The 71,717-nt window shown below is 45.1% G+C and overlaps 2 protein-coding genes across 2 annotated transcripts; both read left to right on the top strand.

Annotated features, from left to right (window-relative positions):
* The first annotated feature begins 42,005 nt into the window (after positions 1–42,005).
* LOC128357021 (uncharacterized) lies at positions 42,006–54,026 on the top strand. Its single transcript, XM_053317236.1, has 8 exons — positions 42,006–45,419; positions 45,693–46,040; positions 47,296–47,374; positions 47,801–47,868; positions 49,731–49,868; positions 49,963–50,032; positions 53,379–53,560; positions 53,799–54,026. The coding sequence occupies exons 1-8, from the start codon at positions 42,006–42,008 to the stop codon at positions 54,024–54,026; spliced, it is 4,527 nt and encodes a 1,508-aa protein (XP_053173211.1).
* Positions 54,027–65,196: 11,170 nt separating this feature from the next.
* On the top strand, positions 65,197–67,665 carry LOC128357020 (uncharacterized). The gene is made up of 2 exons (XM_053317235.1): positions 65,197–65,338; positions 65,432–67,665. Exons 1-2 carry the CDS (start codon positions 65,197–65,199, stop codon positions 67,495–67,497), a joined length of 2,208 nt encoding a protein of 735 aa, XP_053173210.1. The 3' UTR covers positions 67,498–67,665.
* Positions 67,666–71,717: the final 4,052 nt, after the last annotated feature.

The raw sequence follows: 71,717 nt of genomic DNA, 5'->3' as shown, positions 1-71,717 counted from the left end.
GCTTGAGACCGAATTAAGCTAGGGGAGAACTGGTTGTGTTTAGAGAAAAGTACAGGTAATCTGTAAATAGGAGCACTAAACCCAAGCGCCAGCGGTTAGGTTTAGACAAGGGGCCTGTAACAGTTAAGTTTAGGCAGGAAGCCAGTATCAGCCTGGGAAAGTAAGAGGGTTAAGTTGAGGCACTAATCCCTGACATTTAGGTTCAGGCAAGAATCCTGTGTCCGCCTCAGGAAGTAAAAGGTTGAGTTGAGGGGAAAGCCCTGTGACAAAAAAGGAAGCAATTTGCCTTAGACTGTAAAACAGACTGTGAGGCAGTCTGTGGTATATGTTTTTTTAATTGAGATTTGACCAAACGATCTTGTAAATTTTCATTCTCCTTCCTGTAGGCCGCAATCATCCTCAGGTCTAAAGGAGGCCGTGTTCACTAATTGTGTTAATTAAATTGTTTCTGATGTGTTGCACCAGGGCCACTGTAGACTGTGAAAATGTGGTGACAAAAGGAATGGCTATAGAGACTGGGATCGGCTTTGTGAGCTGGAAAACCCTGAAGCAGGCTCTCAGGAAGGTCCTGGAGTACCCTCTGCTGGTCAAGGTGGTGAAGAGCACCTTAGTGGCCTCCCGAAAGTCTTCCTGCCCAGTGCAGATCCTTTGGAACCTGAGCAACTGTGACTTGATGAGACCTGCAAAAGGTGTGTTTTGGATGGAAGCTGCTCTTATGGAGCAGGGCATGAGTGTTCCAGGAACCACACCCGAGACTCCATGTGAATAGACATTATGATATACTTTTATTGTACAAACAGTGGGATAATTACCCTCAAAGGCAGAGCAGTAGACACATCACACAATGAAAAATAATGCACTCTTCTGATAAATCAGACCTAATTGACACCCAGGGGCCAGGGCTGTGGCCATTCACATGTAGAAAGAAAGAAAAAATGATGTTTAGGGGGGACAATATTAGCTTGAGACCGAATTAGGCTAGGGGAGAACTGGTTGTGTTTAGAGAAAAGTACAGGTAGTCTGTAAATAGGAGCACTAAACCCAAGCGCCAGCGGTTAGGTTTAGACAAGGGGCCTGTAACAGTTAAGTTTAGGCAGGAAGCCAGTATCAGCCTGGGAAAGTAAGAGGGTTAAGTTGAGGCACTAATCCCTGACATTTAGGTTCAGGCAAGAATCCTGTGTCCGCCTCAGGAAGTAAAAGGTTGAGTTGAGGGGAAAGCCCTGTGACAAAAAAGGAAGCAATTTGCCTTAGACTGTAAAACAGACTGTGAGGCCGTCTGTGGTATATGTTTTTTTAATTGAGATTCGACCAAACGATCTTGTAAATTTTCATTCTCCTTCCTGTAGGCCGCAATCATCCTCAGGTCTAAAGGAGGTTGTTGTTCACTAATTGTGTTAATTAAATTGTTTCTGATGTGTTGCACCAGGGCCACTGTAGACTGTGAAAATGTGGTGACAAAAGGAATGGCTATAGAGACTGGGATCGGCTTTGTGAGCTGGAAAACCCTGAAGCAGGCTCTCAGGAAGGTCCTGGAGTACCCTCTGCTGGTCAAGGTGGTGAAGAGCACCTTAGTGGCCTCCCGAAAGTCTTCCTGCCCAGTGCAGATCCTTTGGAACCTGAGAAACTGTGACTTGATGAGACCTGCAAAAGGTGTGTTTTGGATGGAAGCTGCTCTTATGGAGCAGGGCATGAGTGTCTGTGTCTTTGAAGAAGACTCTAACATCCAAATGCAGGTGAGTAAGGAAAAGAGGTCCCTTAAATGTGGTGGTGTCTAAAACGTCGACAGAGGAGGGGTGTGTGGTGGCTTTGAGTTTGATGGATGGGTTATGGTTGTTGAGAGTGTTTAACATATAATGAATAATACAGAGGTGTCTAATACAGAGCACATGTAAAAGGGAAGGCATGATATCCTAAACCCAGACTGAAAAACTTGACTATACTAGTCATAAGAGCTTATGTAAACACATATTAGTATCTACAGTAGGAGAAATTTACAGTTTATGTGCCAAGATGTACAGATGAAGTTACAATAAATGCATTACATTCATGAGATCACTTGTCATACACAGGAGGGAATAAGGGCGGGCCCCAGAGCCGAGTCCCAAGGGCGAAGCGGGAGGCACAGGCCGGGTTAGGCGAAGAGGATTTGGGACTGCTGCCAGTGACACGCTCCATCCCTCCATACCCTGATTGGGACCTGTGCTCCAGGAACCACACCCGAGACTCCATGTGAATAGACATTGTGATATACTTTTATTGTACAAACAGTGGGATAATTACCCTCAAAGGCAGAGCAGTAGACACATCACACAATGAAAAATAATACACTCTTCTGATAAATCAGACCTAATTGACACCCAGGGGCCAGGCCTGTGGCCATTCACATGTAGAAAGAAAGAAAAAATGATGTTTAGGGGGGACAATATTAGCTTGAGACCGAATTAAGCTAGGGGAGAACTGGTTGTGTTTAGAGAAAAGTACAGGTAATCTGTAAATAGGAGCACTAAACCCAAGCGCCAGCGGTTAGGTTTAGACAAGGGGCCTGTAACAGTTAAGTTTAGGCAGGAAGCCAGTATCAGCCTGGGAAAGTAAGAGGGTTAAGTTGAGGCACTAATCCCTGACATTTAGGTTCAGGCAAGAATCCTGTGTCCGCCTCAGGAAGTAAAAGGTTGAGTTGAGGGGAAAGCCCTTTGACAAAAAAGGAAGCAATTTGCCTTAGACTGTAAAACAGACTGTGAGGCAGTCTGTGGTATATGTTTTTTTAATTGAGATTTGACCAAACGATCTTGTAAATTTTCATTCTCCTTCCTGTAGGCCGCAATCATCCTCAGGTCTAAAGGAGGTTGTTGTTCACTAATTGTGTTAATTAAATTGTTTCTGATGTGTTGCACCAGGGCCACTGTAGACTGTGAAAATGTGGTGACAAAAGGAATGGCTATAGAGACTGGGATCGGCTTTGTGAGCTGGAAAACCCTGAAGCAGGCTCTCAGGAAGGTCCTGGAGTACCCTCTGCTGGTCAAGGTGGTGAAGAGCACCTTAGTGGCCTCCCGAAAGTCTTCCTGCCCAGTGCAGATCCTTTGGAACCTGAGCAACTGTGACTTGATGAGACCTGCAAAAGGTGTGTTTTGGATGGAAGCTGCTCTTATGGAGCAGGGCATGAGTGTTCCAGGAACCACACCCGAGACTCCATGTGAATAGACATTATGATATACTTTTATTGTACAAACAGTGGGATAATTACCCTCAAAGGCAGAGCAGTAGACACATCACACAATGAAAAATAATGCACTCTTCTGATAAATCAGACCTAATTGACACCCAGGGGCCAGGGCTGTGGCCATTCACATGTAGAAAGAAAGAAAAAATGATGTTTAGGGGGGACAATATTAGCTTGAGACCGAATTAGGCTAGGGGAGAACTGGTTGTGTTTAGAGAAAAGTACAGGTAGTCTGTAAATAGGAGCACTAAACCCAAGCGCCAGCGGTTAGGTTTAGACAAGGGGCCTGTAACAGTTAAGTTTAGGCAGGAAGCCAGTATCAGCCTGGGAAAGTAAGAGGGTTAAGTTGAGGCACTAATCCCTGACATTTAGGTTCAGGCAAGAATCCTGTGTCCGCCTCAGGAAGTAAAAGGTTGAGTTGAGGGGGAAGCCCTGTGACAAAAAAGGAAGCAATTTGCCTTAGACTGTAAAACAGACTGTGAGGCCGTCTGTGGTATATGTTTTTTTAATTGAGATTTGACCAAACGATCTTGTAAATTTTCATTCTCCTTCCTGTAGGCCGCAATCATCCTCAGGTCTAAAGGAGGTTGTTGTTCACTAATTGTGTTAATTAAATTGTTTCTGATGTGTTGCACCAGGGCCACTGTAGACTGTGAAAATGTGGTGACAAAAGGAATGGCTATAGAGACTGGGATCGGCTTTGTGAGCTGGAAAACCCTGAAGCAGGCTCTCAGGAAGGTCCTGGATTACCCTCTGCTGGTCAAGGTGGTGAAGAGCACCTTAGTGGCCTCCCGAAAGTCTTCCTGCCCAGTGCAGATCCTTTGGAACCTGAGAAACTGTGACTTGATGAGACCTGCAAAAGGTGTGTTTTGGATGGAAGCTGCTCTTATGGAGCAGGGCATGAGTGTCTGTGTCTTTGAAGAAGACTCTAACATCCAAATGCAGGTGAGTAAGGAAAAGAGGTCCCTTAAATGTGGTGGTGTCTAAAACGTCGACAGAGGAGGGGTGTGTGGTGGCTTTGAGTTTGATGGATGGGTTATGGTTGTTGAGAGTGTTTAACATATAATGAATAATACAGAGGTGTCTAATACAGAGCACATGTAAAAGGGAAGGCATGATATCCTAAACCCAGACTGAAAAACTTGACTATACTAGTCATAAGAGCTTATGTAAACACATATTAGTATCTACAGTAGGAGAAATTTACAGTTTATGTGCCAAGATGTACAGATGAAGTTACAATAAATGCATTACATTCATGAGATCACTTGTCATACACAGGAGGGAATAAGGGCGGGCCCCAGAGCCGAGTCCCAAGGGCGAAGCGGGAGGCACAGGCCGGGTTAGGCGAAGAGGATTTGGGACTGCTGCCAGTGACACGCTCCATCCCTCCATACCCTGATTGGGACCCGTGCTCCAGGAACCACACCCGAGACTCCATGTGAATAGACATTGTGATATACTTTTATTGTACAAACAGTGGGATAATTACCCTCAAAGGCAGAGCAGTAGACACATCACACAATGAAAAATAATACACTCTTCTGATAAATCAGACCTAATTGACACCCAGGGGCCAGGCCTGTGGCCATTCACATGTAGAAAGAAAGAAAAAATGATGTTTAGGGGGGACAATATTAGCTTGAGACCGAATTAAGCTAGGGGAGAACTGGTTGTGTTTAGAGAAAAGTACAGGTAATCTGTAAATAGGAGCACTAAACCCAAGCGCCAGCGGTTAGGTTTAGACAAGGGGCCTGTAACAGTTAAGTTTAGGCAGGAAGCCAGTATCAGCCTGGGAAAGTAAGAGGGTTAAGTTGAGGCACTAATCCCTGACATTTAGGTTCAGGCAAGAATCCTGTGTCCGCCTCAGGAAGTAAAAGGTTGAGTTGAGGGGAAAGCCCTTTGACAAAAAAGGAAGCAATTTGCCTTAGACTGTAAAACAGACTGTGAGGCAGTCTGTGGTATATGTTTTTTTAATTGAGATTTGACCAAACGATCTTGTAAATTTTCATTCTCCTTCCTGTAGGCCGCAATCATCCTCAGGTCTAAAGGAGGTTGTTGTTCACTAATTGTGTTAATTAAATTGTTTCTGATGTGTTGCACCAGGGCCACTGTAGACTGTGAAAATGTGGTGACAAAAGGAATGGCTATAGAGACTGGGATCGGCTTTGTGAGCTGGAAAACCCTGAAGCAGGCTCTCAGGAAGGTCCTGGAGTACCCTCTGCTGGTCAAGGTGGTGAAGAGCACCTTAGTGGCCTCCCGAAAGTCTTCCTGCCCAGTGCAGATCCTTTGGAACCTGAGCAACTGTGACTTGATGAGACCTGCAAAAGGTGTGTTTTGGATGGAAGCTGCTCTTATGGAGCAGGGCATGAGTGTTCCAGGAACCACACCCGAGACTCCATGTGAATAGACATTATGATATACTTTTATTGTACAAACAGTGGGATAATTACCCTCAAAGGCAGAGCAGTAGACACATCACACAATGAAAAATAATGCACTCTTCTGATAAATCAGACCTAATTGACACCCAGGGGCCAGGGCTGTGGCCATTCACATGTAGAAAGAAAGAAAAAATGATGTTTAGGGGGGACAATATTAGCTTGAGACCGAATTAGGCTAGGGGAGAACTGGTTGTGTTTAGAGAAAAGTACAGGTAGTCTGTAAATAGGAGCACTAAACCCAAGCGCCAGCGGTTAGGTTTAGACAAGGGGCCTGTAACAGTTAAGTTTAGGCAGGAAGCCAGTATCAGCCTGGGAAAGTAAGAGGGTTAAGTTGAGGCACTAATCCCTGACATTTAGGTTCAGGCAAGAATCCTGTGTCCGCCTCAGGAAGTAAAAGGTTGAGTTGAGGGGAAAGCCCTGTGACAAAAAAGGAAGCAATTTGCCTTAGACTGTAAAACAGACTGTGAGGCCGTCTGTGGTATATGTTTTTTTAATTGAGATTTGACCAAACGATCTTGTAAATTTTCATTCTCCTTCCTGTAGGCCGCAATCATCCTCAGGTCTAAAGGAGGTTGTTGTTCACTAATTGTGTTAATTAAATTGTTTCTGATGTGTTGCACCAGGGCCACTGTAGACTGTGAAAATGTGGTGACAAAAGGAATGGCTATAGAGACTGGGATCGGCTTTGTGAGCTGGAAAACCCTGAAGCAGGCTCTCAGGAAGGTCCTGGAGTACCCTCTGCTGGTCAAGGTGGTGAAGAGCACCTTAGTGGCCTCCCGAAAGTCTTCCTGCCCAGTGCAGATCCTTTGGAACCTGAGAAACTGTGACTTGATGAGACCTGCAAAAGGTGTGTTTTGGATGGAAGCTGCTCTTATGGAGCAGGGCATGAGTGTCTGTGTCTTTGAAGAAGACTCTAACATCCAAATGCAGGTGAGTAAGGAAAAGAGGTCCCTTAAATGTGGTGGTGTCTAAAACGTCGACAGAGGAGGGGTGTGTGGTGGCTTTGAGTTTGATGGATGGGTTATGGTTGTTGAGAGTGTTTAACATATAATGAATAATACAGAGGTGTCTAATACAGAGCACATGTAAAAGGGAAGGCATGATATCCTAAACCCAGACTGAAAAACTTGACTATACTAGTCATAAGAGCTTATGTAAACACATATTAGTATCTACAGTAGGAGAAATTTACAGTTTATGTGCCAAGATGTACAGATGAAGTTACAATAAATGCATTACATTCATGAGATCACTTGTCATACACAGGAGGGAATAAGGGCGGGCCCCAGAGCCGAGTCCCAAGGGCGAAGCGGGAGGCACAGGCCGGGTTAGGCGAAGAGGATTTGGGACTGCTGCCAGTGACACGCTCCATCCCTCCATACCCTGATTGGGACCCGTGCTCCAGGAACCACACCCGAGACTCCATGTGAATAGACATTATGATATACTTTTATTGTACAAACAGTGGGATAATTACCCTCAAAGGCAGAGCAGTAGACACATCACACAATGAAAAATAATACACTCTTCTGATAAATCAGACCTAATTGACACCCAGGGGCCAGGCCTGTGGCCATTCACATGTAGAAAGAAAGAAAAAATTATGTTTAGGGGGGACAATATTAGCTTGAGACCGAATTAAGCTAGGGGAGAACTGGTTGTGTTTAGAGAAAAGTACAGGTAATCTGTAAATAGGAGCACTAAACCCAAGCGCCAGCGGTTAGGTTTAGACAAGGGGCCTGTAACAGTTAAGTTTAGGCAGGAAGCCAGTATCAGCCTGGGAAAGTAAGAGGGTTAAGTTGAGGCACTAATCCCTGACATTTAGGTTCAGGCAAGAATCCTGTGTCCGCCTCAGGAAGTAAAAGGTTGAGTTGAGGGGAAAGCCCTTTGACAAAAAAGGAAGCAATTTGCCTTAGACTGTAAAACAGACTGTGAGGCCGTCTGTGGTATATGTTTTTTTAATTGAGATTTGACCAAACGATCTTGTAAATTTTCATTCTCCTTCCTGTAGGCCGCAATCATCCTCAGGTCTAAAGGAGGTTGTTGTTCACTAATTGTGTTAATTAAATTGTTTCTGATGTGTTGCACCAGGGCCACTGTAGACTGTGAAAATGTGGTGACAAAAGGAATGGCTATAGAGACTGGGATCGGCTTTGTGAGCTGGAAAACCCTGAAGCAGGCTCTCAGGAAGGTCCTGGAGTACCCTCTGCTGGTCAAGGTGGTGAAGAGCACCTTAGTGGCCTCCCGAAAGTCTTCCTGCCCAGTGCAGATCCTTTGGAACCTGAGCAACTGTGACTTGATGAGACCTGCAAAAGGTGTGTTTTGGATGGAAGCTGCTCTTATGGAGCAGGGCATGAGTGTTCCAGGAACCACACCCGAGACTCCATGTGAATAGACATTATGATATACTTTTATTGTACAAACAGTGGGATAATTACCCTCAAAGGCAGAGCAGTAGACACATCACACAATGAAAAATAATGCACTCTTCTGATAAATCAGACCTAATTGACACCCAGGGGCCAGGGCTGTGGCCATTCACATGTAGAAAGAAAGAAAAAAAGATGTTTAGGGGGGACAATATTAGCTTGAGACCGAATTAGGCTAGGGGAGAACTGGTTGTGTTTAGAGAAAAGTACAGGTAGTCTGTAAATAGGAGCACTAAACCCAAGCGCCAGCGGTTAGGTTTAGACAAGGGGCCTGTAACAGTTAAGTTTAGGCAGGAAGCCAGTATCAGCCTGGGAAAGTAAGAGGGTTAAGTTGAGGCACTAATCCCTGACATTTAGGTTCAGGCAAGAATCCTGTGTCCGCCTCAGGAAGTAAAAGGTTGAGTTGAGGGGGAAGCCCTGTGACAAAAAAGGAAGCAATTTGCCTTAGACTGTAAAACAGACTGTGAGGCCGTCTGTGGTATATGTTTTTTTAATTGAGATTTGACCAAACGATCTTGTAAATTTTCATTCTCCTTCCTGTAGGCCGCAATCATCCTCAGGTCTAAAGGAGGTTGTTGTTCACTAATTGTGTTAATTAAATTGTTTCTGATGTGTTGCACCAGGGCCACTGTAGACTGTGAAAATGTGGTGACAAAAGGAATGGCTATAGAGACTGGGATCGGCTTTGTGAGCTGGAAAACCCTGAAGCAGGCTCTCAGGAAGGTCCTGGAGTACCCTCTGCTGGTCAAGGTGGTGAAGAGCACCTTAGTGGCCTCCCGAAAGTCTTCCTGCCCAGTGCAGATCCTTTGGAACCTGAGCAACTGTGACTTGATGAGACCTGCAAAAGGTGTGTTTTGGATGGAAGCTGCTCTTATGGAGCAGGGCATGAGTGTTCCAGGAACCACACCCGAGACTCCATGTGAATAGACATTATGATATACTTTTATTGTACAAACAGTGGGATAATTACCCTCAAAGGCAGAGCAGTAGACACATCACACAATGAAAAATAATGCACTCTTCTGATAAATCAGACCTAATTGACACCCAGGGGCCAGGGCTGTGGCCATTCACATGTAGAAAGAAAGAAAAAATGATGTTTAGGGGGGACAATATTAGCTTGAGACCGAATTAGGCTAGGGGAGAACTGGTTGTGTTTAGAGAAAAGTACAGGTAGTCTGTAAATAGGAGCACTAAACCCAAGCGCCAGCGGTTAGGTTTAGACAAGGGGCCTGTAACAGTTAAGTTTAGGCAGGAAGCCAGTATCAGCCTGGGAAAGTAAGAGGGTTAAGTTGAGGCACTAATCCCTGACATTTAGGTTCAGGCAAGAATCCTGTGTCCGCCTCAGGAAGTAAAAGGTTGAGTTGAGGGGGAAGCCCTGTGACAAAAAAGGAAGCAATTTGCCTTAGACTGTAAAACAGACTGTGAGGCCGTCTGTGGTATATGTTTTTTTAATTGAGATTTGACCAAACGATCTTGTAAATTTTCATTCTCCTTCCTGTAGGCCGCAATCATCCTCAGGTCTAAAGGAGGTTGTTGTTCACTAATTGTGTTAATTAAATTGTTTCTGATGTGTTGCACCAGGGCCACTGTAGACTGTGAAAATGTGGTGACAAAAGGAATGGCTATAGAGACTGGGATCGGCTTTGTGAGCTGGAAAACCCTGAAGCAGGCTCTCAGGAAGGTCCTGGAGTACCCTCTGCTGGTCAAGGTGGTGAAGAGCACCTTAGTGGCCTCCCGAAAGTCTTCCTGCCCAGTGCAGATCCTTTGGAACCTGAGAAACTGTGACTTGATGAGACCTGCAAAAGGTGTGTTTTGGATGGAAGCTGCTCTTATGGAGCAGGGCATGAGTGTCTGTGTCTTTGAAGAAGACTCTAACATCCAAATGCAGGTGAGTAAGGAAAAGAGGTCCCTTAAATGTGGTGGTGTCTAAAACGTCGACAGAGGAGGGGTGTGTGGTGGCTTTGAGTTTGATGGATGGGTTATGGTTGTTGAGAGTGTTTAACATATAATGAATAATACAGAGGTGTCTAATACAGAGCACATGTAAAAGGGAAGGCATGATATCCTAAACCCAGACTGAAAAACTTGACTATACTAGTCATAAGAGCTTATGTAAACACATATTAGTATCTACAGTAGGAGAAATTTACAGTTTATGTGCCAAGATGTACAGATGAAGTTACAATAAATGCATTACATTCATGAGATCACTTGTCATACACAGGAGGGAATAAGGGCGGGCCCCAGAGCCGAGTCCCAAGGGCGAAGCGGGAGGCACAGGCCGGGTTAGGCGAAGAGGATTTGGGACTGCTGCCAGTGACACGCTCCATCCCTCCATACCCTGATTGGGACCCGTGCTCCAGGAACCACACCCGAGACTCCATGTGAATAGACATTATGATATACTTTTATTGTACAAACAGTGGGATAATTACCCTCAAAGGCAGAGCAGTAGACACATCACACAATGAAAAATAATACACTCTTCTGATAAATCAGACCTAATTGACACCCAGGGGCCAGGCCTGTGGCCATTCACATGTAGAAAGAAAGAAAAAATTATGTTTAGGGGGGACAATATTAGCTTGAGACCGAATTAAGCTAGGGGAGAACTGGTTGTGTTTAGAGAAAAGTACAGGTAATCTGTAAATAGGAGCACTAAACCCAAGCGCCAGCGGTTAGGTTTAGACAAGGGGCCTGTAACAGTTAAGTTTAGGCAGGAAGCCAGTATCAGCCTGGGAAAGTAAGAGGGTTAAGTTGAGGCACTAATCCCTGACATTTAGGTTCAGGCAAGAATCCTGTGTCCGCCTCAGGAAGTAAAAGGTTGAGTTGAGGGGAAAGCCCTTTGACAAAAAAGGAAGCAATTTGCCTTAGACTGTAAAACAGACTGTGAGGCCGTCTGTGGTATATGTTTTTTTAATTGAGATTTGACCAAACGATCTTGTAAATTTTCATTCTCCTTCCTGTAGGCCGCAATCATCCTCAGGTCTAAAGGAGGTTGTTGTTCACTAATTGTGTTAATTAAATTGTTTCTGATGTGTTGCACCAGGGCCACTGTAGACTGTGAAAATGTGGTGACAAAAGGAATGGCTATAGAGACTGGGATCGGCTTTGTGAGCTGGAAAACCCTGAAGCAGGCTCTCAGGAAGGTCCTGGAGTACCCTCTGCTGGTCAAGGTGGTGAAGAGCACCTTAGTGGCCTCCCGAAAGTCTTCCTGCCCAGTGCAGATCCTTTGGAACCTGAGCAACTGTGACTTGATGAGACCTGCAAAAGGTGTGTTTTGGATGGAAGCTGCTCTTATGGAGCAGGGCATGAGTGTTCCAGGAACCACACCCGAGACTCCATGTGAATAGACATTATGATATACTTTTATTGTACAAACAGTGGGATAATTACCCTCAAAGGCAGAGCAGTAGACACATCACACAATGAAAAATAATGCACTCTTCTGATAAATCAGACCTAATTGACACCCAGGGGCCAGGGCTGTGGCCATTCACATGTAGAAAGAAAGAAAAAATGATGTTTAGGGGGGACAATATTAGCTTGAGACCGAATTAGGCTAGGGGAGAACTGGTTGTGTTTAGAGAAAAGTACAGGTAGTCTGTAAATAGGAGCACTAAACCCAAGCGCCAGCGGTTAGGTTTAGACAAGGGGCCTGTAACAGTTAAGTTTAGGCAGGAAGCCAGTATCAGCCTGGGAAAGTAAGAGGGTTAAGTTGAGGCACTAATCCCTGACATTTAGGTTCAGGCAAGAATCCTGTGTCCGCCTCAGGAAGTAAAAGGTTGAGTTGAGGGGGAAGCCCTGTGACAAAAAAGGAAGCAATTTGCCTTAGACTGTAAAACAGACTGTGAGGCCGTCTGTGGTATATGTTTTTTTAATTGAGATTTGACCAAACGATCTTGTAAATTTTCATTCTCCTTCCTGTAGGCCGCAATCATCCTCAGGTCTAAAGGAGGTTGTTGTTCACTAATTGTGTTAATTAAATTGTTTCTGATGTGTTGCACCAGGGCCACTGTAGACTGTGAAAATGTGGTGACAAAAGGAATGGCTATAGAGACTGGGATCGGCTTTGTGAGCTGGAAAACCCTGAAGCAGGCTCTCAGGAAGGTCCTGGAGTACCCTCTGCTGGTCAAGGTGGTGAAGAGCACCTTAGTGGCCTCCCGAAAGTCTTCCTGCCCAGTGCAGATCCTTTGGAACCTGAGAAACTGTGACTTGATGAGACCTGCAAAAGGTGTGTTTTGGATGGAAGCTGCTCTTATGGAGCAGGGCATGAGTGTCTGTGTCTTTGAAGAAGACTCTAACATCCAAATGCAGGTGAGTAAGGAAAAGAGGTCCCTTAAATGTGGTGGTGTCTAAAACGTCGACAGAGGAGGGGTGTGTGGTGGCTTTGAGTTTGATGGATGGGTTATGGTTGTTGAGAGTGTTTAACATATAATGAATAATACAGAGGTGTCTAATACAGAGCACATGTAAAAGGGAAGGCATGATATCCTAAACCCAGACTGAAAAACTTGACTATACTAGTCATAAGAGCTTATGTAAACACATATTAGTATCTACAGTAGGAGAAATTTACAGTTTATGTGCCAAGATGTACAGATGAAGTTACAATAAATGCATTACATTCATGAGATCACTTGTCATACACAGGAGGGAATAAGGGCGGGCCCCAGAGCCGAGTCCCAAGGGCGAAGCGGGAGGCACAGGCCGGGTTAGGCGAAGAGGATTTGGGACTGCTGCCAGTGACACGCTCCATCCCTCCATACCCTGATTGGGACCCGTGCTCCAGGAACCACACCCGAGACTCCATGTGAATAGACATTATGATATACTTTTATTGTACAAACAGTGGGATAATTACCCTCAAAGGCAGAGCAGTAGACACATCACACAATGAAAAATAATGCACTCTTCTGATAAATCAGACCTAATTGACACCCAGGGGCCAGGGCTGTGGCCATTCACATGTAGAAAGAAAGAAAAAATGATGTTTAGGGGGGACAATATTAGCTTGAGACCGAATTAGGCTAGGGGAGAACTGGTTGTGTTTAGAGAAAAGTACAGGTAGTCTGTAAATAGGAGCACTAAACCCAAGCGCCAGCGGTTAGGTTTAGACAAGGGGCCTGTAACAGTTAAGTTTAGGCAGGAAGCCAGTATCAGCCTGGGAAAGTAAGAGGGTTAAGTTGAGGCACTAATCCCTGACATTTAGGTTCAGGCAAGAATCCTGTGTCCGCCTCAGGAAGTAAAAGGTTGAGTTGAGGGGGAAGCCCTGTGACAAAAAAGGAAGCAATTTGCCTTAGACTGTAAAACAGACTGTGAGGCCGTCTGTGGTATATGTTTTTTTAATTGAGATTTGACCAAACGATCTTGTAAATTTTCATTCTCCTTCCTGTAGGCCGCAATCATCCTCAGGTCTAAAGGAGGTTGTTGTTCACTAATTGTGTTAATTAAATTGTTTCTGATGTGTTGCACCAGGGCCACTGTAGACTGTGAAAATGTGGTGACAAAAGGAATGGCTATAGAGACTGGGATCGGCTTTGTGAGCTGGAAAACCCTGAAGCAGGCTCTCAGGAAGGTCCTGGAGTACCCTCTGCTGGTCAAGGTGGTGAAGAGCACCTTAGTGGCCTCCCGAAAGTCTTCCTGCCCAGTGCAGATCCTTTGGAACCTGAGAAACTGTGACTTGATGAGACCTGCAAAAGGTGTGTTTTGGATGGAAGCTGCTCTTATGGAGCAGGGCATGAGTGTCTGTGTCTTTGAAGAAGACTCTAACATCCAAATGCAGGTGAGTAAGGAAAAGAGGTCCCTTAAATGTGGTGGTGTCTAAAACGTCGACAGAGGAGGGGTGTGTGGTGGCTTTGAGTTTGATGGATGGGTTATGGTTGTTGAGAGTGTTTAACATATAATGAATAATACAGAGGTGTCTAATACAGAGCACATGTAAAAGGGAAGGCATGATATCCTAAACCCAGACTGAAAAACTTGACTATACTAGTCATAAGAGCTTATGTAAACACATATTAGTATCTACAGTAGGAGAAATTTACAGTTTATGTGCCAAGATGTACAGATGAAGTTACAATAAATGCATTACATTCATGAGATCACTTGTCATACACAGGAGGGAATAAGGGCGGGCCCCAGAGCCGAGTCCCAAGGGCGAAGCGGGAGGCACAGGCCGGGTTAGGCGAAGAGGATTTGGGACTGCTGCCAGTGACACGCTCCATCCCTCCATACCCTGATTGGGACCCGTGCTCCAGGAACCACACCCGAGACTCCATGTGAATAGACATTGTGATATACTTTTATTGTACAAACAGTGGGATAATTACCCTCAAAGGCAGAGCAGTAGACACATCACACAATGAAAAATAATACACTCTTCTGATAAATCAGACCTAATTGACACCCAGGGGCCAGGGCTGTGGCCATTCACATGTAGAAAGAAAGAAAAGAATGATGTTTAGGGGGGACAATATTAGCTTGAGACCGAATTAAGCTAGGGGAGAACTGGTTGTGTTTAGAGAAAAGTACAGGTAATCTGTAAATAGGAGCACTAAACCCAAGCGCCAGCGGTTAGGTTTAGACAAGGGGCCTGTAACAGTTAAGTTTAGGCAGGAAGCCAGTATCAGCCTGGGAAAGTAAGGGTTAAGTTGAGGCACTAATCCCTGACATTTAGGTTCAGGCAAGAATCCTGTGTCCGCCTCAGGAAGTAAAAGGTTGAGTTGAGGGGAAAGCCCTGTGACAAAAAAGGAAGCAATTTGCCTTAGACTGTAAAACAGACTGTGAGGCAGTCTGTGGTATATGTTTTTTTAATTGAGATTTGACCAAACGATCTTGTAAATTTTCATTCTCCGTCCTGTAGGCCGCAATCATCCTCAGGTCTAAAGGAGGTTGTTGTTCACTAATTGTGTTAATTAAATTGTTTCTGATGTGTTGCACCAGGGCCACTGTAGACTGTGAAAATGTGGTGACAAAAGGAATGGCTATAGAGACTGGGATCGGCTTTGTGAGCTGGAAAACCCTGAAGCAGGCTCTCAGGAAGGTCCTGGAGTACCCTCTGCTGGTCAAGGTGGTGAAGAGCACCTTAGTGGCCTCCCGAAAGTCTTCCTGCCCAGTGCAGATCCTTTGGAACCTGAGCAACTGTGACTTGATGAGACCTGCAAAAGGTGTGTTTTGGATGGAAGCTGCTCTTATGGAGCAGGGCATGAGTGTTCCAGGAACCACACCCGAGACTCCATGTGAATAGACATTATGATATACTTTTATTGTACAAACAGTGGGATAATTACCCTCAAAGGCAGAGCAGTAGACACATCACACAATGAAAAATAATGCACTCTTCTGATAAATCAGACCTAATTGACACCCAGGGGCCAGGGCTGTGGCCATTCACATGTAGAAAGAAAGAAAAAATGATGTTTAGGGGGGACAATATTAGCTTGAGACCGAATTAGGCTAGGGGAGAACTGGTTGTGTTTAGAGAAAAGTACAGGTAGTCTGTAAATAGGAGCACTAAACCCAAGCGCCAGCGGTTAGGTTTAGACAAGGGGCCTGTAACAGTTAAGTTTAGGCAGGAAGCCAGTATCAGCCTGGGAAAGTAAGAGGGTTAAGTTGAGGCACTAATCCCTGACATTTAGGTTCAGGCAAGAATCCTGTGTCCGCCTCAGGAAGTAAAAGGTTGAGTTGAGGGGAAAGCCCTGTGACAAAAAAGGAAGCAATTTGCCTTAGACTGTAAAACAGACTGTGAGGCCGTCTGTGGTATATGTTTTTTTAATTGAGATTTGACCAAACGATCTTGTAAATTTTCATTCTCCTTCCTGTAGGCCGCAATCATCCTCAGGTCTAAAGGAGGTTGTTGTTCACTAATTGTGTTAATTAAATTGTTTCTGATGTGTTGCACCAGGGCCACTGTAGACTGTGAAAATGTGGTGACAAAAGGAATGGCTATAGAGACTGGGATCGGCTTTGTGAGCTGGAAAACCCTGAAGCAGGCTCTCAGGAAGGTCCTGGAGTACCCTCTGCTGGTCAAGGTGGTGAAGAGCACCTTAGTGGCCTCCCGAAAGTCTTCCTGCCCAGTGCAGATCCTTTGGAACCTGAGCAACTGTGACTTGATGAGACCTGCAAAAGGTGTGTTTTGGATGGAAGCTGCTCTTATGGAGCAGGGCATGAGTGTCTGTGTCTTTGAAGAAGACTCTAACATCCAAATGCAGGTGAGTAAGGAAAAGAGGTCCCTTAAATGTGGTGGTGTCTAAAACGTCGACAGAGGAGGGGTGTGTGGTGGCTTTGAGTTTGATGGATGGGTTATGGTTGTTGAGAGTGTTTAACATATAATGAATAATACAGAGGTGTCTAATACAGAGCACATGTAAAAGGGAAGGCATGATATCCTAAACCCAGACTGAAAAACTTGACTATACTAGTCATAAGAGCTTATGTAAACACATATTAGTATCTACAGTAGGAGAAATTTACAGTTTATGTGCCAAGATGTACAGATGAAGTTACAATAAATGCATTACATTCATGAGATCACTTGTCATACACAGGAGGGAATAAGGGCGGGCCCCAGAGCCGAGTCCCAAGGGCGAAGCGGGAGGCACAGGCCGGGTTAGGCGAAGAGGATTTGGGACTGCTGCCAGTGACACGCTCCATCCCTCCATACCCTGATTGGGACCCGTGCTCCAGGAACCACACCCGAGACTCCATGTGAATAGACATTGTGATATACTTTTATTGTACAAACAGTGGGATAATTACCCTCAAAGGCAGAGCAGTAGACACATCACACAATGAAAAATAATACACTCTTCTGATAAATCAGACCTAATTGACACCCAGGGGCCAGGGCTGTGGCCATTCACATGTAGAAAGAAAGAAAAGAATGATGTTTAGGGGGGACAATATTAGCTTGAGACCGAATTAAGCTAGGGGAGAACTGGTTGTGTTTAGAGAAAAGTACAGGTAATCTGTAAATAGGAGCACTAAACCCAAGCACCAGCGGTTAGGTTTAGACAAGGGGCCTGTAACAGTTAAGTTTAGGCAGGAAGCCAGTATCAGCCTGGGAAAGTAAGGGTTAAGTTGAGGCACTAATCCCTGACATTTAGGTTCAGGCAAGAATCCTGTGTCCGCCTCAGGAAGTAAAAGGTTGAGTTGAGGGGAAAGCCCTGTGACAAAAAAGGAAGCAATTTGCCTTAGACTGTAAAACAGACTGTGAGGCAGTCTGTGGTATATGTTTTTTTAATTGAGATTTGACCAAACGATCTTGTAAATTTTCATTCTCCGTCCTGTAGGCCGCAATCATCCTCAGGTCTAAAGGAGGTTGTTGTTCACTAATTGTGTTAATTAAATTGTTTCTGATGTGTTGCACCAGGGCCACTGTAGACTGTGAAAATGTGGTGACAAAAGGAATGGCTATAGAGACTGGGATCGGCTTTGTGAGCTGGAAAACCCTGAAGCAGGCTCTCAGGAAGGTCCTGGAGTACCCTCTGCTGGTCAAGGTGGTGAAGAGCACCTTAGTGGCCTCCCGAAAGTCTTCCTGCCCAGTGCAGATCCTTTGGAACCTGAGCAACTGTGACTTGATGAGACCTGCAAAAGGTGTGTTTTGGATGGAAGCTGCTCTTATGGAGCAGGGCATGAGTGTTCCAGGAACCACACCCGAGACTCCATGTGAATAGACATTATGATATACTTTTATTGTACAAACAGTGGGATAATTACCCTCAAAGGCAGAGCAGTAGACACATCACACAATGAAAAATAATGCACTCTTCTGATAAATCAGACCTAATTGACACCCAGGGGCCAGGGCTGTGGCCATTCACATGTAGAAAGAAAGAAAAAATGATGTTTAGGGGGGACAATATTAGCTTGAGACCGAATTAGGCTAGGGGAGAACTGGTTGTGTTTAGAGAAAAGTACAGGTAGTCTGTAAATAGGAGCACTAAACCCAAGCGCCAGCGGTTAGGTTTAGACAAGGGGCCTGTAACAGTTAAGTTTAGGCAGGAAGCCAGTATCAGCCTGGGAAAGTAAGAGGGTTAAGTTGAGGCACTAATCCCTGACATTTAGGTTCAGGCAAGAATCCTGTGTCCGCCTCAGGAAGTAAAAGGTTGAGTTGAGGGGAAAGCCCTGTGACAAAAAAGGAAGCAATTTGCCTTAGACTGTAAAACAGACTGTGAGGCCGTCTGTGGTATATGTTTTTTTAATTGAGATTTGACCAAACGATCTTGTAAATTTTCATTCTCCTTCCTGTAGGCCGCAATCATCCTCAGGTCTAAAGGAGGTTGTTGTTCACTAATTGTGTTAATTAAATTGTTTCTGATGTGTTGCACCAGGGCCACTGTAGACTGTGAAAATGTGGTGACAAAAGGAATGGCTATAGAGACTGGGATCGGCTTTGTGAGCTGGAAAACCCTGAAGCAGGCTCTCAGGAAGGTCCTGGAGTACCCTCTGCTGGTCAAGGTGGTGAAGAGCACCTTAGTGGCCTCCCGAAAGTCTTCCTGCCCAGTGCAGATCCTTTGGAACCTGAGAAACTGTGACTTGATGAGACCTGCAAAAGGTGTGTTTTGGATGGAAGCTGCTCTTATGGAGCAGGGCATGAGTGTCTGTGTCTTTGAAGAAGACTCTAACATCCAAATGCAGGTGAGTAAGGAAAAGAGGTCCCTTAAATGTGGTGGTGTCTAAAACGTCGACAGAGGAGGGGTGTGTGGTGGCTTTGAGTTTGATGGATGGGTTATGGTTGTTGAGAGTGTTTAACATATAATGAATAATACAGAGGTGTCTAATACAGAGCACATGTAAAAGGGAAGGCATGATATCCTAAACCCAGACTGAAAAACTTGACTATACTAGTCATAAGAGCTTATGTAAACACATATTAGTATCTACAGTAGGAGAAATTTACAGTTTATGTGCCAAGATGTACAGATGAAGTTACAATAAATGCATTACATTCATGAGATCACTTGTCATACACAGGAGGGAATAAGGGCGGGCCCCAGAGCCGAGTCCCAAGGGCGAAGCGGGAGGCACAGGCCGGGTTAGGCGAAGAGGATTTGGGACTGCTGCCAGTGACACGCTCCATCCCTCCATACCCTGATTGGGACCCGTGCTCCAGGAACCACACCCGAGACTCCATGTGAATAGACATTGTGATATACTTTTATTGTACAAACAGTGGGATAATTACCCTCAAAGGCAGAGCAGTAGACACATCACACAATGAAAAATAATACACTCTTCTGATAAATCAGACCTAATTGACACCCAGGGGCCAGGCCTGTGGCCATTCACATGTAGAAAGAAAGAAAAAATGATGTTTAGGGGGGACAATATTAGCTTGAGACCGAATTAAGCTAGGGGAGAACTGGTTGTGTTTAGAGAAAAGTACAGGTAATCTGTAAATAGGAGCACTAAACCCAAGCGCCAGCGGTTAGGTTTAGACAAGGGGCCTGTAACAGTTAAGTTTAGGCAGGAAGCCAGTATCAGCCTGGGAAAGTAAGAGGGTTAAGTTGAGGCACTAATCCCTGACATTTAGGTTCAGGCAAGAATCCTGTGTCCGCCTCAGGAAGTAAAAGGTTGAGTTGAGGGGAAAGCCCTGTGACAAAAAAGGAAGCAATTTGCCTTAGACTGTGAGGCCGTCTGTGGTATATGTTTTTTTAATTGAGATTTGACCAAACGATCTTGTAAATTTTCATTCTCCTTCCTGTAGGCCGCAATCATCCTCAGGTCTAAAGGAGGTTGTTGTTCACTAATTGTGTTAATTAAATTGTTTCTGATGTGTTGCACCAGGGCCACTGTAGACTGTGAAAATGTGGTGACAAAAGGAATGGCTATAGAGACTGGGATCGGCTTTGTGAGCTGGAAAACCCTGAAGCAGGCTCTCAGGAAGGTCCTGGAGTACCCTCTGCTGGTCAAGGTGGTGAAGAGCACCTTAGTGGCCTCCCGAAAGTCTTCCTGCCCAGTGCAGATCCTTTGGAACCTGAGCAACTGTGACTTGATGAGACCTGCAAAAGGTGTGTTTTGGATGGAAGCTGCTCTTATGGAGCAGGGCATGAGTGTTCCAGGAACCACACCCGAGACTCCATATGAATAGACATTATGATATACTTTTATTGTACAAACAGTGGGATAATTACCCTCAAAGGCAGAGCAGTAGACACATCACACAATGAAAAATAATGCACTCTTCTGATAAATCAGACCTAATTGACACCCAGGGGCCAGGGCTGTGGCCATTCACATGTAGAAAGAAAGAAAAAATGATGTTTAGGGGGGACAATATTAGCTTGAGACCGAATTAGGCTAGGGGAGAACTGGTTGTGTTTAGAGAAAAGTACAGGTAGTCTGTAAATAGGAGCACTAAACCCAAGCGCCAGCGGTTAGGTTTAGACAAGGGGCCTGTAACAGTTAAGTTTAGGCAGGAAGCCAGTATCAGCCTGGGAAAGTAAGAGGGTTAAGTTGAGGCACTAATCCCTGACATTTAGGTTCAGGCAAGAATCCTGTGTCCGCCTCAGGAAGTAAAAGGTTGAGTTGAGGGGAAAGCCCTGTGACAAAAAAGGAAGCAATTTGCCTTAGACTGTAAAACAGACTGTGAGGCCGTCTGTGGTATATGTTTTTTTAATTGAGATTTGACCAAACGATCTTGTAAATTTTCATTCTCCTTCCTGTAGGCCGCAATCATCCTCAGGTCTAAAGGAGGTTGTTGTTCACTAATTGTGTTAATTAAATTGTTTCTGATGTGTTGCACCAGGGCCACTGTAGACTGTGAAAATGTGGTGACAAAAGGAATGGCTATAGAGACTGGGATCGGCTTTGTGAGCTGGAAAACCCTGAAGCAGGCTCTCAGGAAGGTCCTGGAGTACCCTCTGCTGGTCAAGGTGGTGAAGAGCACCTTAGTGGCCTCCCGAAAGTCTTCCTGCCCAGTGCAGATCCTTTGGAACCTGAGAAACTGTGACTTGATGAGACCTGCAAAAGGTGTGTTTTGGATGGAAGCTGCTCTTATGGAGCAGGGCATGAGTGTCTGTGTCTTTGAAGAAGACTCTAACATCCAAATGCAGGTGAGTAAGGAAAAGAGGTCCCTTAAATGTGGTGGTGTCTAAAACGTCGACAGAGGAGGGGTGTGTGGTGGCTTTGAGTTTGATGGATGGGTTATGGTTGTTGAGAGTGTTTAACATATAATGAATAATACAGAGGTGTCTAATACAGAGCACATGTAAAAGGGAAGGCATGATATCCTAAACCCAGACTGAAAAACTTGACTATACTAGTCATAAGAGCTTATGTAAACACATATTAGTATCTACAGTAGGAGAAATTTACAGTTTATGTGCCAAGATGTACAGATGAAGTTACAATAAATGCATTACATTCATGAGATCACTTGTCATACACAGGAGGGAATAAGGGCGGGCCCCAGAGCCGAGTCCCAAGGGCGAAGCGGGAGGCACAGGCCGGGTTAGGCGAAGAGGATTTGGGACTGCTGCCAGTGACACGCTCCATCCCTCCATACCCTGATTGGGACCCGTGCTCCAGGAACCACACCCGAGACTCCATGTGAATAGACATTGTGATATACTTTTATTGTACAAACAGTGGGATAATTACCCTCAAAGGCAGAGCAGTAGACACATCACACAATGAAAAATAATACACTCTTCTGATAAATCAGACCTAATTGACACCCAGGGGCCAGGCCTGTGGCCATTCACATGTAGAAAGAAAGAAAAAATGATGTTTAGGGGGGACAATATTAGCTTGAGACCGAATTAAGCTAGGGGAGAACTGGTTGTGTTTAGAGAAAAGTACAGGTAGTCTGTAAATAGGAGCACTAAACCCAAGCGCCAGCGGTTAGGTTTAGACAAGGGGCCTGTAACAGTTAAGTTTAGGCAGGAAGCCAGTATCAGCCTGGGAAAGTAAGAGGGTTAAATTGAGGCACTAATCCCTGACATTTAGGTTCAGGCAAGAATCCTGTGTCCGCCTCAGGAAGTAAAAGGTTGAGTTGAGGGGAAAGCCCTGTGACAAAAAAGGAAGCAATTTGCCTTAGACTGTAAAACAGACTGTGAGGCCGTCTGTGGTATATGTTTTTTTAATTGAGATTTGACCAAACGATCTTGTAAATTTTCATTCTCCTTCCTGTAGGCCGCAATCTTCCTCAGGTCTAAAGGAGGTTGTTGTTCACTAATTGTGTTAATTAAATTGTTTCCGATGTGTTGCACCAGGGCCACTGTAGACTGTGAAAATGTGGTGACAAAAGGAATGGCTATAGAGACTGGGATCGGCTTTGTGAGCTGGAAAACCCTGAAGCAGGCTCTCAGGAAGGTCCTGGAGTACCCTCTGCTGGTCAAGGTGGTGAAGAGCACCTTAGTGGCCTCCCGAAAGTCTTCCTGCCCAGTGCAGATCCTTTGGAACCTGAGCAACTGTGACTTGATGAGACCTGCAAAAGGTGTGTTTTGGATGGAAGCTGCTCTTATGGAGCAGGGCATGAGTGTCTGTGTCTTTGAAGAAGACTCTAACATCCAAATGCAGGTGAGTAAGGAAAAGAGGTCCCTTAAATGTGGTGGTGTCTAAAAAGTCGACAGAGGAGGGGTGTGTGGTGGCTTTGAGTTTGATGGATGGGTTATGGTTGTTGAGAGTGTTTAACATATAATGAATAATACAGAGGTGTCTAATACAGAGCACATGTAAAAGGGAAGGCATGATATCCTAAACCCAGACTGAAAAACTTGACTATACTAGTCATAAGAGCTTATGTAAACACATATTAGTATTTACAGTAGGAGAAATTTACACTTTATGTGCCAAGATGTACAGATGAAGTTACAATAAATGCATTACATTCATGAGATCACTTGTCATACACAGGAGGGAATAAGGGCGGGCCCCAGAGCCGAGTCCCAAGGGCGAAGCGGGAGGCACAGGCCGGGTTAGGCGAAGAGGATTTGGGACTGCTGCCAGTGACACGCTCCATCCCTCCACACCCTGATTGGGACCCGTGCTCCAGGAACCACACCCGAGACTCTATGTGAATAGACATTATGATATACTTTTATTGTACAAACAGTGGGATAATTACCCTCAAAGGCAGAGCAGTAGACACATCACACAATGAAAAATAATGCACTCTTCTGATAAATCAGACCTAATTGACACCCAGGGGCCAGGGCTGTGGCCATTCACATGTAGAAAGAAAGAAAAAATGATGTTTAGGGGGGACAATATTAGCTTGAGACCGAATTAGGCTAGGGGAGAACTGGTTGTGTTTAGAGAAAAGTACAGGTAGTCTGTAAATAGGAGCACTAAACCCAAGCGCCAGCGGTTAGGTTTAGACAAGGGGCCTGTAACAGTTAAGTTTAGGCAGGAAGCCAGTATCAGCCTGGGAAAGTAAGAGGGTTAAGTTGAGGCACTAATCCCTGACATTTAGGTTCAGGCAAGAATCCTGTGTCCGCCTCAGGAAGTAAAAGGTTGAGTTGAGGGGAAAGCCCTGTGACAAAAAAGGAAGCAATTTGCCTTAGACTGTAAAACAGACTGTGAGGCCGTCTGTGGTTTATGTTTTTTTAATTGAGATTTGACCAAACGATCTTGTAAATTTTCATTCTCCTTCCTGTAGGCCGCAATCATCCTCAGGTCTAAAGGAGGTTGTTGTTCACTAATTGTGTTAATTAAATTGTTTCTGATGTGTTACACCAGGGCCACTGTAGACTGTGAAAATGTGGTGACAAAAGGAATGGCTATAGAGACTGGGATCGGCTTTGTGAGCTGGAAAACCCTGAAGCAGGCTCTCAGGAAGGTCCTGGAGTACCCTCTGCTGGTCAAGGTGGTGAAGAGCACCTTAGTGGCCTCCCGAAAGTCTTCCTGCCCAGTGCAGATCCTTTGGAACCTGAGAAACTGTGACTTGATGAGACCTGCAAAAGGTGTGTTTTGGATGGAAGCTGCTCTTATGGAGCAGGGCATGAGTGTCTGTGTCTTTGAAGAAGACTCTAACATCCAAATGCAGGTGAGTAAGGAAAAGAGGTCCCTTAAATGTGGTGGTGTCTAAAACGTCGACAGAGGAGGGGTGTGTGGTGGCTTTGAGTTTGATGGATGGGTTATGGTTGTTGAGAGTGTTTAACATATAATGAATAATACAGAGGTGTCTAATACAGAGCACATGTAAAAGGGAAGGCATGATATCCTAAACCCAGACTGAAAAACTTGACTATACTAGTCATAAGAGCTTATGTAAACACATATTAGTATCTACAGTAGGAGAAATTTACAGTTTATGTGCCAAGATGTACAGATGAAGTTACAATAAATGCATTCCATTCATGAGATCACTTGTCATACACAGGAGGGAATAAGGGCGGGCCCCAGAGCCGAGTCCCAAGGGCGAAGCGGGAGGCACAGGCCGGGTTAGGCGAAGAGGATTTGGGACTGCTGCCAGTGACACGCTCCATCCCTCCATACCCTGATTGGGACCCGTGCTCCAGGAACCACACCCGAGACTCCATGTGAATAGACATTGTGATATACTTTTATTGTACAAACAGTGGGATAATTACCCTCAAAGGCAGAGCAGTAGACACATCACACAATGAAAAATAATACACTCTTCTGATAAATCAGACCTAATTGACACCCAGGGGCCAGGGCTGTGGCCATTCACATGTAGAAAGAAAGAAAAGAATGATGTTTAGGGGGGACAATATTAGCTTGAGACCGAATTAAGCTAGGGGAGAACTGGTTGTGTTTAGAGAAAAGTACAGGTAATCTGTAAATAGGAGCACTAAACCCAAGCGCCAGCGGTTAGGTTTAGACAAGGAAAGGAAGCAATTGCCTTAGACTGTAAAACAGACTGTGAGGCAGTCTGTGGTATATGTTTTTTTAATTGAGATTTGACCAAACGATCTTGTAAATTTTCATTCTCCTTCCTGTAGGCCGCAATCATCCTCAGGTCTAAAGGAGGTTGTTGTTCACTAATTGTGTTAATTAAATTGTTTCTGATGTGTTGCACCAGGGCCACTGTAGACTGTGAAAATGTGGTGACAAAAGGAATGGCTATAGAGACTGGGATCGGCTTTGTGAGCTGGAAAACCCTGAAGCAGGCTCTCAGGAAGGTCCTGGAGTACCCTCTGCTGGTCAAGGTGGTGAAGAGCACCTTAGTGGCCTCCCGAAAGTCTTCCTGCCCAGTGCAGATCCTTTGGAACCTGAGCAACTGTGACTTGATGAGACCTGCAAAAGGTGTGTTTTGGATGGAAGCTGCTCTTATGAAGCAGGGCATGAGTGTCTGTGTCTTTGAAGAAGACTCTAACATCCAAATGCAGGTGAGTAAGGAAAAGAGGTCCCTTAAATGTGGTGGTGTCTAAAAAGTCGACAGAGGAGGGGTGTGTGGTGGCTTTGAGTTTGATGGATGGGTTATGGTTGTTGAGAGTGTTTAACATATAATGAATAATACAGAGGTGTCTAATACAGAGCACATGTAAAAGGGAAGGCATGATATCCTAAACCCAGACTGAAAAACTTGACTATACTAGTCATAAGAGCTTATGTAAACACATATTAGTATTTACAGTAGGAGAAATTTACACTTTATGTGCCAAGATGTACAGATGAAGTTACAATAAATGCATTACATTCATGAGATCACTTGTCATACACAGGAGGGAATAAGGGCGGGCCCCAGAGCCGAGTCCCAAGGGCGAAGCGGGAGGCACAGGCCGGGTTAAGCGAAGAGGATTTGGGACTGCTGCCAGTGACACGCTCCATCCCTCCACACCCTGATTGGGACCCGTGCTCCAGGAACCACACCCGAGACTCCATGTGAATAGACATTATGATATACTTTTATTGTACAAACAGTGGGATAATTACCCTCAAAAGCAGAGCAGTAGACACATCACACAATGAAAAATAATGCACTCTTCTGATAAATCAGACCTAATTGACACCCAGGGGCCAGGGCTGTGGCCATTCACATGTAGAAAGAAAGAAAAAATGATGTTTAGGGCGGACAATATTAGCTTGAGACCGAATTAGGCTAGGGGAGAACTGGTTGTGTTTAGAGAAAAGTACAGGTAATCTGTAAATAGGAGCACTAAACCCAAGCGCCAGCGGTTAGGTTTAGACAAGGGGCCTGTAACAGTTAAGTTTAGGCAGGAAGCCAGTATCAGCCTGGGAAAGTAAGAGGGTTAAGTTGAGGCACTAATCCCTGACATTTAGGTTCAGGCAAGAATCCTGTGTCCGCCTCAGGAAGTAAAAGGTTGAGTTGAGGGGAAAGCCCTGTGACAAAAAAGGAAGCAATTTGCCTTAGACTGTAAAACAGACTGTGAGGCCGTCTGTGGTATATGTTTTTTTAATTGAGATTTGACCAAACGATCTTGTAAATTTTCATTCTCCTTCCTGTAGGCCGCAATCATCCTCAGGTCTAAAGGAGGTTGTTGTTCACTAATTGTGTTAATTAAATTGTTTCTGATGTGTTGCACCAGGGCCACTGTAGACTGTGAAAATGTGGTGACAAAAGGAATGGCTATAGAGACTGGGATCGGCTTTGTGAGCTGGAAAACCCTGAAGCAGGCTCTCAGGAAGGTCCTGGAGTACCCTCTGCTGGTCAAGGTGGTGAAGAGCACCTTAGTGGCCTCCCGAAAGTCTTCCTGCCCAGTGCAGATCCTTTGGAACCTGAGCAACTGTGACTTGATGAGACCTGCAAAAGGTGTGTTTTGGATGGAAGCTGCTCTTATGGAGCAGGGCATAAGTGTCTGTGTCTTTGAAGAAGACTCTAACATCCAAATGCAGGTGAGTAAGGAAAAGAGGTCCCTTAAATGTGGTGGTGTCTAAAAAGTCGACAGAGGAGGGGTGTGTGGTGGCTTTGAGTTTGATGGATGGGTTATGGTTGTTGAGAGTGTTTAACATATAATGAATAATACAGAGGTGTCTAATACAGAGCACATGTAAAAGGGAAGGCATGATATCCTAAACCCAGACTGAAAAACTTGACTATACTAGTCATAAGAGCTTATGTAAACACATATTAGTATTTACAGTAGGAGAAATTTACACTTTATGTGCCAAGATGTACAGATGAAGTTACAATAAATGCATTACATTCATGAGATCACTTGTCATACACAGGAGGGAATAAGGGCGGGCCCCAGAGCCGAGTCCCAAGGGCGAAGCGGGAGGCACAGGCCGGGTTAGGCGAAGAGGATTTGGGACTGCTGCCAGTGACACGCTCCATCCCTCCACACCCTGATTGGGACCCGTGCTCCAGGAACCACACCCGAGACTCCATGTGAATAGACATTATGATATACTTTTATTGTACAAACAGTGGGATAATTACCCTCAAAGGCAGAGCAGTAGACACATCACACAATGAAAAATAATGCACTCTTCTGATAAATCAGACCTAATTGACACCCAGGGGCCAGGGCTGTGGCCATTCACATGTAGAAAGAAAGAAAAAATGATGTTTAGGGGGGACAATATTAGCTTGAGACTGAATTAGGCTAGGGGAGAACTGGTTGTGTTTAGAGAAAAGTACAGGTAGTCTGTAAATAGGAGCACTAAACCCAAGCGCCAGCGGTTAGGTTTAGACAAGGGGCCTGTAACAGTTAAGTTTAGGCAGGAAGCCAGTATCAGCCTGGGAAAGTAAGAGGGTTAAGTTGAGGCACTAATCCCTGACATTTAGGTTCAGGCAAGAATCCTGTGTCCGCCTCAGGAAGTAAAAGGTTGAGTTGAGGGGAAAGCCCTGTGACAAAAAAGGAAGCAATTTGCCTTAGACTGTAAAACAGACTGTGAAGCCGTCTGTGGTATATGTTTTTTTAATTGAGATTTGACCAAACGATCTTGTAAATTTTCATTCTCCTTCCTGTAGGCCGCAATCATCCTCAGGTCGAAAGGAGGTTGTTGTTCACTAATTGTGTTAATTAAATTGTTTCTGATGTGTTGCACCAGGGCCACTGTAGACTGTGAAAATGTGGTGACAAAAGGAATGGCTATAGAGACTGGGATCAGCTTTGTGAGCTGGAAAACCCTGAAGCAGGCTCTCAGGAAGGTCCTGGAATACCCTCGGCTGGTCAAGGTGGTGAAGAGCACCTTAGTGGCCTCCCTAAAGTCTTCCTGCCCAGTGCAGATCCTTTGGAACCTGAGCAACTGTGACTTGATGAGACCTGCAAAAGGTGTGTTTTGGATGGAAGCTGCTCTTATGGAGCAGGGCATAAGTGTCTGTGTCTTTGAAGAAGACTCTAACATCCAAATGCAGGTGAGTAAGGAAAAGAGGTCCCTTAAATGTGGTGGTGTCTAAAAAGTCGACAGAGGAGGGGTGTGTGGTGGCTTTGAGTTTGATGGATGGGTTATGGTTGTTGAGAGTGTTTAACATATAATGAATAATACAGAGGTGTCTAATACAGAGCACATGTAAAAGGGAAGGCATGATATCCTAAACCCAGACTGAAAAACTTGACTATACTAGTCATAAGAGCTTATGTAAACACATATTAGTATTTACAGTAGGAGAAATTTACACTTTATGTGCCAAGATGTACAGATGAAGTTACAATAAATGCATTACATTCATGAGATCACTTGTCATACACAGGAGGGAATAAGGGCGGGCCCCAGAGCCGAGTCCCAAGGGCGAAGCGGGAGGCACAGGCCGGGTTAGGCGAAGAGCATTTGGGACTGCTGCCAGTGACACGCTCCATCGCTCCACACCCTGATTGGGACCCGTGCTCCAGGAACCACACCCGAGACTCCATGTGAATAGACATTATGATATACTTTTATTGTACAAACAGTGGGATAATTACCCTCAAAGGCAGAGCAGTAGACACATCACACAATGAAAAATAATGCACTCTTCTGATAAATCAGACCTAATTGACACCCAGGGGCCAGGGCTGTGGCCATTCACATGTAGAAAGAAAAAAAAAAAGATGTTTAGGGGGGACAATATTAGCTTGAGACCGAATTAGGCTAGGGGAGAACTGGTTGTGTTTAGAGAAAAGTACAGGTAGTCTGTAAATAGGAGCACTAAACCCAAGCGCCAGCGGTTAGGTTTAGACAAGGGGCCTGTAACAGTTAAGTTTAGGCAGGAAGCCAGTATCAGCCTGGGAAAGTAAGAGGGTTAAGTTGAGGCACTAATCCCTGACATTTAGGTTCAGGCAAGAATCCTGTGTCCGCCTCAGGAAGTAAAAGGTTGAGTTGAGGGGAAAGCCCTGTGACAAAAAAGGAAGCAATTTGCCTTAGACTGTAAAACAGACTGTGAGGCCGTCTGTGGTATATGTTTTTTTAATTGAGATTTGACCAAACGATCTTGTAAATTTTCATTCTCCTTCCTGTAGGCCGCAATCATCCTCAGGTCTAAAGGAGGTTGTTGTTCACTAATTGTGTTAATTAAATTGTTTCTGATGTGTTGCACCAGGGCCACTGTAGACTGTGAAAATGTGGTGACAAAAGGAATGGCTATAGAGACTGGGATCGGCTTTGTGAGCTGGAAAACCCTGAAGCAGGCTCTCAGGAAGGTCCTGGAGTACCCTCTGCTGGTCAAGGTGGTGAAGAGCACCTTAGTGGCCTCCCGAAAGTCTTCCTGCCCAGTGCAGATCCTTTGGAACCTGAGCAACTGTGACTTGATGAGACCTGCAAAAGGTGTGTTTTGGATGGAAGCTGCTCTTATGGAGCAGGGCATGAGTGTCTGTGTCTTTGAAGAAGACTCTAACATCCAAATGCAGGTGAGTAAGGAAAAGAGGTCCCTTAAATGTGGTGGTGTCTAAAAAGTCGACAGAGGAGGGGTGTGTGGTGGCTTTGAGTTTGATGGATGGGTTATGGTTGTTGAGAGTGTTTAACATATAATGAATAATACAGAGGTGTCTAATACAGAGCACATGTAAAAGGGAAGGCATGATATCCTAAACCCAGACTGAAAAACTTGACTATACTAGTCATAAGAGCTTATGTAAACACATATTAGTATTTACAGTAGGAGAAATTTACATTTTATGTGCCAAGATGTACAGATGAAGTTACAATAAATGCATTACATTCATGAGATCACTTGTCATACACAGGAGGGAATAAGGGCGGGCCCCAGAGCCGAGTCCCAAGGGCGAAGCGGGAGGCACAGGCCGGGTTAGGCGAAGAGCATTTGGGACTGCTGCCAGTGACACGCTCCATCGCTCCACACCCTGATTGGGACCCGTGCTCCAGGAACCACACCCGAGACTCCATGTGAATAGACATTATGATATACTTTTATTGTACAAACAGTGGGATAATTACCCTCAAAGGCAGAGCAGTAGACACATCACACAATGAAAAATAATGCACTCTTCTGATAAATCAGACCTAATTGACACCCAGGGGCCAGGGCTGTGGCCATTCACATGTAGAAAGAAAGAAAAAATGATGTTTAGGGGGGACAATATTAGCTTGAGACCGAATTAGGCTAGGGGAGAACTGGTTGTGTTTAGAGAAAAGTACAGGTAGTCTGTAAATAGGAGCACTAAACCCAAGCGCCAGCGGTTAGGTTTAGACAAGGGGCCTGTAACAGTTAAGTTTAGGCAGGAAGCCAGTATCAGCCTGGGAAAGTAAGAGGGTTAAGTTGAGGCACTAATCCCTGACATTTAGGTTCAGGCAAGAATCCTGTGTCCGCCTCAGGAAGTAAAAGGTTGAGTTGAGGGGAAAGCCCTGTGACAAAAAAGGAAGCAATTTGCCTTAGACTGTAAAACAGACTGTGAGGCCGTCTGTGGTATATGTTTTTTTAATTGAGATTTGACCAAACGATCTTGTAAATTTTCATTCTCCTTCCTGTAGGCCGCAATCATCCTCAGGTCTAAAGGAGGTTGTTGTTCACTAATTGTGTTAATTAAATTGTTTCTGATGTGTTGCACCAGGGCCACTGTAGACTGTGAAAATGTGGTGACAAAAGGAATGGCTATAGAGACTGGGATCGGCTTTGTGAGCTGGAAAACCCTGAAGCAGGCTCTCAGGAAGGTCCTGGAGTACCCTCTGCTGGTCAAGGTGGTGAAGAGCACCTTAGTGGCCTCCCGAAAGTCTTCCTGCCCAGTGCAGATCCTTTGGAACCTGAGCAACTGTGACTTGATGAGACCTGCAAAAGGTGTGTTTTGGATGGAAGCTGCTCTTATGGAGCAGGGCATAAGTGTCTGTGTCTTTGAAGAAGACTCTAACATCCAAATGCAGGTGAGTAAGGAAAAGAGGTCCCTTAAATGTGGTGGTGTCTAAAAAGTCGACAGAGGAGGGGTGTGTGGTGGCTTTGAGTTTGATGGATGGGTTATGGTTGTTGAGAGTGTTTAACATATAATGAATAATACAGAGGTGTCTAATACAGAGCACATGTAAAAGGGAAGGCATGATATCCTAAACCCAGACTGAAAAACTTGACTATACTAGTCATAAGAGCTTATGTAAACACATATTAGTATTTACAGTAGGAGAAATTTACACTTTATGTGCCAAGATGTACAGATGAAGTTACAATAAATGCATTACATTCATGAGATCACTTGTCATACACAGGAGGGAATAAGGGCGGGCCCCAGAGCCGAGTCCCAAGGGCGAAGCGGGAGGCACAGGCCGGGTTAGGCGAAGAGGATTTGGGACTGCTGCCAGTGACACGCTCCATCCCTCCACACCCTGATTGGGACCCGTGCTCCAGGAACCACACCCGAGACTCCATGTGAATAGACATTATGATATACTTTTATTGTACAAACAGTGGGATAATTACCCTCAAAGGCAGAGCAGTAGACACATCACACAATGAAAAATAATGCACTCTTCTGATAAATCAGACCTAATTGACACCCAGGGGCCAGGGCTGTGGCCATTCACATGTAGAAAGAAAGAAAAAATGATGTTTAGGGGGGACAATATTAGCTTGAGACCGAATTAGGCTAGGGGAGAACTGGTTGTGTTTAGAGAAAAGTACAGGTAGTCTGTAAATAGGAGCACTAAACCCAAGCGCCAGCGGTTAGGTTTAGACAAGGGGCCTGTAACAGTTAAGTTTAGGCAGGAAGCCAGTATCAGCCTGGGAAAGTAAGAGGGTTAAGTTGAGGCACTAATCCCTGACATTTAGGTTCAGGCAAGAATCCTGTGTCCGCCTCAGGAAGTAAAAGGTTGAGTTGAGGGGAAAGCCCTGTGACAAAAAAGGAAGCAATTTGCCTTAGACTGTAAAACAGACTGTGAGGCCGTCTGTGGTATATGTTTTTTTAATTGAGATTTGACCAAACGATCTTGTAAATTTTCATTCTCCTTCCTGTAGGCCGCAATCATCCTCAGGTCTAAAGGAGGTTGTTGTTCACTAATTGTGTTAATTAAATTGTTTCTGATGTGTTGCACCAGGGCCACTGTAGACTGTGAAAATGTGGTGACAAAAGGAATGGCTATAGAGACTGGGATCGGCTTTGTGAGCTGGAAAACCCTGAAGCAGGCTCTCAGGAAGGTCCTGGAGTACCCTCTGCTGGTCAAGGTGGTGAAGAGCACCTTAGTGGCCTCCCGAAAGTCTTCCTGCCCAGTGCAGATCCTTTGGAACCTGAGCAACTGTGACTTGATGAGACCTGCAAAAGGTGTGTTTTGGATGGAAGCTGCTCTTATGGAGCAGGGCATAAGTGTCTGTGTCTTTGAAGAAGACTCTAACATCCAAATGCAGGTGAGTAAGGAAAAGAGGTCCCTTAAATGTGGTGGTGTCTAAAAAGTCGACAGAGGAGGGGTGTGTGGTGGCTTTGAGTTTGATGGATGGGTTATGGTTGTTGAGAGTGTTTAACATATAATGAATAATACAGAGGTGTCTAATACAGAGCACATGTAAAAGGGAAGGCATGATATCCTAAACCCAGACTGAAAAACTTGACTATACTAGTCATAAGAGCTTATGTAAACACATATTAGTATTTACAGTAGGAGAAATTTACACTTTATGTGCCAAGATGTACAGATGAAGTTACAATAAATGCATTACATTCATGAGATCACTTGTCATACACAGGAGGGAATAAGGGCGGGCCCCAGAGCCGAGTCCCAAGGGCGAAGCGGGAGGCACAGGCCGGGTTAGGCGAAGAGGATTTGGGACTGCTGCCAGTGACACGCTCCATCCCTCCACACCCTGATTGGGACCCGTGCTCCAGGAACCACACCCGAGACTCCATGTGAATAGACATTATGATATACTTTTAATGTACAAACAGTGGGATAATTACCCTCAAAGGCAGAGCAGTAGACACATCACACAATGAAAAATAATACACTCTTCTGATAAATCAGACCTAATTGACACCCAGGGGCCAGGGCTGTGGCCATTCACATGTAGAAAGAAAGAAAAAATGATGTTTAGGGGGGACAATATTAGCTTGAGACCGAATTAGGCTAGGGGAGAACTGGTTGTGTTTAGAGAAAAGTACAGGTAGTCTGTAAATAGGAGCACTAAACCCAAGCGCCAGCGGTTAGGTTTAGACAAGGGGCCTGTAACAGTTAAGTTTAGGCAGGAAGCCAGTATCAGCCTGGGAAAGTAAGAGGGTTAAGTTGAGGCACTAATCCCTGACATTTAGGTTCAGGCAAGAATCCTGTGTCCGCCTCAGGAAGTAAAAGGTTGAGTTGAGGGGAAAGCCCTGTGACAAAAAAGGAAGCAATTTGCCTTAGACTGTAAAACAGACTGTGAGGCCGTCTGTGGTATATGTTTTTTTAATTGAGATTTGACCAAACGATCTTGTAAATTTTCATTCTCCTTCCTGTAGGCCGCAATCATCCTCAGGTCTAAAGGAGGTTGTTGTTCACTAATTGTGTTAATTAAATTGTTTCTGATGTGTTGCACCAGGGCCACTGTAGACTGTGAAAATGTGGTGACAAAAGGAATGGCTATAGAGACTGGGATCGGCTTTGTGAGCTGGAAAACCCTGAAGCAGGCTCTCAGGAAGGTCCTGGAGTACCCTCTGCTGGTCAAGGTGGTGAAGAGCACCTTAGTGGCCTCCCGAAAGTCTTCCTGCCCAGTGCAGATCCTTTGGAACCTGAGCAACTGTGACTTGATGAGACCTGCAAAAGGTGTGTTTTGGATGGAAGCTGCTCTTATGGAGCAGGGCATAAGTGTCTGTGTCTTTGAAGAAGACTCTAACATCCAAATGCAGGTGAGTAAGGAAAAGAGGTCCCTTAAATGTGGTGGTGTCTAAAAAGTCGACAGAGGAGGGGTGTGTGGTGGCTTTGAGTTTGATGGATGGGTTATGGTTGTTGAGAGTGTTTAACATATAATGAATAATACAGAGGTGTCTAATACAGAGCACATGTAAAAGGGAAGGCATGATATCCTAAACCCAGACTGAAAAACTTGACTATACTAGTCATAAGAGCTTATGTAAACACATATTAGTATTTACAGTAGGAGAAATTTACACTTTATGTGCCAAGATGTACAGATGAAGTTACAATAAATGCATTACATTCATGAGATCACTTGTCATACACAGGAGGGAATAAGGGCGGGCCCCAGAGCCGAGTCCCAAGGGCGAAGCGGGAGGCACAGGCCGGGTTAGGCGAAGAGGATTTGGGACTGCTGCCAGTGACACGCTCCATCCCTCCACACCCTGATTGGGACCCGTGCTCCAGGAACCACACCCGAGACTCCATGTGAATAGACATTATGATATACTTTTATTGTACAAACAGTGGGATAATTACCCTCAAAGGCAGAGCAGTAGACACATCACACAATGAAAAATAATGCACTCTTCTGATAAATCAGACCTAATTGACACCCAGGGGCCAGGGCTGTGGCCATTCACATGTAGAAAGAAAAAAAAAATGATGTTTAGGGGGGACAATATTAGCTTGAGACCGAATTAGGCTAGGGGAGAACTGGTTGTGTTTAGAGAAAAGTACAGGTAGTCTGTAAATAGGAGCACTAAACCCAGGCGCCAGCGGTTAGGTTTAGACAAGGGGCCTGTAACAGTTAAGTTTAGGCAGGAAGCCAGTATCAGCCTGGGAAAGTAAGAGGGTTAAGTTGAGGCACTAATCCCTGACATTTAGGTTCAGGCAAGAATCCTGTGTCCGCCTCAGGAAGTAAAAGGTTGAGTTGAGGGGAAAGCCCTGTGACAAAAAAGGAAGCAATTTGCCTTAGACTGTAAAACAGACTGTGAGGCAGTCTGTGGTATATGTTTTTTTAATTGAGATTTGACCAAACGATCTTGTAAATTTTCATTCTCCTTCCTGTAGGCCGCAATCATCCTCAGGTCTAAAGGAGGTTGTTGTTCACTAATTGTGTTAATTAAATTGTTTCTGATGTGTTGCACCAGGGCCACTGTAGACTGTGAAAATGTGGTGACAAAAGGAATGGCTATAGAGACTGGGATCGGCTTTGTGAGCTGGAAAACCCTGAAGCAGGCTCTCAGGAAGGTCCTGGAGTACCCTCTGCTGGACAAGGTGGTGAAGAGCACCTTAGTGGCCTCCCGAAAGTCTTCCTGCCCAGTGCAGATCCTTTGGAACCTGAGCAACTGTGACTTGATGAGACCTGCAAAAGGTGTGTTTTGGATGGAAGCTGCTCTTATGGAGCAGGGCATGAGTGTCTGTGTCTTTGAAGAAGACTCTAACATCCAAATGCAGGTGAGTAAGGAAAAGAGGTCCCTTAAATGTGGTGGTGTCTAAAAAGTCGACAGAGGAGGGGTGTGTGGTGGCTTTGAGTTTGATGGATGGGTTATGGTTGTTGAGAGTGTTTAACATATAATGAATAATACAGAGGTGTCTAATACAGAGCACATGTAAAAGGGAAGGCATGATATCCTAAACCCAGACTGAAAAACTTGACTATACTAGTCATAAGAGCTTATGTAAACACATATTAGTATTTACAGTAGGAGAAATTTACACTTTATGTGCCAAGATGTACAGATGAAGTTACAATAAATGCATTACATTCATGAGATCACTTGTCATACACAGGAGGGAATAAGGGCGGGCCCCAGAGCCGAGTCCCAAGGGCGAAGCGGGAGGCACAGGCCGGGTTAAGCGAAGAGGATTTGGGACTGCTGCCAGTGACACGCTCCATCCCTCCACACCCTGATTGGGACCCGTGCTCCAGGAACCACACCCGAGACTCCATGTGAATAGACATTATGATATACTTTTATTGTGCAAACAGTGGGATAATTACCCTCAAAGGCAGAGCAGTAGACACATCACACAATGAAAAATAATGCACTCTTCTGATAAATCAGACCTAATTGACACCCAGGGGCCAGCGCTGTGGCCATTCACATGTAGTAAGAAAGAAAAAAATGATGTTTAGGGGGGACAATATTAGCTTGAGACCGAATTAGGCTAGGGGAGAACTGGTTGTGTTTAGAGAAAAGTACAGGTAATCTGTAAATAGAATTAGGCTAGGGGAGAACTGGTTGCCAACATACAGCCTGCAGAGGTAGCTCTGCAGGCTGTATGATGGCTGAAGGAGGCGAGCCCCACGACCAATTGCTTCCTGAGTTTATTCACCCCCTTACTGAAGCCCCCTACTGAAGAAATGTCCTGGTACGCTGTAGTACTATAGACAGCCAGAAGGATTACAAACGACAGCTGCTATGTCTGCACACAACTTCCTCATTGTCATTGTAACAGGTACAAAGAAATTAAGTTCAGTCCTTGGCAGTGCAAAAGAGCTAATACATTTTTAGATTACAGGGGTAAGTTGAGGCACCACGGCTGATGCAGTGACGCCAGTGAATATACAGTGGTACTGGAGGGGTGACAGATGTAGAGGAATTTGTAGCATATTCCTGCTCACTGTCACCATTGTCCTGCTACTGCTCCTGCAACAAGGCACATCTCAGCCTAGTCAACAACAGGGGTGCGAAAACTCAAACAGCAGCTGCAGAGCATCCAACTGCAGAAAGAGGAGAGAATTGCTGCCTGAGTTTATTCACCCCCTTCTGAAGCCTGAGGAAAATTCTTTGTACGCTGCAGTACTATCGACAGCCAGAAGGATTACAAATGACAGCTGCTATGTCTGCACACAACTTCCTCACGGAGTTGGGGCCGCAATACCTGTGACACCACTACCATTGAACATTTCTGAGAAACTAGGCGTTATGGTAGCCTTTACCCTGGGAGTTTCCCTGAAGGACAGAACTGTGAAAGTCATGGCTAGAGCATCAACATGTGCAAACATCAGCATCACCAATTACGGGGGTTCAACGGCTAGATTCTGGAACATGACACAGGTGACTTCACCAATCTGTCATGACAACAAACACCACCCAACAACAAGGAACTGTCAGTTTCACTAGGAAATTCTTCACTGAACAAGAGCACTTCCTGGGTTCTGATGGTAGAACAAGGTGGAAAGCTGTACTCACGTACAAGTAAGACAGACTTCTTATTGTTGTATATGTATCAGTGTTTGTTGTGATAAATGTGTATATAATTCTTGTGTTGTGTTTCTGCAGGCTGTCCTGTGACCTGAAGGTGGTTGGACAGCTGAAGTCCCGCATTCTGGGCAACAGTGCCAATCACCTGTGCAGCACCCTGCGGGAGCAGCACTCGGGTGTTTGGATGCGGAGAGCCATCCACTACCTTGGCATTTGCGAGCTGTTCCTGGCCTTGTCCAAAGTGAGGGGGAGTTTCCACCACTGCCCCAAATGCCCCCTCTGACCGTATTCGGGTACGATGTCCTGACGCGGCTGGATTAGTTCAAGGCCAGGATCACGTCCACTTTTATCCAAAGGTGGACCATCTTAAAGATGGATTCGACTATGACGGCAAATTGTGTCCCACAATTTCATATTTTACACCACAACTGTGTGTGTCTGTGTTTGTGTGCACTGACAGTAACATTTGAAATCTATCTCTTCCCCTCTCTCTTTCTCTTTTCCCCCCTACCAGGTGACGAAGAAGCTGGGTGCTGTCTCTGACACGGCCTCCTGGGTTAACAATGTCGATAACAAGCACGGGCAGGTGCTCATGAGTGTCCTCACATGCTCCGAGGGCTCGGGGTGGACCCTGGAGATGCCATCCGTCTCACTGAAGCTAAGCGGTTCCAGCTGGAGGGGAAGCACGGGATGGTCGGTCTGACTGACGCCAAGGTGATCCAGAGGATCTCCAAGGGTAGTGGCGGCTCCACTGTTGTCGCAGAACATGTGAGGCCGAGGAGTCGACACCTGCTGGACACCTTCGGCGGCCCGGCAGAACACAACAGCCTGGGCAGGGTTGCTCGACAATCTCTGCATACCAGACATTTTTAGTACGCAGAGGCGCCATCTGCATCCAGGACCCACGGACGTGCAGCTGGTACGTCTTGCCCGTTTATTGCTGCACCAGGGGCTCCACGTCTTTGGTGTCCTTCCACCACCACCTCAACCAGTTCATCTGATATCTGATCGTCTGCCATGGCTTGTAATAAAATATATTGTATTCTCATAGAAATGAAAGTTCACTTTTTAATGTAAAACCTCCTTCCTCAGGAACAAGAGCTAGTGCTAAGTACGTCTAACAATCTGTCTGATTTGCACAGGTTTGTCAACTACCTCCGGAGGAAGGCTCCAGCTCCCAGGATGCAGATGGCGAACACTGTCCGCTACATCCGTAAGAGAGACAGGCAGAGAGCTGCTCCTGCTGCACAGCCTCTGTCCTGGTTGCCAAGAGTGCATCAACGTATGTGTTTTATTCTAAAGCTGTGATGTTAGTTGCAAATGAATAGATGCACTCTCTGCAGAAAAGTATTTGTCATGTTGTGAAATTATACATGCTGTTGTGTGTCATTTATTCTCATTGTAGGATCATCTCATTGACCCTGTAATCAAGGCCTTTCTCTCCGGGTGGCGTTCTCTGTCTGGGGTGGAAATGCAGGCCAAGGTGCAGAAGCTGATGATACCAAAGCCTGCATTTCCAGGCAGGTTCCAGTACAGTCTAAATCATATACGGATGTAGCAGCATAGAGGGCACTGCCCTTGATTACAGCCAGCTGGTGGCTGTTGGCCCAGCATTGTAGAAGTGCGGTCGTCTCTAGCCGCCTCGTTGTCTTGCGCTCCCGCCGCGTCATTTCCGCACCAGCTGTGTTGTATCACAGGTAATTGCCACCTGCCGCTGCTTCAAATTGTGTACTCTCGGGGTGCTGACGGCATTTGTGTCCTCCGCCGCGTAACTGTGGGACTTCTGCGCCTTGTGCTCCTGTGTTAGGTGGCATCGTGTTGTTGGTAGGTGTCCTTTCTCTCTCTGCTTCATGCTGTTGTCTGCTGTCGGCTAAGCCTTAGTGTGGTTACAGGTAGATGCCGGTACCTGTGTGACTGTCCTCTCTTCCTCACGCCTGTGCCTGCTCGAAATCTGAGGGTAGGTTTCTGCTGTTTCCCCAAATCTGATACATTCTAGCTTTAGTGTAGCAATATTAATTGCTGTTTTCCATATTAGGGAATCTAATCAGCTGATCGTCACTGCTGCTTTGTCTCCACTTGTCTTTGCTGGCCATCTACTCCTCCTGTTGCCAAGCGGCACCCGGCTTTCATTAGTGTGGCTGTGGGTTACTGTCCTGGTTTATACAGCCAGTGATACCTGTGTGCCCGTGGGCCTTGAGTGACTCCGCGACTCGGGTTGCTTGGCCGTCTCCCTTTCCCCTCTGGCGCTGGCAGTCTCTGCTGCGTCGGCTGCGTTACAGGGATTGTATGGTGTGGCGGACTGTCTCCCGGTGGCACACTCCAGTTTGAACTGGGCCTGGGAAAGAACTGAAAACGATCTAATGTCCTGACAGTTTAGTGCAAATCTTTTATGTAAAAGCCTTGTTTCGTTTAATATTTTGCTTATTTTTTCCTTTTGTTTATTTGGTTTGATTTTCTTTCATTCAATTATTTGGTTTGATTTTTGTTAATTTCATTTAGCCTTATTTATCTTGACTGAGTTGGGTTTTTCTTTGTTTCTCCTTTTTGTGTGATTTAACTAATAATTTTGTGTAATTATTTGTTAACTTTTATGTTGGGCATTCTAGTCTCACAGTCTTACTTGCCCACCTTTTCATTTTGATTGTTTGTTTTGTGATTGTTTAAGTAATTTTGTTTATTTTCTCCCCTCAGTTGCTGCTGGCCAGTGGTGGTGTTGGTGTCCTAGTGGTGGTGGTGTCGTCCCGTTTTTGGTGTGCTGTGTCTCGGGATTGTGGGTGATTACACTGTGTGTGCTGGTCACTTGTGTGTAGGTGTTTTATGATTTTTTGCTTATTTTGTGTTTGGTGGACCCTCCCCCCCATTATCTCCTATCCACACCTGTGGCCGCAGCTCCTGACCCTTCAGTTCTCCCCTTTTCCTTTTCTTATATTGAGAGGTTTTATACTGTTTTTATAGTAATTGTATTTTTCTAATAAATTGTATATTGGTACCATAATTGGAAGCACGTCTTTCCCCTTTGTCTGAGTGACGTACCTGTGTCCTATTGACTAAATTGCTCAGTACTTCCTTGGGTGAAATTCCCAAGGTGGCGTTGTCAGGCGACTTAAAATAAAATTTATAATTTTCCACTCGATGCCGCCACATTTTGGCGTTGTCGGCAGGATTTACTCTAATGGCAAAGACGTGTATTCCTCTTATTTTTGATTTCATTGTGTTTCTTTGTTGTTGTGTTCTTTTCTTGCACTAAAAATTGTCTGTCTTATAGGACCCCTGGGCAGCGGAAGGAGACAAAGCAGCAGTGGATTTTTGAATCAGCTCTGGTGAGGTGGTAGTAGCCGATTAGGCTTTGTAGATCAGTTGCACACTTGTAAGTCGCTACTTTTGTTGTGGTGGGTTGTGTTGCAGCTATGGCTGAAGAATTACAGCAGCTTAGAGAATTGGTTGCCAGATTACAATCTGATAATGAGCAGTTAAGACAAGAACGGGCTGACCCTAGTACTTCACAGTCCGGTTCTTCTGCTCCGCCTACTGCCCCCTCTTCTAATGTCCCTGTAGCAGAAGGACTAGTGTTTGTGCCCCGGGACAGGAAGTGTCCTGCCTTCAGAGGTAGAGCAGGTGTTGGGTTGAGTGAGTGGGTAGAGGAAGCGCAGGCATGTATGAGGTCCCGGCATTTATCCCGAATTGATCAGGCCTTCTTTCTGTTTGACCATTTGGAGGGTGAAGCTAGAGAGGAGATAAAGTATCGTTCTAGTACAGAGAGACAGGACCCTGATAGGATAGTTGCCATTTTGCAGGAGCTATATGGGTGCTCGGAGTCCTACGTTGCTCTGCAGGAGGCTTTCTTTTCCAGAAAGCAGCAGGAGGGAGAAACTCTTCAGGAGTTCTCCCTCGCGTTGATGGGCCTGATGGAGCGGGTGAAACAGCGCGCACCTGCTGGCATGCCGAATGCTGGAGCACTTTTGAGAGATCAATTTGTTGAGTATGTGTTGGATGGTTCCCTGCGGCGTGAGTTGAAGCAGTTAGTGCGTAGGCAACCTGATTACACATTGCTTGATGTTAGGACAGAGGCAATCCGGTGGGAGCGTGAGGGTTTACCTGGTGGCGCGAGAGGCCGCAGTTATTCAGTCCCTTCAGTGCTTGGAGTCCAGTATGGTGTTCAAGGTGGCCCCCAGAATGCAGTCTCTTTACCTCCAGTGTCCGAGATGGGTGAGATGAGGGAGATGTTAAAGCGTCAGCAAGAGCAGCTCAATCAACTAACTGCAAGTATTGCCCAGTTGCAGAATGTCCAGCAGCGTGGCCGTCCCCTGCGCACTGGCCCTGTAATCTGCCACCGCTGCAACCAGCCTGGTCACATGGCAAGAGATTGTGAGGGAGTGCGTGTTCTTCCCCGCTCCCAATCCTCTTTGCAACCCCCATCTGACATGGGTAGGCGACCTCGCCCTGCTTCGGTGTCGGAAAACTAGTGCCCACCAAACTTTCGAGCCACAGTTTGGGTGGGGCCGCTACTGGCTCACAAGATGTTTTGAGTAGCTTAGACGTTGATGAGCTGATTTCTTCTTGTCCCCATTTGGATGTGGACATGGGCGGGGTGGAAGTCCCTAGTTTAGTGGACACTGGTTCCATGGTGACCACTATTTCAGAGAGCTTTTTCCGCCGGCATTTTGAGCCTTGGGGTCAGGAGCGCCTCCGCTCATGTCACTGGTTACAGCTGAGAGCTGCTAACGGCTTAGCAATTCCTTACATTGGTTACTTGGAGCTTGAGGTAAAACTCTGTGGTAAAGTGATGCCCCGGTGTGGTGTGTTAGTTGTAAGGGACCCCCCTGGTGGTGTGCCAGCTCGAGTGCCTGGTGTGTTGGGGATGAATGTCATTCGCAAATGCTACTTTGAGCTCTTTGGACAGCATGGTTTGGCTTTGTTCTTCCAGCCTTGTGTCTCGGAGGCTCCGGGGCCTGTTGTGCAGGCCTTGCAGCGGTGCCATCGTGCCACTATTGCAGCACCGCAGGACAGCTCAGGGAGGGTGAAGGTTAGGGGTAAGAAAGCTTGGCGCATCCCCGGTGGTGTCATGAAGATTGTGGCTGCCACCTGCTCTGCACAGTTTTCAGGCTCAACCGTGCTGTTTGAGCCTCTGGACTCTGGTCTGCCTGCGGGGTTGCTTGCCTCTCCCTCCCTGGTTCGGGTCATCAGGGGCACAGCCTACATACCAGTGGTTAATGTCGGGTCGGTGGATGTGGTGTTGTATCCCCGCACGGTAGTTGGCACATTGGACACTGTTAATGTTGTCAGCCTCCCATCTGGAGTCACTGAGGTGCCAACCGGGGCAGCTACCATGTCATCCCAGACGGTCTCGGCCACTGTATCACAGCAGATGGGGGATATGGACCTGTCGGCTCTTTCTGCCGAGCAACAGGATCAGGTGAAAGCTCTCCTTGGTCAGTACTCCAGTGTCTTTGCAGCTCACGATGGGGATCTGGGTTGTACAAACCTGATCTCCCACGATATCCCCTTGGTTGATGATGCTCCTGTCAGGCAACGTTATAGGCGTATCCCCCCCTCAGAGTATGAGGCTGTTAAGGAGCACATAAACCAGCTGTTGTCAACACAGGTGATTCGAGAGAGTAGCAGTCCCTATGCCTCCCCCATCGTGCTGGTGAGAAAAAAAGATGGTAGTCTCCGCATGTGCGTTGACTATCGGCAACTCAACAGTAAGACCAGAAAAGATGCCTTTCCTCTACCACGCATTGATGAGTTCCTCGATGCGTTGTCCGGTGCATGCTGGTTTTCTACTCTGGATCTGGCCAGCGGTTACAATCAGGTGCCAGTGACAGAGGCAGACCGCCCAAAGACTGCATTCTGCACACCATTTGGTCTGTTTGAATGGAACAGAATGCCATTTGGTCTTTGTAACGCCCCCAGTACCTTTCAGAGGTTGATGCAGCGCATTTTTGGGGATCAGCAGTGCCAGTCACTGCTGCTATACCTTGACGACATTGTGGTTTTCTCTTCTTCAGTGGAACAACATTTAGAGAGGCTAAGGGTGGTACTCGGTCGGCTTCAGGCTGAAGGCCTCAAGGCCAAGCTTAGCAAGTGCGCTTTCTTTCAGAAAGAAGTCCACTATTTGGGTCATGTGATTTCCGGTCAGGGTGTCTCCACGGACCAAGGTAAGATTGAGGTTGTAGCCAATTGGCCCGTCCCCACAACAGTCTCTGAGCTGCGGTCGTTCCTGGGCTTCGCCAGTTACTATCGGCGTTTTGTAGAGGGCTTCGCCAAGCTTGCTGCCCCTCTGCACAAAACAGTGGCTGAGTTTGGTCGCACTCAGGCTAGTAGGGCATCAGAGCGTGGGGTTATCAAGTGCTGGACTGATGAATGTCAACAGAGTTTCCAGGCACTGAAGACAAAGCTCACAACTGCCCCTGTGCTCGCTTATGCAGACTTTTCCCTCCCCTTCATTTTGGAGGTAGATGCAAGCTATGGTGGTTTGGGTGCCGTGCTCTCCCAGGAGCAAGCCGGTAAAGTAAGGCCCATTGCTTACGCCAGCCGCGGTTTGAGGCCCACTGAGAGGAACATGCAGAACTACAGTTCCATGAAACTTGAGTTCCTGGCCCTTAAGTGGGCCATGACCGAGAAGTTCAGGGAGTATTTGTTGGGTCACAAATGCGTTGTCTATACAGACAACAACCCCCTGAGTCATCTGTCCTCAGCCAAGCTGGGTGCTACTGAGCAGCGCTGGGCCGCCCAGCTTGCGTCGTTCGACTTCGAGATCAAGTACCGGACAGGGAGAAGTAACAGAAATGCTGATGCACTTTCTCGTCAGCACCCCCCTGGTCCCCAGATTGTGGAAGTAATGCTCCCTGGTACTGCTGTGCCCCAGCCTTTGCAGCAAGCTTTAGGGTTGAAGGTCGAGGTAAGCACAGCCACTATCGTGGCCTTACCACAGCACACCTCCCCTGAGATTTGTGCTCTCCAACAGTCTGACCCTGTCATCCACCCACTGCTGGTGTTTTGGGGACAGAAGCAGCGGCCCAGTCCGGAGGAGCAGGTTCAGTTGTCCCGGCCTACATTGGCTCTGTTGCGGCAGTGGGACCGACTGGTTGAAAAGGATGGAGTCCTTTATCGCCAGGTGTTTTGGTCAGACGGGGCGGAAGCTGTGCTCCAGCTGTTGTTGCCAGGTGCGATGGTGAGTGAGGTGTTGACCAAGGTCCACCAAGAGCATGGGCATCAGGGAGTAGAGCGCACGCTGGCGCTCCTCCGGTCTCGATGCTACTGGCCTGGCATGTCCGCTGACGTGGCCAAATGGTGCCAGGAGTGCGAGAGATGTCAGGTTGCTAAAGATGTTCACCCAACAGCTCACAGCTACATGGGACATCTTTTAGCTTCACGCCCCAATGAAATCCTGGCCATTGACTACACCACTTTGGAGCCTGCACAAAGTGGTGTGGAGAATGTCTTGGTGATGACTGACGTCTTCAGTAAATACACAATAGCTGTCCCTACCAGAGACCAGCGCGCCCCCACAGTGGCTAGGGTGCTTGTGTCCGAATGGTTCTTTAAGTTTGGAGTTCCAGCTCGCTTACATTCTGACCAAGGCCGTAACTTTGAAAGCTTGCTTATTCAGCAGCTTTGTGGCTTGTACGGTATTGTGAAGACACGTACTACCCCTTACCATCCGGCTGGGAATGGACAGTGTGAGCGGTTCAACCGCACACTCCATAACCTGCTGCGCACCTTGCCGCTATCTCGGAAGAGAGACTGGAACTCGTGCTTGCCTCAAGTGTTGTATTGTTACAACACCACTCCCCATCAGGCTACTGGAGAGAGCCCCTTCTTCCTGATGTTCGGCCAGGAACCCAGGTTACCAGTAGACTTCCTGTTAGGTAGGGTTGAGAGCCCTGTTGGCGGCACGGTTCACGAGTGGGTCCAGGAGCACCAGGCTCGGTTGCAGGTGGCCTTGGAAGGTGCAAGGGAGCGCTTGCAGCATGCAGCAGACCGCAGGAAGCGCCACCATGACAAGCAGGTCAAAGCCCTGCCATTAAGGGAGGGTCAGGTGGTGTTCCTGCGTGATTTCACTGCTAGAGGGCCTCACAAAACCCAGGACCGGTGGAGTTCAGTGAGGTACCAGGTGTTGGTGGCCCCAAAGGAAGGTGGCTCGGTGTACACCATTGCGCCAGTGGATGACCCCACTAGGATCAAACGGGTGCATCGCACCATGCTGAAGGCTGTGGTCGGCATGGACTCGCCTGGTGACACCTCCTCCCCTCCTTTGTCCTCCGAAGGGCCACCTTCTGAGGATAGCTGCTCTTTTGACTATGATCTGGTAGCTTTTGGGCCACAGCCTTCTGCGGGTTCTTCTGCCCCACTCCCTACTGGAGCAACTGCTCTGACCCAGTCCTTACCCCAAGCGCCAGCTCTACCTGCCTCCGTTCCCCCTGAGGGTAATATGCCAGGGACCTCTTCTGCAGGTGTATTGTTACCTCTAGCCCCACCTGGTGGGGCCTCTATTTCTCACATTGGCTCCCCGGCCAGTCATGCTGGTCCCAGCCATGAGGCACCACGTCGGACAGCAAGGTCCACTGCTGGACATCACACTAATGTTCATCGCCTCCCACGTCCAGTGAAAGTGAGAGCAGTTGCTCCTCCTGCTGTGTCTAACGCAGTTCAAGTTATCTTTAGGCCTTGGAGCTAGCTTGTCTGTCTGTTCATCGTCGGGCCGACGATTCAGAAAGGGGGGGTGGGATGTAGCAGCATAGAGGGCACTGCCCTTGATTACAGCCAGCTGGTGGCTGTTGGCCCAGCATTGTAGAAGTGCGGTCGTCTCTAGCCGCCTCGTTGTCTTGCGCTCCCGCCGCGTCATTTCCGCACCAGCTGTGTTGTATCACAGGTAATTGCCACCTGCCGCTGCTTCAAATTGTGTACTCTCGGGGTGCTGACGGCATTTGTGTCCTCCGCCGCGTAACTGTGGGACTTCTGCGCCTTGTGCTCCTGTGTTAGGTGGCATCGTGTTGTTGGTAGGTGTCCTTTCTCTCTCTGCTTCATGCTGTTGTCTGCTGTCGGCTAAGCCTTAGTGTGGTTACAGGTAGATGCCGGTACCTGTGTGACTGTCCTCTCTTCCTCACGCCTGTGCCTGCTCGAAATCTGAGGGTAGGTTTCTGCTGTTTCCCCAAATCTGATACATTCTAGCTTTAGTGTAGCAATATTAATTGCTGTTTTCCATATTAGGGAATCTAATCAGCTGATCGTCACTGCTGCTTTGTCTCCACTTGTCTTTGCTGGCCATCTACTCCTCCTGTTGCCAAGCGGCACCCGGCTTTCATTAGTGTGGCTGTGGGTTACTGTCCTGGTTTATACAGCCAGTGATACCTGTGTGCCCGTGGGCCTTGAGTGACTCCGCGACTCGGGTTGCTTGGCCGTCTCCCTTTCCCCTCTGGCGCTGGCAGTCTCTGCTGCGTCGGCTGCGTTACAGGGATTGTATGGTGTGGCGGACTGTCTCCCGGTGGCACACTCCAGTTTGAACTGGGCCTGGGAAAGAACTGAAAACGATCTAATGTCCTGACAGTTTAGTGCAAATCTTTTATGTAAAAGCCTTGTTTCGTTTAATATTTTGCTTATTTTTTCCTTTTGTTTATTTGGTTTGATTTTCTTTCATTCAATTATTTGGTTTGATTTTTGTTAATTTCATTTAGCCTTATTTATCTTGACTGAGTTGGGTTTTTCTTTGTTTCTCCTTTTTGTGTGATTTAACTAATAATTTTGTGTAATTATTTGTTAACTTTTATGTTGGGCATTCTAGTCTCACAGTCTTACTTGCCCACCTTTTCATTTTGATTGTTTGTTTTGTGATTGTTTAAGTAATTTTGTTTATTTTCTCCCCTCAGTTGCTGCTGGCCAGTGGTGGTGTTGGTGTCCTAGTGGTGGTGGTGTCGTCCCGTTTTTGGTGTGCTGTGTCTCGGGATTGTGGGTGATTACACTGTGTGTGCTGGTCACTTGTGTGTAGGTGTTTTATGATTTTTTGCTTATTTTGTGTTTGGTGGACCCTCCCCCCCATTATCTCCTATCCACACCTGTGGCCGCAGCTCCTGACCCTTCAGTTCTCCCCTTTTCCTTTTCTTATATTGAGAGGTTTTATACTGTTTTTATAGTAATTGTATTTTTCTAATAAATTGTATATTGGTACCATAATTGGAAGCACGTCTTTCCCCTTTGTCTGAGTGACGTACCTGTGTCCTATTGACTAAATTGCTCAGTACTTCCTTGGGTGAAATTCCCAAGGTGGCGTTGTCAGGCGACTTAAAATAAAATTTATAATTTTCCACTCGATGCCGCCACACAGAGTTCACTGTTTTTGCTCTTTGTTGATTCCCTCTGACTGTGTGATTGCAGCCTCCTCCAGACCAGCTATGCCCTCAACATCATCAGAGGAGCCTTCAGATGAAGAGCTCGTCAAGGCGGTAGTTGACACAGAAGAGTGTTAGTAGCAAAAATAAAGTGTTAAATATGGAATATTGTTTATGAAAGAGAAGCTGGGATTCAATTTTGGCTGCTCTTAATATTTTTAATAAGTTTAAATAAGTGATAAGTTTAATAAGTAAAAGTAATTTACTGGTTTCTACCTTTGAATTCATTGTATATTGTTAAACTGTAAAAACATGCTGCTGTCTGCAAGTCTCTAATCTTTTTTTTTCATTTTACTGAAACACTATTTATCTATAAGCCTCCCAAGTGTTTCCATCATTAATATGCACTGGGTCATACTAGGCTTTGCTGTCGTAGCAAGGCCACACAAAATGTTTGGTCTCCCTTTGAGATAGTGGTAAGCAGTGAGTCTGCTCCTTTTGGGGAAAAAAGGAGGCATGCTGCCTGGTAAGGCTGCTCAATTAATCGAAATTTGATCGTGATTACGATTTTGGGACCAGACAATCCTAAAACGAATAAAATCGGGGGGAAACGATTTTTTGTCATTTTCGTGCAAAAAGCTGCGCATGCGTATTTCCGTCCCTCCTCTGCAGCATGCACTGTACACCATAGCTACCAACATTCCCGTTTTCCCCGGGTTTCTCTTAAGAGAATCCAGTTATTAAACTATTGCACTTAGAACAGCAAACACACTGTTTAAAGTGCACAATCACCACCTCCAACATTGCCACAAGACAACAAACACAATTCTGCACAAACTATGACGTAAGTTATCAGAACTTAGAGAACCACAAGGACATTTTTTCAAATATTCTTTTAGGGTGACTACTCAACATCAGTCCAGAGACAGCAGATGTAAAATAGCCTTTTGGCTAATTCCGGTATGTTTACATTTGTTAAAATGTTTTATCAATGTGCATTGTCCCTGATCATTAAACCTTTAAATAAAATAAATAAATCCATAAATAAACACTATATACATATATATGCCAAAAATAAAATATACAATCAGAAATGTAAGAAGAGCAGAAAGCAACAATAATAATATAATAAATGTTCTTAATAGCACAAATTCTTCTTACACAAAAGGGAAAACACACTGAAGAGAATCTAATTATTACACTATTGGTCTTAGAACAGCAAACACACTGTTTAGATGGCACAACAGCCAACTAAAATCTGATCCTTCTGGCTTTCTTTCATGCAAAATCATCAATGATGTCATCATATGAAATCTGCTCCACTATTTCGTGATTGATACTAAGACTAAACCAATTAACTTTGGAGGTGCACAGATTTGTTTTGTATTACCTTTTTTTGCCATTTCACACAACCCAGAAAATTAAAAATGTACATGAACTATAGGCCTGTATTTATAAATGAATGAAATGTGCGTTATTTGTAAGAAAGTCAAGGTGTGACTGACTTTAGCCCACTAATTCCATTATTAAGTTGGATCTCCCGTTCACCCCTGCCCATTCCAGTAGGGAGATGCAGAGGTGAACTGTCCCCCCTCCCTTTCTCTCACAGCTTCTGTGCGCGCGAGGAGTTTATTATTTTTTTTGAAGAGCTCATGCCGCCCCCTATGAGTCATGACAAAATGCAGCCCTGGGCGCTTGCCCAATTCGCCCATATCAGGGACCGCTTACTGCCCAGTTGTCAAGGCTACAAATATTTGTTAGTCATAAATTATTGATATCCAAATTGGGTTTAATGCTTCCCAATTCATCCTTTTAAGGAGGGAGACTATGTACTAAGCAAATCTCTAGAAAAAGTGACTTTGTCTCCTTAGGTGGAAAGGGCTGTACTAGGTGCTGCTGACAACCAGGACAGCTCTAAAGGTACGCAGATCGATTGCAGGTAATCGGACGATTACTCATCTTTTCACTCCTGTTAGGTGGGATGGGCCAAGTTAGGTCTGGAAGTTTCAGGAGATGGAGAGCAGGCAGGCTTCTCTGCTCGTGATACGGTCAGAGTTACCGTGTCCTCAAAAAGGGGGCGCCTTCTGCGGGACAGCCCTGGAGAAACAAACCAGGTAATAGACTCTGAATTCAACGAAAATGCATATGAAACTGAAAAACAAGGTGATTATGTTGACAATGAGATATTATGATTTTCGAGGTTTTGAGGAGTGGATACAGCGCCTTGGGCTGAATTACCTCTCCCTGGAGGATGATGACGAGGAGGAGGAGACCTCAGGTCTGTAACCAAAAGTATTTAGTTAAATGAATCAGGGAGTCAGACAGTTTGAGGCGTGATTTGTCTGAGCGTTAAACTGGGGCAGATGCATATTACCTGCTGTCTGCAGATGAAACTCAGCTTCTGTGTGTTCATGTACTCTTATTTTAATTTTCCTTTTAGGGTCTCATTGTTTCAATGATTCCAGATTTTATTGTTTGTTCCAAATTTCAAAATGACACTATTAATCACTTTAATCATTTTTGTTTAATGAAGTACAGTTAAACATTTCTCTATTTTGAGTAACCAGAATTGATGAAGAGGATTTATGAGTATGACACTAATTAAGGATTCAAGGCCACCATGCATCGAAAGTGCTTGCAACCTCTCCATGGTGGTGACCCTTGACTGTATGTTAAGTACATGAACCCATGTACTTAGACTTGTCAGTGCATAAATTAATGCACTGACAAGTCCACCACCTGCTAGAAGTGCTGAGGTTATTCTGTCTGTCAAACAGTAAATGACAGGTATCTGACAGGTATGTCAGATGTCAAAATTCACAACCGTAATTCTGAAAAGAGAGAAACATGATACCCAGTAACATTAATATATGTTCTGTTTTCACTGTCTTTACGCTTAAAATAGTTTTTTGTGAAGTTTTGACAATAACTTCATATATATTTCTCAATAATGGCTAATATAGCATTTTTTTTACTGAATGCAGACCAAAATACACCAAAACAGTAATAAGTAAATATAAGTGATTAAGTATAATAAAAGCTTAACTAAAACAAGGCTAAAAAAGAGATTCATAAAAACATGAATAAGCTAGATGAATAAGAAGATCATAGAATGATAATAACATTAAAATAAAGTAGATACATACTGTAGTGAACACAGCATCAGGACGGCTCAGAACATCCTCTGGTCAGAGTCACCTTTGACCCTCAGATGAGGAAATCGAACCAGGCTCGATATAGAGACAAACAGGGTCCCTTCTCTTGGACAAACAAAGATCCCTTATCATTCCATGGGACAGAATCGGTCCATATGGAAGGCTTTGAGCTAATCACAGAGGGACCGTTAAGTGATAATTCACTTTGTAAGAATGAGCCAGTTTGTCCCCTCTTCCCATTCTTCCGGTCATAAGGTTTAACCTGAGGCATGGAAAATGGCCTTTCTCACCCCAAACCCGGAGACTCTGGTCTTATGAGGGGTCTCATGAGAAGCTTGTAAGCCAGCCAGTCTTCCATGGGGCAACCAAGGGTGAGCAGAACTACATAAAGTAACGAAAAACAGACGTGGTGTCTCCTTCGGACGTCATAATTTATCAGAGAGACTCCTTCTCCTCAGAGAAGAATCACACAAATAACGGTCGTAAACTAAAGGACACATTCCTGACCCCCCTCTGTGTCCCCTGAAACCACACAGAGCATGAAAGTGAGAAAATTAGTGTTAAATACTCAAGTAAGAACATGTTAGTGAAAAGTATGGTTTAAACAATACCAATTACTTATATCATTATCAATTACCTAAAGAGACCTCCACTGTAACAGCTATTACAGCGATCATAGATAAATGTGTATTTGAAGAACTGTGATTAGACTTTCTTACTTACTTTAATTTACTTACTTACTAAATTTTGGTATGAAAATGTTTGTTTAATGTGAGAAAGTGTTACACTGATGTTATGCTGACATTTTGGTGATAATCAATTATCTATCATGGAATAAGTAGAATAACTATGTGTTATGCTTGATCATATTAATCCTCTTCAGTTTTCAATGAATGGCAGCTTGATGAATCACGCTGATGTCATATTAATAACAGAATAATACATCATGTGTTCTGTGTCAATAGATTATAGCATGCATTTTATAATCAGGATTAAATAATGAATGAATGATGATGATGAAAAGTTACATGGTAAAAAGCTGGAAATTAGATCCTCAGAGTGAGCTCTGATGAATCTGATTGGCTGACACACAAACCCTCCTCAGGGACAAAAACCAGCTGCACTCTGGTCTCTTCTCTCTTCCCTTTTGCTCTTGGTCTTAGCATGACCTGAACAGGGCTCTGCGACCCGAACCAGCGGTCTGCTCTGTCCATCTTTTCTTTTCTTCACCTCACACATTCATAGTTTAATCTTTAGTTATTCTTTATCTAAGTTTTCCTAAGTTTTGTAATCTTGTAACTTTCACCAGCAACGTCTAGAGAAAAGGCCCTTTAAGTAAACACGTCACTAAGTTTTGCACTCAGCCTGTTTTTGACATTTTTGATGATTTTGACGCTGAGATCTCTCCAGAAAGAGAGCTAGTTAAATTAGACCCTTCCTCCATCTTTCATCAACCTGAGAGAACCTTTTGAGCAGACAAACGTCTGTCAACCCTACGACTCATCATAACTGAGAGGAACAAAGTCTGCCAGCGGACAACGACCGGAACCAGGCAGTCTGACTGACGAAGGCCAGCCGACCCGGAATCTGAATCTGAATCCGAATCTGTGACGCTCTCTGAGATCTTCCACTTGGCGTGCGTACGTGTGGTTCTGCAGGACGGACAGCTGAGAGACCCTCCACGGATGAAAGTAGGATCCAAATATTGCATTAATCAAGGGTTGATGTCAGATCGAGTAATTCAAATTTCCTTTAAAAGTAAGGCTCAGTAAAACTTATAGGCTAAGTTTACTTAGTTTCCACATAATTACATATCCTTCATTTAAATTCATCATTCACCATCATCTTTCATTCATGTTGCTATATCGAGTAATCTCATGAATTCATATTGCATTGTATCATCACATTTATTTATACATCATTTATTAGTAGTGTGTAGTTAATAAAACCCGTAAAACCCAATCAATTGTGTATGTCTATTCTTTGAAGTGATACAGGGGATCTATTGAACCGTAGAGCCACGAACTTTAGATATTTGACTGATTCAGAAATGTATTAATTTATTAATTATTATGATTTATTGATTTACTAATTGGCTAATCAAACAACCAATTAAGTAAAAATCTTTTCCTTCATACGAAGGTGGTGCCCCGTTCCAATTACGAGAGCTATTTTCAATATCTTTAAGATACATTATTCCCCTACAATACATTTTAAACATCAAAACAAATATAATGACAATTTAAAAAAGACTCTAAACCATTCTTAATCAAAAGCCAGGCTGAACAGGTAGGTTTTGAGTTTACTTTTAAACATTTCAAATATGTAAATGATAACTGTGTAAACATTGTAAATACATATGTTTTGTAAATAACTTGTAAAAATATACAAATGAACTTAACTTCTACAAAGCCCATCCCTCTCCCCATCTCGGACACTCAGACCATCTTTCCCTGTTCCTGACACCAGTTTACAGGCCTCTCATCTGCAGATCTAAGCCACAGGACAAGTCAGTGCAGTGCTGGACTGAAGAGGCCACACTATTCTTACAGGACTGTTTTGAGGACACCATGCGGGATTTCTTTGAACAACCAGACATTGAGTGCCACACTTTCACTGTACTGTCATACATCAGCTTCTGCATGGACAATGTAACAAATAAGGAAACAAGTCAAAACATTCCCCAACCAAAAACCCTGGTTCAACGCTACTGTCAGAGCACTGCTCGAGGCCAGGGATTAAGCATTGAGGTCAGAAGACAGGGAGGCCTACAGGAAGGCTAGGGCGGACCTGAACAGAGGTATTAAGGCTGCTAAAACAAAGTACAAAGAGCAGATAGAGGCCAACTTCAGAGAAAACAGCCCCCACTCCATGTGGCAAGGCATCTAGAACATCACAGACTACAAGCAACGCCACAAGACCCGCTCCCCTGCTGACACCTCTCTACTGGACCAACTCAACACCTTTTTCTCACACTTTGAAGAAGACAACAGCAGACAGGCAGAGGACACACTTCTAACACCATCAGAACATGACCAGCCCCCCACACTCAAACAACATCAGGTACTGCGGGTCCTGCGTGGCATCGACATCAGCAAAGCACCAAGACCGGATTGAGTACCAGGGAGGGTGCTGAAATCAGGCGCTTATCAGCTTGCTGCTCACTAACATCTTCAACTGCTCGCTGCAACAAGCCACAGTTCACACCTGCCTGAAAACTGCCACCATAATCCCTCTGCCCAAAACCTCTGCCATCACAGGGTTGAATGACTACTGGCCTGTGGCCCTAACGCCGGTGATCATGAAATGCATGGAGAGACTGGTGTTGCAGCATATTAAGGCCCATATCCCTCCCAGCCTTGACGATCTTACACACAAAGAACAGAGAGACAGAAAGGAAGGCTCCATTTTGACCAGGGACACCTCAGCAGCCTCAGAATTGATAGAGTTCTGTCTCCACTATTGGCAATAAAGAAAACTAAAAAGAGCGTTGACTTGGTCCTTAATTAGTCCATTCTTATTCACTCGGAGGGTGATAAAGTTCACCACAATCATGGCGCTTTGCGAGCAGGGTGGTTCTGAAGACAAGTCCAAAGTCTTGAATTTGGGAAGAGAGACAGAAAAGAGATTGACAGCTTGGCCAGCTGGATCCACACATTGGTGAGTGACCTTTTTCTCTGTTTCTTTCTCTCTCCCCGATCAAAACGATGGAGTTTTCAACCAAATTAAGAACTGTAAGCGAGGAAGAATGAATTAATGACCTGTCATTAAATTTATAAAGGGTCCCAAAGCTAAATTTTGTTAAGAAAAATAGAATATAAAGAGAATTCTCATGTTTGGAAAATCTAAATTTATTTTGTGAAGTAATATAGGCCTACTGTATTTATTTATTGTGTACTTCGAAGTATAATGTGTACTTTACAAATGTGTAAAGAAGCAGACTTTGTTTAAGTTAAATGTGCATCGTTCTGGCGCTAAGATTACATTTGTTGAAAGGAGTTTGATCTCCTAGTCCTGGCTATAAAGTAATGAATGATTTTAATATGCACATAGAGTAAATGAGAAGAAAAATGAGAGAAAATATGAGAAGAAATTCATAGGAGAAACTATGAATTAGTTTGAAGTTGTATTTTAATGAAATAAATGCGCAGTTTGGACTCAAAAAGTGAACAGTTGTATGACGTGAGGATGTGGAGCCGAATATGCAGTTTAGATGCTAAAAGTGATGAATTAATATATATGAAGTCGCATTTAAGTTTAGGTCAGAGCGTGCGCAGTTTGGCAAGAAGTCCTAAGCAAATTGTAAAAGTGATTACTATGTTTTATGAAGTCGCATGCCCAAATTTGAAATGTGTAAAGGATTTGTGCCTGATCAGCACTAAGAGATCCTAATGTTTTAAAGAAGAAATAACTCGAGTAAAGTTTAATAGAAGTTAATCTCTCTCTCTCATTTTGTGTTGTGAGGACACAATGTGAGGATTCTGCAGACGACAGGTGATTTCTGCAGATATATGAAACCGAGGTTTGAAGACGACGCAGGTTTGCGTATTTTTATTAATTGATATCAATGTTCTGTTAACTTTCAGCTGTGTATAAAGAATATTAGTCTCTATTAGACAAGCGGAAAAGGGAGGGGGAGCATTTTCTGCTCAGTCTATCTCTCCCCCTCCTTTCCTGCTAAGCCTATCTCTCCCTCTCTGATACACATACACACACACACACACACATGCCTTAACATAAACAGAGGAACTGCTCGGGATAGAGACAGCTGTGCCTGGTTTGATTGTGTTTTTGACTTCACAACAAAACTCATCCGTTCTGACGTTCTGCTCTGTGTCAGCCGTAAACTTGAGACGGTTTGAGGCTGGAACTCAAACTAGCCTCTGACGCTGGTCTGCGCAGAGAGAGAGCGCAGATGGAAAGTTGCGTGTGATAGACGGAGGTGCAGTCAGCTGCATGACACAGGAAGGCTGTTTTCCTGTCATTTTCTGATCCTTTCCTATTCAAGATTAATGGATTAATGTGTTAACACCTCCTTTCTCTATAAAAAGACGAGGCATGAGCCGTTCAACGGACTTATATATATATATATATATATATGTATATATAAATAAATTAGACAAGAACAATCCTCTTCCTCCATAAGAAGAGTGATTGATGAGCTCTGTTTAGACAGAGTAGTAAGGAACATATACACACACACACACACACACACACACACACACGGAAGTTATCCCTTTTCCTCTCTCTTTTCCTTTTTGGCTTTTTGGTTATGTTGGCTCTGTTTATAGTTTGCTTGTTGTAGAATTACGGTATAAGCCATCATTATTTTTAGTGGATGTTTTTTGGAAAGGTTGTCTCGATCCAATGAACAGTGGTTTGGAAACGTCGTGTAGAAGCTGTTATTGTGGGACAGTAGGATTGTGTAAATATTTTTAGAGGTTTGATGGAGTGTTAATTAGATCGGGTAATGCTGCTGTTTATTATAGGGAAAAGTTAATTTGAATAAATAGGTGAGGATTGATCTTTGTATTATTTAATGTGACTGATTAATTTGATTTGACTACAGACTGACTTTTTAAATTGTTCTAATTTTTGTGTCAGACAATCAACCAATCAATCAACGCAATTATCATTAATTGCGTTGATTGATTGGTTGATTGTCTGAATTGTTAAGTCAATTAGAGTGATTGATAAGAGTAGCTGATAATGGTTAACTGTTGAATGATTGAACTGTTTAAATTGTTTGATTGAATGGCCAGCTAGTGTGTTGAATTATACTTGTTGCTAAGCTTGTTGTGTTCTATTGGTTGTTTATTTGTTTGGGTTACTTTGATTACTTTAATTGTTTGTATGATTGAGGTCTAATTAGCTGTGTGAATGATTAACTGAGGATTGATGGTTTATTGATTAATTGATAAACTGCCTGGTTGATGAACTCATGGTTGTGATTGATTGATGACAAACTGACATGTTGGTTGTGAGGATTGATTGATAATTATTTGTTTATGGTTACAGTGCTTTGATTGATTGATTGGTAACCAATTGACTGAGTGGTGGATTAATTGATTTCTGTGATTGACTTGTTTGACTGAAAGTAATTGAATGTATGCAAGGTTGATTGATTGATGATGAGTGATTGATTGATGGGTGTATGAAGTGGTTGATTGGGGGATTAATTGCTTTAATTGATGACAACTGATTAATTAAGTGATTGTTTGTTTGATTGATTGATTGTTTGACAACTGATTAATTGATTGAGTGTTTGATAAATTAATTGCTTTAATTGATGATGATTGATTGATTGATTGATTGATTGATTGATGAATTGATTGATTGATTGATTGATTGATTGATTGATTGGATTTTTATGAGTAATTGATTTGTCCAATTTGATGCATTTTGATTAATGATTGGCCTTTGACCTAGCAATAACGGGTCAGCTAATGATAGCACCTTGATTTATTATTCGTTTATTAATATTGGTTTATTAGCTTATAGCGAGTAAAAGATAGTTGATTGGAATTGAATAATTGATTATTGGTTAATTTGTGTAAGCAGGATTTGTTAATTGTGGAAGTGGACTTTTACCATCTTTCACTGAGCTGTTTATTATAAATTTAAAACCAGCTTAACCGCTTAATGTATGCTGTTCCGTCTAAGGGACAGGGACGGATGTTAAGAGGTAGCGACACGTTATTCTGAATGTTTTAAACACCAAACCCTAAACATGTATATTCATGCCGTACATTGTTGGAAAGCTTATATTGTCCTGATTCATTCAAGACCACATACGAATTATATGGTTACTCACAGCCGTAATAGTATTAGCGATTAGCTCGGCTAGCCACTCAGCTAAGTGAGAAAAGCTATAATTCCTACATACCTTCAAAGTCTTCCCTTTATCCACAACGATCATCTTATGACTCAGCACTCTCACAAGCCAATCGGTGTTTAGGATTAGGCAGTACAGGTTTCCAAGGCCAATGAGGACATGTGACTGACAACAATGACGATATGGCTTTGATTGACTTCTGTTCTAGCCTATGGAAATATTCGGTGAAATGAAGTTGATAACCTTTTAGCCAATAGTCTGAGGTTTCCAACGGTGTATGACACTAAACTATCAGTTTGGCTGTCCATAAACAAACTCCAAGTGTAACTGGCGTGCGCCCGGTGCGTAAAAGAGTTGAACCATATATCATTACGCACTCGGCATTTTGGTACACGGTTGCTTCTTCTTCGAATTGACATATGACTTATAGCAAAATAAACAGATAGATAGATATGGCCAAACAAAAAATATGGTTATTTGTAATAATAATAATAATGTCTGTACACATGTCATTGTAAAGGCAAACCTATAGGCGAGTAAATAACCCCATCATTGTAACCTCTGCCACTCTTTGTCAGTAAGACACAGAATCACACAGACACTTTTACAAAAATCCTGAGAGTGTTTCCTTTCCAACGATACCAGACACATACCTGAGTACATACTTTTAATTTAATTGGTTAGTTAAGCAAACTGCACTGGTGTCCATTGCCCTTCTTCATTAACATTAAAATTCATCTTTATATACTAATAATACGGTTGGATTCAAATTTATATTGACATATATTTGTACATGGTACACATGCCTTGTGTATAACAGGATTATATCACAACTCGCACTGATTTTACATGATACATGAGTAGTTTTGATTAGTAATCAACCTGTAATGACTTCTGATTTGTGCATAATCTGAGCAGCATTTAATTCAATCATACGAATAAATAAAATAAAGTCAAAAAGTGTGGTTGAAGTAAACAAAGTCAGAGGAAAGTTAGTTGGATTATCGTCTGTTGAGATTTACAAAAGGTGTGTTAACAACAATAAACAATAATAAACAATTTTTTGGGAAAAAAGTGGTCTGTTGTCTAACTTGGGGATTGCTCAGTATTTACAACAAGGTTACTTTGTAAAGTAAAAAGTTCAGAACCTTTCGCTTTCCAATTTCCCTTACAAATGATAATGAAATTCAGAAATAAAAATCTGTGTGTGGCAATGGGCGCAGGTACATCAAGGGCAACCACCCCAGTGGAGATGGTAGAGAAAAATAATCCCCTCGTGAAGGGAATTGATAAAATATTTAAAATATTTAATAAAAGATGGGCAGAAATTGACCAGCCCTGGCCGCCAGAGGGTACCTTCAATCCAGAAGTGATAAAAACATTGCAAGTGCTCGTCAATACATACAAAGCAGAACAGAAAAGAACTGCACCGCAAGACAGAACATGTCCAGAAAGAGCAAGATCAAGAGACACTCAGAAAACTAGAGTTCTAGGGGTGCCCAGAGAATCCAAAAGGGGGGTGTCAGCTGGGGGGTCTAAACCGGAAAATGATCCAACAATTTGGGTAAAAGTAAACAATCGTCCATTGAAACTGATGGCAGATTGCGGAGCTACTTTTACCTGTATCCGGCCTCATGATGCTACACACCGTCCTATGTCTGGCAAGTACGTTCGGACAATCGGATTTGAGGGAATAAAACAGCTGATACCTTCCACAAAACCTGTGGAGCTCCGCTACAAGAATCAAAAAACTACAATACCCATTCTTGTTTCAGAACAAACCCCCATTGGACTACTTGGAAGAGATGCATTATGCAGATTGAAGTGTACAATAAAATGCACGCCAGACGGCTGTTTGGTGGAAGTGCCACATGAAAATGATCATCAAATGACCATGAAAGCAGAAACTGAAGCACCAGTGGTCTACTGGATTGGAAATCTCAGTCGAGATCTGATTGAACCAGCAAGAGTGTGGGAAAAGTTCATCTCTGCAAACTTACTGGGAGCTAGGATACCAGAATATGCGCTACACTGTACGCTCCAGTATTTCAAAGATCCCACCAACTCAGATCCAGATGAGTGGTTGAAAACCCGACCGAAACAAGTTCAACTCAGTTTAGGATGTATAATCCTGGGCCGACAAGGTGCTGCAATGAAGATAAATAACGATGTTTATTTGAATCAGGAACATAGGATTGAGGGAAGCATTCCTCATGTGACTCTAATGATTGCTGAAGATTATGAACAGAAGCATATTGGGGCAATGATGGCAGAATCAGAAGAGGCCATCTTTGTAACAACAAAAGAAAACCCAGCTGTCTGGATAAGTAGAGATCAGCAATTCATCAAAATTATGATCTCAGCACAAGGAGTTGGTCAACCACAGACTGTACAAATGACAAATGAGTCAATGTTGTCACACCTGACAGGAACTTCATGGAAGAAATGTTAGAACAGGTTCAAGAGAGCCTGTGGTCCCAATACAACGCCGAAGCATTTCTGACATTCAGAAGCTATAAGGAAAGCACCCAGACCAAGGACAGTCAGAGAAATTATGAAATTCTTGGGGATTACAGGTTATAGTTCTGCATGGATTGAGAATTACACAGAACTCACAGGAGCCTTAGAGCTATGATTAAAGATACTGGAAGCAGTCAATTGCATTGTAATCTCATTTGGATACAAGAAGGTCACCTGGCATTTGCGACAATTAAACAGAAATTGCTATAGGCACCAGCATTGATACTGCCTGATTATTCTAAGAATTTTGTGATGTATGTCTCGTCATCTCCTGAGGGCAAACATGCCTGTGCTGTTCTTACTAGCCCCCAACCTATTGCATATTATTCTTCTGCTTATTCAGAAGTGGAGATGGGCCTTGCCCCATGCTATAGAGCTCTGATAGGAGTTTATAGAATGTATGAGAAAGCATCAGGCCTTATGATGGGCTATCCATTGACAATTGTGACCCATCACAGTCTGAGAAACCTCTGGAACCATGGCAAGTTCACTTTGACGCTGCCAAGAATTAGAGACTATCATAGACTTTTAGAACAAGAGGATGTTACTTTAGCCAGTTGCAATACGATTAACCTAGTTGACACTTTGCCGACTCCTGATAATGGGGAGCCGTATAATTGTTTAGTAGAAGCAGAAAAATATTCTAAACTTCGTTCAGACCTACAAGCACTCCCACTCCGGGAGCCAGATTTAGAATATTGGACTGATGGGTCTTGTTACAGGACAGGAGATAAATTAAGTGCAATTATTAAAGCGGAAGGCTCTGACTTTGTAACTGAGAAAGCTGAAGCTGTTTTACAGCCATGCTCAGCACAGCTCGCTGAATTGATTGCTTTAACGCAAGCTTCTCTAATGGCAGAAGGTAAGCGTGTCACAATATACACCGATTCTGCATATGCTCATTTAGTTTGTCATCTCTTTGCTGCAGTATGGAACGTGGTTTTAAGAAGACTGATGGTTCCCCCATTTGTGCATTATGCACAAATTATGGAGCTGTTAAATGCTGTGATGAAACCTAAAGAAATAGCCATAGCTAAATGCGCAACACATAAATCTGATACATCTAGAGTTAATCGAGGTAACAATGCAGCAGATGAAGCCGCAAAGGCAGCTGCTGGGACACATAAGACAGAGAAAGTCCTTCTGGTCACACATGTAGTAGACTTAGAAGACAATATCACGCTCAGAGACATAATGTTGATGCAAGAAGGAGCTAATACAATGGACAAACAGTTGTGGTTAGCTAGAGGTCAAGATGAACCTCCAGACTTATTGGGTTTATTGATAAATGACGCGCATGGACTCGCCCATGCGGCGAGGGGGGAAGTGAGAAGGAAATTATAAAAGAGTATGGTTTTTGGCCATCTTTTTTGCTAGAACAGATTGATTACGTCATAAAAAGAAGATGGTCGGACTCTTTGACTGATGTTTCGTGAATTTATTCAAATCCATTCCACACCGTAAGAGCTGAGTGAAACAAAAATAAACATGAATTCACTACATTTTTTACAATGATATTTCTGTTAAAGAAAACAGCTTGAATGTCCTTTAAATGCTTTCTTATGCACTAATATACACAATCACAAATGACGACACATTTACATATGTAGGAACTCAAAGTGCATAATACATGTTAATAAAACAAACTGGCCTTGAATCCTTGTTACAATTATAGTATTTATGCTAGCGGCCGTTTAACATTTAAACTTCAAAGAAAAGTAATACAAATGTGCCTTGTTCTCTCTCCAACTGAGATGCTAAATTCTTATTTGTGTGTGAACATCTCTGTAGTAATTGCAGTGGCATTTTCAGCTTATTTGATGACAGTTACGTTAAGTTTCTCACTCGTTTCTGGCGGGTGAGGTAGACTGTATTGGCACAAAAACGCATTGTTTTCTTCCGCCGGAAGTTTCAAAAATAAAAGTCTTAATTACAAAATAAAATACCTTCTGTGCTTTATATGCAAGACTAAGAAAATCATGTTATATTAATAAACTAAATCATGTGCATTGATATACACTGTTATTTACATGCCCTACTAAAAGAAAAGATGCTTCATTGGTAGCCAAGTTTCTCTGCAGAGAGGTAATACCTCGATGGGGCCTACCAGATAGGATTTCATTAGATATCGGTAGAGAATTTGTTGACAAAACAGTAAAGCTTATTTTGCAAAAGCTAGGCATTAAGCAGCGTCTTGGAGCTGTGTACCATCCACAAAGTCAAGGTAAAAGGAATGAATGGAGTTATTAAAAACCGTCTCATTAAGATCTGTCAGCATAGGGGACTTAATGAGGTTACAAGGTGACCTCAGATGATTAGGTTGCGACAGCGTATGTGGTGTTGATTAAGTGTAAGATGTATTCCATCAGTTCTTACTGTTGATGATAATTGATCAATGCTAAAAGTAAAGAATGTTTGACATGATATTATTAATTCATATCTTTTTATTAATTCATATGAGTCTACTTTTGATTGTTCTTATTTGAGAGTCAAATGAAGCTAAGGTTAAAAGATTTCTTTTGTGTTTAAGTATTATATGAGTTGATTATTAGAGTAGTATTACACTGCTTGGTTCACTAAAGATTGCTAGTATTAATAGAGTAGTGTACTGCAAGGCTTGACATAGTGTAAGTTCTTATCACGACAATGTTTAATTTTCACTTATAGTCACCTTTAGCAGATATTTGTTAGCAGCTAAGGTTAATTTGGATACTTATGTTGTCTTGTATTATGTCCCTGTAGCAGTGATATTAGGTTTCTTTTATGGAAGCTCAAAAGCTTCCAAGGGGGGATATGTAGTGTATTTTCTCCTACAGATCTATGTATTTCTATGTATTTCTATTATTGTATTTTTAAGCTAAAGTTCTGTCTCTGTGTGTAGGCCTTAAAGTATAGTTCTCTTTCATAATATTTCGTTCGATGTCTCACTATGGGATGCACGCCTCGCTGCAGCCCTCAGAAGCATTTATCTCATTACGCCAATCCTGATTGGCTGGTGAACGTGTCCGTCCGCCACAGGTAGTCCCACCTACCTTAAATAGCTCATGCGGACGGCACCACCCTCATTCAAACACCTCTTCTCACTCGGAGCATATCTCGCGTCCAGGGCTAGCTAGCTTAACTGTCCATAGACGGATCTTATTTAGCTTCTGTCGCTGGGCGCTACTAGCTTAGGACATTTTTCTGCTTCGTCGGTCACACCAGATCGAACTCAGTGCTTTCCTGCCCTCCACGGCTTGGTCAGCACTGCTCTCGACGCCCCACCACGGCTACTCGAGCACCGGGCATTAGCACACCAGCTAATTCTCGGCTTCTTTACGGTTAGCACACCAGCTAACTGCCTCGGCTCCCTGCCTGCACACCAGCTCGCACGGAATGGAGGCTAAAACCCCTCACACCAGAGGGCACGGAGACTCCGGAGCCAGACTCTGTCGCTGCGGGAATAAGATATCGAGCATGGATCCACACCAGGTCTGCTCGTGCTGTCTTGGGCTGGAACACGCCCGGGCGGCTATCGAGGTCCCCGGCTCGTGTCAACACTGTGCGGTGTTCACAATCAAGAGTCTCCGCAGACGACTAGCCCGCCAGGCTAGCCTGTCTGGACATGACCCCTATCTCTCTTCCGACGGCGCCGCCGTCGAGGGCGGAGAGGAGGTGGGGGTCGCTGCGGTGGCGACACCGGAGGCTAGCAACAGCTGGGGCTCCCAGCTCGAGCTAGCCGCGGTTCCCCCGCTGGAGGAAGACGTCCTGGATTTGGACTATGGGGAAGATGATGATGGCGCCTTGGATCTCCTCATATCAGAGGATGAAGAAGAGGATGACATCTTCATCACGCCAGCTCGGGCTGCAAAGCCCGCGGCTTCCGTCGACTCTCGGGATGGAGATGAGAGTAGCACACCAGCTTCTCCCTCCCCCAGCTCGGACATGCTAGACGTGTGCAAACGCGCTGCTGCCCGGCTGGGCATCCCCTGGCCCGCTGTCGTAGCTGAGACCACCAGATCTCGCTACGAGGGGAAGAAATTGCCCTTGGCCAAGAGCGCGACGAAGCAACTTCTCCCCGTCTTCCCGGAGCTGCTGGAGGAGGTGGCGCGCTCATGGAGAGACCGCCCCTACAGCAGCCGGAGCCCGGTTCCCGGGGCCTCATCCCTCGACTGTGAGGCGATGGAGAGCCTGGGTCTGCTCCGCATGCCTCCGATGGAGCCACTTGTTGCAGCTCACCTTCACCCCCAGCTGTCAGCGGTGTCCTCCCGGAGCCCCAGCCTGCCGTCCAAGTCCGACCGTTTTCAGTCAGCCCTGACTGAGAAAGCGTACAAGGCGGCGGCGCTCTCGGCCAGAGCGCTCAATGTCCTCTCGCTGCTCACGGCTTACCAGGCTGAGTTGTGCGAGGATGTTGCGCTAACTCAGGACCCAGCTGCGTGGGAGGAGATACCGGTCATCACCGACCTGTGTCTCCGTGTCCAACGCTGCGCGGTCCAGGCCACGGGAAGAGCGATGGGGACCATGGTTCTGCAGGAGCGAGCGCGGTGGCTCAACCTCGCCAGCCTGTCAGACAGAGAGAAGGACGACGTCCTGGACATGCCCATTGTCCCGGAGGGTATTTTTGGTTCCGCCCTAGCATCGATGCAAAAACGGTGTGAAGCCAAAAAGAAGGAAGACGAAGCTCTCAAGCTCTGCCTCCCTCGCAAGCCCCCAGCTCCCTCTCCACCTGCGCAGCGTAAATCCTTCGCGCAGGCTGCCTCCCAGGTTTCGCAGTTCAAAATACCGAAACATCCGAAGCCTCAGCCCGCCCCGCCGCCCGTGCCCGGGCGGCCCGGCTGGTTCAAGAAGCCCTCGGCCCCAGCTACAGCTCCGCCGGCACAGCCCGCGCAAGCTACCAGCCACCAGGCCAGGAAGAAGAAGAGAGCGGCCTGACCGCCCCTCTCTTCACCGGTGATGCAGCTGGAAGTTCCCCGTTCTCCAGCTCCACCTGTTTGGCTTCCGAGCGTGCACTCCGGGGCCCCCCACGCCCCCATCTCCCGGCTGCCACGGACCGTGCCAGAGCAGACCGGGAGAGACGGACATCTGACGGCAGAGGGTTCAGCGGTTGCCCCTCTCCCATGTCCACAAGCACGCACACACACACAAGTTTTCATAAAGAAAATAAAATGTGCCCCGCTGTCGCATCCAGGCCGAGTGCCGAGGGCGCAGCGCATAAAAGCCAAAACTATAAAATGTCCTCCCGGGCCAAAGTGCACAGCACTGCCCAGAGGCCATGTCAGTTTTCCACCACGAGAGGGCACCACCGCACCGCGGTTGGGACCTCTCATGGTGGAGGAGCTGCAGCGCGTCTCACCTCTCTGCCGCAGGTGGGAGAGGTGGGCTGCGCTCGCAGCTTCACCCTGGGTGTTGAAGACGATTTTGAGAGGTTACAGGCTGCAGTTTGCCGCCGTTCCCCCTCGATTCGCCGGCATAATACACTCCCAGGCTCAGGGAGAGTCAGCTCGTGTTTTACAAGAGGAAATCCTCTCACTGTTAAACAAAGGAGCAATCTGTGTCGTTCCTCCCGCACAGTGTCAGAGCGGTTTTTACTCCAGGTACTTTCTGGTCCCAAAACGGGGGGGGAGTGGTATTCGCCCTATCCTGGATCTACGTGCTCTGAACACATTTCTCAGGAAATACAAGTTCAGGATGCTCACACACGCATCCCTGCTGCGCCTGGTGCGACAGAACGATTGGTTCACTTCTGTCGATCTGAAAGACGCGTATTTCCACATTCCAATATATCCTCCCCACAGAAAGTATCTGAGGTTCGCTTTCCAGGGGACGTGCTACGAGTACCGCGTGCTCCCATTCGGTCTGTCTTTAAGCCCGAGGGTGTTCGTCCGGTGCACGGAAGCGGCGATAGCCCCGCTGAGACAGCAGGGCATTCGCTTGGCCACATATCTGGACGATTGGCTGCTTTTGGCACAATCGAGGCAGGAGGCCATGGCGCATACGCGTATTCTCACACGGCACCTATTAGACCTGGGTTTTGTGATAAACGCGGAAAAGAGCATGCTGTGCCCGACACAGGACATAATCTTTCTGGGATTATCCCTGGACTCGGTGATTTTCACGGCGCGCCTCTCGGCGGAGCGAGTGAGAGCTTTCAGAGCATGTCTCGCGCTTTTCCATCCAGGCAAATCTGTTCAATTCAGATTGTGTCTTCGATTACTCGGACTGATGGCGTCAGCCATTCTCGTGGTTCGTCTCGGTCGCCTCCACATGAGGGAATTCCAGCTCTGGGTGGCCTCATGCGGGCTGGATCCCGTGCGTCATGGCGCACGGAGAGTGTTGGTTACGCCGGGGTGCGTCAGGGCACTGCGCCACTGGCGAGCCCCGTCTTTTCTGACCCGCGGGGTGCCCATGGGCTCTGTCCTGTCCAGGAAGGTGATCACTACGGACGCCAGCCTGACAGGGTGGGGCGGAATTCACGAGGGCCGGTCAGTGAGGGGCCGCTGGAGTGTGGACCTCCAGCGGTCTCACATAAATTTTCTGGAACTTTCAGCGGTGTTCCTCTCCCTGAAACACTTCCTTCCGTCTCTCATGGGCCATCATGTCCTGGTGAGGACGGACAATACCACGACGGTAGCGTACATCAACCGCCAAGGGGGGTTGCGCTCTCGTCAGTTGCACATGCTGGCACGCAGACTGATCCTGTGGAGCTGCGGTCGTCTCCTCTCCCTGAGGGCGACGCACGTCCCGGGAGCTCTGAACACGGGCGCGGACCTGTTATCCAGGGGCGCGCCGGTATACGGGGAGTGGACTCTGCACCCGGAGATTGTGGAACAGATATGGGCCCGTTATGGTCGGGCCGCGGTGGATCTGTTCGCGTCAAGAGGAAACGCGCAGTGCGCGCTGTTTTACTCTCTGCGCAGCCTGGATGCTCCCCTCGGCATAGACGCACTAGCGCACGTCTGGCCGCACGAGCTTCTTTACGCGTTCCCTCCCTTGGCCCTGATACCCGCCACTCTATCCAGAGTGAGGGACCACGGCCACGCGCTGATTCTGATAGCTCCGCATTGGCCTGCGATGCATTGGCTGGCGGAGATATATCGGTTGCTGTGCGCGCAACCTTGGCAGCTCCCGCTGCGCAGGGACCTGTTATCGCAGGGGGGGGGGACGGTTTTCCACCCGCACCCAGAACGCCTGGCGCTGTGGGTTTGGCCCCTGAGTGGTTCAATTTGTCAGCTGTGGGACTCCCACAGCGTGTGATTTCCACTATACAAAGTGCTCGAGCCTCTTCCACTAGGTCTCTGTATGACTGTAAGTGGAGAGTGTTTGAGGACTGGTGTCACAGAAATGGCCATGTTCCTTTTCAGTGTCCAGTGGGTGTGATATTGTCATTCTTACAGGACCTGATTGACAAACGAAAAGCCTTCTCCACAGTTAAAGTGTACTTGGCAGCTATAGCTGCCTGTCACGTGGGGTTTAGGGAACAAACAGCGAGCCAGCACCCGCTGGTTTGCCGTTTTATGAAGGGAGCGCGCAGGCTTCTCCCCGTGTCCAGACCGCTGGTGCCACCATGGGATCTGGCGGTGGTTCTGGAGGGGCTCAAGGGTCCTCCTTTTGAGCCGCTGGGGGGAGCAGGCTTGAAACACCTGTCTCTCAAGACAGTGTTGTTACTGGCTCTGGCTTCGGCTAAACGGGTTAGTGACATCCATGCGCTTTCGGTGCATCCATCATGCACTCAACTTTTCCCGGGGGATGTGAGGATGATTTTGAAGCCCAACCCGGCCTTTGTGCCTAAGGTAGTGGGCTCATGTTCTCCTATTGACCTTGTGGCCTTTGCTGCCTCACCTGGAGAGCAGCGGTCACATGCGTTATGTCCAGTCCGTGCGGTGCGCGCTTACATGGACAGGACTAAGGGTTTCAGGAGGAGCGATCAGCTGTTTGTCTCCTGGGCTAATCCTCATAAGGGGAAACCTGTCACAAAGCAGCGCCTGTCCCACTGGGTCGTGGAGGCGATTGCTTTGGCTTATACGAGTCAGGGTTTGCAGACACCTGCGGGTCTGCGGGCACACTCGACTCGGGGCTTGGCCGCATCCTGGGCCTTATTCAGGGGAGTTTCTGTTCAGGACATCTGTGCTGCAGCGAGTTGGTCCTCGCCTCTCACTTTTGTCCGTTTTTATATGCTGGACGTCTCCGCTCCGTGCGTGGCACGCGCGGTTTTGCTGTCCTGATTGGAACAGAGTACATTTTTCCCTGTGGGTTGGTGGACGCTCGATAAGCTTGTCTGGCAATACGGGAGCAACCATATCCCATAGTGAGACATCGAACGAAATATTATGAAAGAGAACTTTAGGTTATTTACATAACCCCGGTTCTCTGAGTAATATGAGTGAGATGTCTCACCAGACTACCCTTCTTGCTTGGGCGAGTGAGAAGAGGTGCTTATCTTGAATGAGGGTGGTGCCGTCCGCATGAGCTATTTAAGGTAGGTGGGACTACCTGTGGCGGACGGACACGTTCACCAGCCAATCAGGATTGGCGTAATGAGATAAATGCTTCTGAGGGCTGCAGCGAGGCGTGCATCCCATAGTGAGACATCTCACTCATATTACTCAGAGAACCGGGGTTATGTAAATAACCTAAAGTTTATATAACAGTCAGTGTCTTCATGTGAAATCTGGTTCCATCCAGTATAATGGTCATTAATATCTAGAGGTTGTCAAACAGTAAAGGCATTGGAGCTGGGAATATAAACCAGTATAGATTGTGTCCTTTTATGGATGAAAAAGCAGAGTACTCATGTTTAAGATGATGTATACATTCTGGGGCGTAACTTTAGTATAAAAAGATCTTACACACAAAGAACAGAGAGACAGAAAGGAAGGCTCCATTTTGACCAGGGACACCTCAGCAGCCTCAGAATTGATAGAGTTCTGTCTCCACTATTGGCAATAAAGAAAACTAAAAAGAGCGTTGACTTGGTCCTTAATTAGTCCATTCTTATTCACTCGGAGGGTGATAAAGTTCACCACACTGTTTGTTGACTTCAGCTCGGCATTCAACTCCCCAGCCCCAGCCGACTGATCAACAAACTGCAGATATTGCAACTCGGAACCCCCTCTGTCTGTGGATCAAGGACTTTCTGACGAACAGACTTGGCCACTTCCACATCCTCCACCATCGTCCTCAACACTGGTGTTCCTCATGGCTGCGTCCTGAGTCCAGTCCTGTTCACGCTGTACACCCTGCACTCAGGCCTGAGCATCAACGGGGAGGAGGTGGATTGTGTCACGGATTTCAAGTTCCTCGGCCTGTACATCTCGAGGACCTGGGCTGGACTGTGAACACCACCCACATCATCAAAAAAGCCCAGCAGCGTCTCTTCTTCCTGAGAACGAGGAGTAAACTCCCTCCACCTTTTCTGAGGAACTTCTACCACTACCACTGCACAATAGAGAGTGTCCTTATTTTCGGATGCACAGTGTGGTATGCCAGCTGCACTACAGCAGAGAAGAGACGGCTGAATAAAGTCATCAAGACAGTGAAGTGGATCGTTGGCTCCCCACTCCCACGCCTAGAAGAGATCTACTCGAGACGTCTCCTCCGGTGGGCCAAAAAGATATAGGTGTTATTAAATTGCACTCGCCAAATTAACTAGGACTGAAATCTTAAGGATTACAACATAGCACATTTTTCCTTGCACATATGGAAATATGATGAATGTTTGAACTTTATGTGCAGAATGATGTATGAGTTAGATGGCTGTTTTCACATTAATTTGCTGAAGGATAAAAGTCTCTTCTGAACTCTTCTGATGTCATTTGGGCAAATGATGCAGTAAATGATTATCACATGTAAATTTCTCATATGTTATATGTGAAAGGGTGAATTGTCAATTTTTTTCATGTGAAGATAATTATGAAGAAGAAACTATGGTGCAATGGAGTCACAAATATCACTGACAGAGATGTTTTCAGGACTTTCATTCTGAAGAGGAACTGCCTTTTAGAATTGCAAATACTATCTCTTGAAGAATTGGCCTGTTAAATGTTGTGTAATTGTTTTTTATTATATGCTCTACTATTTCATACTTATCTCTTCTTATTCCATTACTGTCCACTTGCTGCTGTAACACTGCAAATTTCCCCATTATGGGATTAATAAAGAAATATCTTGTTATAATATTTTGACCCACAACATCTATGACATTGTAGTAATGGAGCTGAGTGTGATTTTTAATAAAAATGCTGTGATTTTAAATTGATTCTAAAATGAAGTCTGATTTTTTAACTGAAAGAATATATTACTGCCAACAGGACTCATTTACACAATACAATATGGTCATAATCCTGTTTCATAAGGTGGCAGTCAATTAGATAGATAGATAGATAGATAGATAGATAGATAGATAGATGTAAGAGTTCTGTCTTTTGTGCCAGACAGCGACACTGACAGGCTGATCGGAGCAACTGCAGCTAGTTTCTATACTTCTGAGCTTCACTGTTTTCAGCTCACTCCTGATTTTTATGTGTATGAACTTTTAAACTGTCCGCAGCAAGATGAGCTGTTAATGTGTGTTATTAATATTGTATATTTCAGTTTAATGACCGTCTTTTAACATGTGAGAAGTTGAGTAACGCATTAAAAGATGTATTGTTGAGTTTTTATTTGACAGTCTGTGGAGACTGTTGAAATAAAGCAGCTCTGTACACGAACTGCTCAACAGTGAACAGACACAGTGGAGGAAATGGTAAGTTTAGGTGAATTTTTTTATTTGAAAAGTGACTGTGTAATGCTTGAAATGTCTCCAACTGGCTGCTGTACTGCTACTGACACATACAGACACAAACGGAAAATGTTTTGATCCACAGAAACAATAAAGACAGGAAACATGTTTTTAGGAAGTTTTATTGTAGTCTTTTTTTAGTTTATTAAAGATATTTGCTTGTGTTAAGTGAGACACTCCATATGCTCTGTAAAGCAACGCTACTGCCACTGAGCTTCACTGTTTCCCCAATTTGTAATTTGTAACCTCATAACTTTTTGTAAATAAATGAGAAAAAAGTCAGAAAATTAGGAACTCTTCACAAATATGCGTGTCATCCTTGCACCTCTGTCACACTTTTGACAAAACTATCTGCTGTCCGTGATCATGTCGAGCTCAGCCAATCAAGTTGCTGTATCTGCAAATCTGAAACTGAGATTTAAGGTGAGTACAGACAAACTTTCATCCTTCAGCAAATTAATGTGAAAACAGCCATCTGTTTGAACTTCATGTATATACATCATTCTGCACATGAAGTTCAAACAGTCATCATATGGAACAATGTGCAAGGAGATTGTAATCCTTAAGATTTCAGTCCTGGTTAATTTGGCAAGTGCTATTTAATAATACAGCAAACACTTATCAGGCAGCTAAAACAGGCAACTGGTTGCAGAACAACCAACAAAACTGACTGCACAGGAAGCCTGTCGAAAATGAT

The sequence above is a fragment of the Scomber japonicus genome, chromosome 4, assembly GCF_027409825.1.
Source record: "Scomber japonicus isolate fScoJap1 chromosome 4, fScoJap1.pri, whole genome shotgun sequence".
NCBI classification, from domain to species: Eukaryota; Metazoa; Chordata; class Actinopteri; order Scombriformes; family Scombridae; genus Scomber; species Scomber japonicus.
This window is presented reverse-complemented; position numbering and strand designations above follow the sequence as displayed.

Excerpts from the sequence above, each read along its gene's own strand:
- LOC128357021 (XM_053317236.1), top strand. The coding sequence starts at position 42,006 with ATGGGCGGGGTGGAAGTCCCTAGTTTAGTGGACACTGGTTCCATGGTG. Across the intron at positions 46,041-47,295 it reads GCCTCCCACGTCCAGTGAAA|TTGCTGCTGGCCAGTGGTGG; the intron begins GTGAGAGCAGTT and ends TTCTCCCCTCAG. Across the intron at positions 49,869-49,962 it reads GCCCTGGAGAAACAAACCAG|GAGTGGATACAGCGCCTTGG; the intron begins GTAATAGACTCT and ends CGAGGTTTTGAG.
- LOC128357020 (XM_053317235.1), top strand. The coding sequence starts at position 65,197 with ATGCAGCTGGAAGTTCCCCGTTCTCCAGCTCCACCTGTTTGGCTTCCG. Across the intron at positions 65,339-65,431 it reads CGGACATCTGACGGCAGAGG|GCCGAGTGCCGAGGGCGCAG; the intron begins GTTCAGCGGTTG and ends TGTCGCATCCAG.